Source organism: Chelonoidis abingdonii, chromosome 15 (genome assembly GCF_003597395.2).
Source record: "Chelonoidis abingdonii isolate Lonesome George chromosome 15, CheloAbing_2.0, whole genome shotgun sequence".
Lineage (NCBI taxonomy): Eukaryota > Metazoa > Chordata > Testudines > Testudinidae > Chelonoidis > Chelonoidis abingdonii.
This window is the reverse complement of record NC_133783.1, coordinates 33,710,413-33,770,865: the sequence shown is the minus strand read 5'-3', so window position 1 is coordinate 33,770,865 and position 60,453 is coordinate 33,710,413. Positions and strand designations below refer to the sequence as shown.

Genomic DNA, 60,453 nt, shown 5'->3' with positions numbered 1-60,453 from the left:
CCTGGCTTTGCAGGTCCTGGTTCAGCATAGACTGCATGAGAATGTGCGAGGTGTTTACAATGTCCACGATTGCAGTCTTGATCTGAGCAGGATCCATGCTTGCTGTGCTATGGCGTTTGCACAGTTCACCCAGGAAAAAAGGCACGAAACTGTTGTCTGCTGTTTTCACAGAGGGATGGGTGAGGCTATACCCAGAGCCACCTGCGACAATGTTTTTTGCCCCATCAGGCACTGGGATCTCAACCCAGAATTCCAAGGGGCGGGGCAGACAGCAGGAACTATGGGATAGCTACGAGATAGCTACCCACAGTGCAACGCTCCAGAAATCGACGCTAGCCTCGGACCATGGACGCACACCGCCGAATTAATGTGCTTAGTGTGGCTGCGTGCACGCGACTTTATAGAATCTGTTTTACAAAACCAGTTTATGTAAAATCGGAATAATCCCATAGTGTAGACATACCCTAAGAAGCAAACTGGAGGCTAGTACATACTTTACAGGACAGATACAAACAGAGAATTTGCAAATTATGTCCCTTCCGCTATCCTCTTTGTCTTTTCTATTTACATTGCTAGTCCTTGCTCCAAATAGCTTATCTATTCTATTACTCTGTACAGTGCCTAGCAAAATGCTTAGCCCCTAGTGCTACTATAATACCAACAAACAGTAACAATAGCAGCAGAACCCATAAACAACAGAAAGCCACATCCAGAGGTAGCTTCCAAGTTACCTTGGAAGAATAGCCTCACATAGAGTACATTGCAGTAACCCAATCTGGAGTTCAACAGTACAGGTAACTGTGTCTCGGTTAGTATCAGAAAAACACAGCCACAGTGACCTCGCTACTGACAGCTGGAAAAAAGCATTTCTGACTGTCAACAATACCAGGTGAACATTACAATGGTGCACCTACAGTGGCTACACCCTGATACTTGCAAATATCATATTGGAGAGACAATAGCATCCTCTGCCAGGCTGCTAGCAAGCTTGTGGACCAAATATATATTATGCTGAATACCACTGTCTTTGTGTAGCAATGCTCAAGGAGATTTAAAAAAAAACAATTTTTTTTTTTTACTTTAATTTTATTATTGGGTTGCTGGAGTTGTTTTTTTCCTTCCTGTTCTTGGTTTGAAATTACAGTTTCTCTCTCTCTCTCATGCTTCCTTCTAGAAGATAGGGACAAGACTGGTCTAGAGCAATAACATCCCTCCAGGATTCTCCATGCATCTCAGTAAATTCCAGTTTCCCATCCCACACACTGTACTATGTAGCCCAAGGAGGACATGTCACTTCTTGGGGAAAAACAGAGAGGTGAAATGTGGGTACTTGCTGGAGCACTGTGGAGAGATAAGTGGATTTAATTAGCAATACAGAGTGTGGAAGGGATCAAATTGCTATTCATCCATTAACTAAAAACGCAGTTCTTGTATTCTCTTTTTCACATTTCAGAAGTATAGGAGATGTTGCTGAGACAATATCTGAAGAGTTGTAGCAACACCAAGTAAACTAGATATATTGAGGAGGTGCACCCACATATATGTATTTCCTAATTAGCTACTATTATTTCTGTCTTTTATATTTTTCAGGAAACTTTCCAAGAAACTAAACAGGAAAAAAAAAAAAAAAAAAAAAAAAAATACTACCGTTGCCTCTCTACACTACTGCAGTGTCAGAGTTGCCAGCATGTGCTGGCACAGAAGCTGCAATGGTGCAATAAATCCTCCCAGCACAACCCCACAATAATTAAACCAGTGATACTCAGATTGAGGCTCTCAAGCCCCAAGTAGCTCTTTGATATGTTTCCTGCACCTCTTTGAAGCACATGATATTAAAACACTGTATGATTGAATATACAGTACTATAGTAAATGAAACAATTACTTCACACTACTGTGGCTCTTTTGAGTAATGTCGATTGCTAATTTGACTCCTGAACCACTGAGGTTTGAGTATCAGTGCTCTAGAATAGTGTGTTTTCAAACTGTGGGTTGTGACCCAATACTGGGTTGCAGAATGTAAGGCACTGGGTCATGGCGGCTCTGGTCAGCACCGCCGACTGGGCCGTTAAAAATCCTGATGGCGGTGCTAACCGGCTAAGGCAAGCTAGTCCCTACCTGTTCTGACACTGCACTGCGCCCTGGAAGCAGCAGCAGCAGGTCCTAGACGGAGGGGCCACAGGCCGCACTCCTATTGGCCAGAGGCGGTGCCTGCAGGCGAAAGCCTCTGCCTAGGAGCTGGACCTGTTGCTGGCCACTTCCAAGGCACAGCACGGTCGACGGTGCCAGGAAAGGTGGAAAGCCTGCTGCACCACTGACTGGGAGCCACTGGACTCCCCAACTCCATGCCTCAATCCCCTGCCCCAGCCCTGAGCCCCCCCTCAAACCCAGAGCGCCTTCCTGCACCCCAAACCTCTCAGCCCCAGCCCCCTCCCAGAGCCTGCACCCCCATCCCGCACCCCTGCCCCAGCCGAGCCCCCCCAAACCCAAAGCCCCCTCCTGCACCCCAAACTCCTTATCCCCAGCCCAGAGCCTTCATCCCCAGCCCAGAGCCCTGACCTCCTCCTGCACCTCAACCCCCTGCCCCAGCCCAGAGCCCCCACTATACCCTGAACCCTTCATTCCCGGCCCCACCCTGCAACCCTCACCCCTACATCCAAATCCTCTGCCTCAGCCCTGAGCCCCTCCCACACCCCAAACCCCTCATCCCCAGCTCCATTGGGTCACGGGCACCAACAATTTTCTTCAACAAAGTAGCCACGAAAAAAGTTTGAAAACCAATGCTCTAGACCATATTTCAGTGACAGATTTGACAGCTCAAAACAGGCTCTGTCATTTGTTAAGCCACTCACCTACAGGACCAGTCAAGATGCAGTCAAGATGACACACAACTGGAGAAGGCTCTACCATTTCTGGGCCACACTCTAAAAGTCTTTCTGTAGGCCCAAGAGCAGAGCTAGACAGCCACTGTAAAAACACTTGTGGTATGTCTATACCAGTAGCTCAAATGTTGCTATCACAGAGGCAGACCCACAGTAGAAAAAGTGCTGGCATAGACAATGCCTGAGACAGTATTGAAGAAATGGCCTAGCTCGATGTTAGATGTACTGGGATACCAATTTTTGGATAAGACACAAAAATGAAACACTAATCCTTGAAAGTCTTCCATCCAAATAACTGACCCGCCCTACTTTGCTTGTGAAGTCTGCAGTATGTTTGTATCAATCCAAGTTTCCAAAATTCTACTTACCCAGGGCTATAATATTTTTCCTACAAGTACAACATGATGAGTATTTGTATTATTAATCCTCATGGTAAAAGGCATACAAGTCTTTGTGCCCAGACTGGTAAATTTTCATGACCATTTTTCAAGGTTATAATCCATGCATGTTTATTTTATTATTAGGGCTGTCAATCAACTGCAGTTAACCGAAACGATTAACTCAAAACAAAGTAACTCGATTAAAAAAATTAATCACAATTAATCTCAGATTTAATTGCACTGTTAAAAACAATAGAATATCATTTTAAATTTATTATAAATATTTTCTATTTTTTTCTACATTTTCAAATATATTCATTTCCATTACAACACAGAATATGTGTACAGTGCTCAGTTTATATTATTTTTGATTACTAATATTTGTACTGCAAAAACAATAAACCAAAAAAATAGTGTTTTTCAATTGACTACATACAAGTACTGTAGTGCAATCTCTTTATTGTGAAAGTGCAACTTACAAATGTAGATTTTTTTGATTTTTAACATAACTGCACGCAAGATTAAACAATGTAAAACTTTAGAGCCTCCAAGTCCACTCAGTTCTCCTTCTTGTTCAGCCAATCGCTAAGACAAACAAGTTTGTTCACATTTATGGGAGATAATGCTGCTGCTTCTTTCTTACGTCACCTGAAAGTGAGAACAGGCACTCCCATGGCACTTTTGTAGCCAGCATTACAAGGTGTTTACATATGAGATATCCAAAACATTCGTATGCCCCATCATGTTTCCACTACTATTTCAGAGGACATGCTTCCATTCTGATGACGCTCTTAAAAAAAATGTGTTAATTAAATTTGTGACTGAACACCTTGGGGGAGAATTGTATGGCTCCTACTCCATGGTTTTACCTGCATTCTGCCATATATTTCGTGTTATGCAAGTCTCGGAAGACAAGTCTCGGATGTTCAATTCAAGAACACTTTCATTGCAGATTTGACAAAACACAAAGAGGGTACCAATATGAGATTTCTAAAGACAGCTACAGCACTGGACCCAAGGTTTAAGAGTCTGAAGTGCCCTTCAGAATCTGCAAGGGATGATGTGTGGAGCATGCTGTCAGAAGTCTTAAAAGAGCAACAGTCCAATTTGGAAACTACAGAACCCAAACCATCACAAAAGAAAATCAACCTACTGCTGGTAGCATCTGACTCATATCATGAAAATGAACATGCATCAGTCCACACTGCTTTGGATCCTTATTGAGCAAAACCCGTCATCAGCATGGAAACATCCTCTAGAATGGTGGTCAAAGCATGAAGGGGCAGATAAATGTTTAGCATATCTGACGCATAAACACCTTGCAACACTAGCTACAACAGTGCCATAGAAATTTTCAGGTGACACTGTAAATAAGAAGCAGACAGCATTATCTCCTGTAAACATAAAGAAACTTGTTTGTCTTAGTGATTGGCTGAACAAGAAGTAGGACTGACTGGACTTGTAGGCTCTAAAGTTTTACATTGTTTTGTTTTACAGTTCAGTTATGTAAAAAAATAATTATCATGAAAGTGCAACTTACATATGTAGAAAGAGATTGCACTACAGTGCTTATGTGAGGTGAATTGAAAAATACTATTTTCAATACCATACTATTTACAGTGAAAATATTTGTAAACTAAAATAATATAAAGTGAGCACTGTACACTTTGTATTTTGTGTTGTAAATCAATACATTTGAAAATGTAGAAAACATCCAAAAATATTTAAATGATATTCTATTATTGTTTAATAGTGCGATTAAAACTGTGATTAATAGTGTTTTTTTAATCTTTTGACAGCCCTATTTATTATGTACCAATAAATTAAAGGTAGCTTTATTTTCAACTAAAAAAAAACATTTTATCATGCTCCCTTTATCTGCTATGCTGAGGGCTATTCTACACCGGCAATGCAAAAGTTTAACGTGGCTTGTGCAATCACGGCAGAGCACAGGGAGACAGTGGTCTAAAAAAACCACCTCCATGAGGGGCATAGCTATCAGCGCTCAGAGTGCGGCTCCCAGCACTGGTGCACTGTCTACACTTGTGCTTTACAGCGCTGAAACTTGCTGCCTTCAGGGGGGCGTTTTTTCACACCCGAGCGAGAAAGTTGCAGTGCTGTACATTGCCAGCGTAGACAAGCCCGGAGTTTAATTTGCTCAGAAACATAGTGCAGTATGTCTCAATGAATAATTAAGGTTTAGTAAATACATTTTTTCCCAAAATGGGAAAATGAAGAACCTGAAAGTCATCTAATTTATTGACCAACATGTAGCTTTTCATACCAAAGAGAATTAACTTTTCTTTAGGAAACAAATAAAACACTGAAACAGCAAAATTAAAACAAGTGACTCCAATTATGTTTAGTTACCAATTTAAACCACGAACATTTAAATCAGCCCAAGTTTTTGGCTTAGTTAACAGGCTGGTGTATACATCTCAGATACAAATCACCACTAGCAAATAGCATCCACACCAGCAACCTCAACAGTACAGATCAATCATTGGAGAAGAAAAGGGAACCCATCTACAGTGGGGTGTGCGCACATTGGTGGAATGGGCTAGGAGTAAAGACGTTAACAAAATAAAGAGTAAAAAAAAAAAAAAAAGTACAGTTCTCAAACGATAAAGGCAAAAGCAAGAATATAAAGGTAAATAAGAAGATCAAAGGAACAGAAATTTGTAGGGCACCAAAGAGAGGAATCACACTGAAAATCTGCCAAAGATCTTGGTCAGGAATCACTGACAAATCTTCATGCTTCAAAAAATACGGAGTCGCCTCTGCATTTCACTGGCAATGTTAGAAGTGGCCAGCGAGGAACAGGAGCACCGAGGACCACATCAGTCCAAGAGAAAAGCGACCCTCGTCTAGTGCGGGGCCTCTCCCTCCCGCCTGAACGCCCCTTCCCCGCGATGGGGGGTCTCCTTGCTGCCCAACCCCCGTGCCCGCCCCGGGCCCCGCTCTCCCCTCCCCAGGGAGCGCCGCGCTGCTACTCACGGCCTGAGAGAGCAGCAGCTGGGCCGGCACCATGGTTGCCGGCTCGATGAGCGCCCAGGGACTAGGGCGGGGAAGCGCGTCCGCACGCGCACCAGCCAGTGGTTGGGCGCTTCCAGCCCGGACCGAGCGAGCGAGAGGCGCAGGCCGGGCCGGCTCCCAGCGGCGTCCCTCCGTGTGAAAGGCCCGGGCGGAAACCGGGGCCCGGGCAGGAGAGAGCCTGGCGAGGGGCAGGGCTCACGCAGCGCGGCCTTACGCAATGAGCGCCGCGGCCGGGCTGGCGAGGCTTCCTGGCGGGAGAAGGACACCGAGGGACACAGGCTGGCAGCCGGGGAGACCCCTGTGCCGGCGGGCGGGCCCTCCTCGGAGTCGGGAACGCGGGGCTTGGCGTGGGCGAATGGGCGTGATTCGAACACAGAGCTGGTCGGAGGCCCGAAACTGAGCAGGGCTAGGAGCAGAGCGAGCCGGGGGATTTGGGGGTGAAGGTTGAATAAAACCTCCTCTGCACCCTGGAGCTGTACTGAGCGTGCTCCGGAATCCCTTGTCTCTCCCTATGCTGCCGGCTGGCTCTTCCCACTCAGCCTGCAATTAGCAGAGCTGAAACACCTGCATGCTCCCCCGATACACAGCTACGATGGGGCTTTGCTAGTGTTCTAGTGCTGTGTGACGTGTGTGAAGTGACTCCGGCAGCTGCAGCCCTTTGGCCTTGGGTGCTAACACAGCTGCAGCCTTACTGGCCACACAGGTTGCAGAAGGCTTTGGTAGACACTGGCTCTGCAACACTATCCTGCCAGCCTAGTCTGGAGAAAGTTTACCTTACTGAAACAGTCAAAAAGAAAACTGAGTGCCAGAAATATGCCAAGGTATTGAGTTACAAGGAAAGTGCAAAGCAAATAGGGTTCCTTTCCTTCTTACTACAGCACCATAGGGGACTTCCCCATCTCTCCCCTGCTGAGATGATAAAGCCCTGGGGGAATTCCTAGAGCAAAGGAGGGGGTGGAATAACTATAGGTTGACTTCTATATGGGGGGGCAGCTCCAGTCAAGCACATGGGGGGAGGGACAAATTATCTGCTGGCCCATAGGGACTCCATTTCAGTTTGGGTGGGAGAAAGGACAACTTTAACTGTGATTCCAGGGGCTATTTAAGCAGCTGAAAACTCTAATTTTTTTTTTGAAGGTAACTTAGAAAATATATGACAGGAGCACTATATCTAATACGTATGTCAAGAAAGAAAATTAAATAAATATTAGACCCACTTAGCTCTAATACTAACATGTTCTGACATCAAGTTGTGGCAAGTCACTTAAGGGACACTGTTTAGGTTTAAAATTGTAACGTATATTCTTTCTCAGAGATACTCTTACTAAAGTCAGAAGGTACCATCGTGATTATCTAGTCTGACTTCCTGCACTTTGCAGGCCAGAGAACCTTACGTACTCCTGTAATAGACCCCTAACCTCTGACTGAGTTACCGAAATCCTCAGATCATGGGTTAAAAGACTTCAAGTTACAGAGAATCCACCATTTCCACTAGTTTAAACCTCCAAGGGACCCATTCCCCATGCTGCAGATGAAGCAAAAAACCACCAAGGTCTCTGCCAATCTAACCGGAGGAAAATTCCTTCCCCACTGCTAATATGATGATCAGTTAGACCCTAAGCATATGGGCAAGATCCACCAGGAAGATACCTGGGAAACAATTCACTCTGGTAACTCAGGTCCCTCCTCATCTAGTGTCCCATCTCCAGCAATTGGGGATTTTTGCTACAGGCAGTTACAATGGGCCACGCACCATTATAGACAGTCCTGTCATATCATCTCTTCCATAAACTTACCAAACTGTTTATAAACGAGGTCATCCAGATGTTTTTGTATGATATTGTATGATATTCTGGTCCTCCCACATATTGGCAACCTCCCAACTTTGTGTCATCTGCAGATGTTATTAGCACATTCCCAATTTATGTGCCTAGGTCAGTAATAAAAATGTTAAATAATATTGGTCCTAAAGCTGATCCCTGAGGAACTCCACTAGTAATCTCCATCTAGCCTGACAGTTCACCTTTCAGTATGACCCATTATAGTCTTCCCATCAACCAGTTCCTTATCCACCATTCAGTTTCTTCTTCAATTTAACTAATAATTTCTCATGGGGAACTATATCGAATGCCTTACTGACATACAGGTAGATTAGATTTACTGCATTTCTTTTCTCTAAAAATCAGTTATCTTCTCAAAAAAAGATATTGGTAACTTTGTTACTGCCTCTTGAATCCAACAATTGAAACAATTGTAGAAAAATCTACACTTACTTTCTATCATTTAGGCTACTTACTTTTTGCAGTTCACCAGCTTGGAACAGATATTTAACTAAGGAGACATCCTAACAGCCCTTTCGTATCTTAATCACCTGTTAATCTCTCTATTTATAAACAAAGTTCCAACACCCTGCCTCAGGGGCCCAAGATGTGAGAAGTTTCCTGTCTCCTGTACAGAACTCATTACATTGCATACTCAGGCTGCCTGAGGTTTGCCCCCCGCCCCCCAAACTCCACCCCTGGGAATAATTTCCCTCAGTGACCCCAAGAATCAGGGCCGGCTCCAGGTTTGTGTCTCCCCAAGCAGCGGGGTGAGGGGGGAAAACGCGATCACGATCGCAGTCGGCGGTACTTCGGCAGCAGCTCCAAGCTCCACCGTGCCGCTTTCTTATTTAGTGGCAATTCGGCAGCTGGTCCTTCCCTCTGAGAAGGACTGGAGAACCCAATGCTGAATTGCCGCGGAAGACCTGGACGTGCCGCCCCCCCTTGGCCACCTCAAGCATCTGCTTGCTGCACTGGTGCCTGGAGCTGGCCCTGCCAAGAGGGGAGGACAGTCAGTCCTGGATTGACCCTGAGCCATTAACAAAAAAACCAAGAATATTTGCTGTTGAAGAAAGCCCCCAGGTAGCAGCTGGAAAGTGATAGGTATAGGTATAGGTTTGGGCACCTTGCTTCATTCATGTCAGAGAGCTATCAGCTTAGGGCAGAGGCTGTCAAACTTTTAGTTGGTGTGGCCACATTTTGAGATAATACCTCAGTTTCTCTCCCCATTCACAATTGCATAAATCTCCTAATCTAAGGGTATGTCTACACTGGCAGAGTCACATCGCTGGCAGTTCCATCACTGCTCAGCACTGAAGGGAAACCACTGTTGTGTATTCACATCGCCAGCTGTCTGAGCAATAGCGTGTTCACACTTGCATCGGCATTCAGAGGAGTGCACTCTGGGCAGCAATCCCACAGAGCATCTCTTCCTCTTCTGCTGCTAAGAGTTATCGGAAGGCAGAGGGGGTCATGGGGCATCCCAGGTCCTGTCCCAATGCCCCGTGATGCATTGCTTCGCATCCCATCAATCTCTGTGCTTCCGTCTGCATTTGGCACCATCTTTCAATGGCTTGTGTACTGCAAGCTCTGCCTCTTTGCTCTGTAGGAATGGATCCTGCACTGTTGACCAATATGCTGCTCACTCTCACTAACATGTCACAAGTGGCAATGGAGTTATTCCTTAAACTACAAAGGCAAGAGGAGCTCAACACTTATCTCCCCATGCATAGTAGCTATGACATGAGATTCGTTGTGGCATTCACGGAGTTGCTGACCATGGTGGAATGCCATTTTGGGGCTTGGCAAACAAGCACTGAGTGGTGGGATCACATCGTCATGCACCTCTGGGATGACGAGGAGTGGCTGCAGAACTTTCTAATGAGGAAAGCCACATTCATGGGACTGTGTGATGAGCTTGCCCCCAGGGCCGGCGCAACCCATTAGGCAACCTAGGTGGTCGCTTAGGGTGCTAACATTTGGGAGGCGGCGACCGCAGCGGCCGGATCTTCGGCTGCCCCTGTCATTGGCAGTATTTCGGAGGCGGGACCTTCCAACGCCTCTCTCGGGGGTGGTAGTTTGGGGGCGGGACTTTCCGCTGCCTACGGCGTCAAAAGAGCTGTCAGCACTCCTGCTTGCCCCAGTCCTGCAGCATAAGGACACGAGAATGAGAGCTGCTCTGTCATTGGAAAAGTGTGTGGTGACTGCACTGTGGAAGCTGGCTACTCCAGACTGCTACCAATCAGTCACTAATCACTTTGGAGTGGGAAAGTCAACCATTGGACTTGTGTTGATGGAAGTGTGCAGGGCCATTATTCACATCCTTGTCTGAAAGACCATGACTCTGGGCAACGTGCATGACATTGTGGATGGCTTTGCACAAACGGGCATCCTTAATTGCAAGGGGGCAATAGATGGCACACATACTCCAATTCAGGCACCGGACCACCTAGCCACTGAGTACATTAATCGGAAGGAGAATTTCTCTATGGTTCTCCAGGTGCTTGTGGGTCACTGTGGGAGTTTCACGGACCTTAACACAGCCTGCGCTGGAAAGGTGCACGATGCATGCATCTTTCAGAACACTGGCCTGTTCAGGAAGCTGCAAGCAGGGACTTTCTTCACGGACCAGAAGATCTCCGTACGGGAAGTTGAAATCCCATTGTGATCCTGGGAGATCTGCCTAACCCTTAATGCCATGGCTTATGAAGCCATACACATGGAACCTTGACAGAGGCAAGAAGTGGTTCAACAACAGGCTGAGCAAGTGCAGAATGACTGTTGAATGTGCTTTTGGCAGTTTTAAGGCTGCATGTGAGCGGGGTGGGGGCTGGAGCTGGCTGATGACAATATTCTTATGCTTATAGCTGCGTGCTGTACACTCCATAATATATGTGAAGGGAAGGGTGAAAGCTTCACTCAGGGCATGACTGCTGAGGCTCAGCACCTGGAGGCTGAATTTGAACAGCCAGAGACCCAGGCTATTAGAAGGGTGCAGTGCAGGGCCATAAGGATCAGGGATGCCTTGAGGCAACAATTTGAAGCTGAAAGCCGCTAATATTTGGTGCTATGCTCGGGAGTGCAGTGCTTGTAATGTTAGGAGACAATTGTGATTGGTGCAGTCAATGCACTGTGAAGGTTTAAGAAAATTGCCAGTTGCTTTGCAGAGTTCTGTTTGCTTTCAATTAATGGAATAAAGATTGCTTTCAAACCAACACAATCCTTTTATTAAAAAACACCAACCGGAGGAGAGAGATGAACAAAAAACCACCAGCACTGTGGAGGATAGGGGAAGGGAGGATACCAGGAGGAGGTGGGGTCCTGGGATGGCTAAAAATTTGTGTATGTCCTGATATCATATGCAGCCTTGTCCTTTGGAGTACAGTGCACTGGGTACTGTTCTTCAGCAGGGCTAAACTGCAGAGGGACAGGTGTTGAGTACAGGGGGTACTTGGAGTCTGCAGGGCTGGACTGTGCTGGGGGAGGAGTAGAATGCTGTGTGTACAGACTGGAGCCAGGAGGTTGATAAGAGTGTGCTGGCAGTGTCGGGGGGTGGGGGGGAAGAGTTTTGTGACAGTGGCTGCAAGGGAGGGCTGATTTGCAGTGCTAGTATCGCCTGGAGCACGTCAGCTTGGTGCTTCATAATCTTTAAGAGCCAATCTGTGACTTTGTTCTGGCGTGACGCATTCTCCTTTCAGTCCCTCTTCTTGCTGTCTCACCACTCCTTCAATTCTTGTTTTTCAACCACGGAGTGCATCACAACATCACGCAGAAAGTCGTCTTTAGTTCTTCGTGGCCACTTTCTAATTCTGCGCAGCCATTCAGCTGGTGATAACAAAGAGGGAGGCTGGGCTTCCAAGGTCATATCTGTGAAGCCAAAATGCAACATTTTACAGAAGCAGTATTGTTTGCAACACAGAGACCACTGGTTCAGTGATTTAAAACACAGCCACTATTCACATACCTGTCCCTAACTGGCTGACCCCAGGCAAGCACACATGAGCCACAAGGCCCCAAAATGGTGAGTAACCACGGGGGAAATCAGTGTTCCAGGACCATGCTGTACACTGGGCACATAGCTCTTGGGAGAGCCGGCACTGTAGGGGTGGCCTTATAATCATTCCTGTCCCCACATTTTCCACAGGCTCTGTTCATTATGGAAGATATCTTGCTGCTGAGGGTGAGCAAGGAATCAAGGGAGGGTCTTCTCTAAGACTGCGGCTTCGCCCTGGCCCTTATGTGGATCAATTGTGTGCAGCAATGGCACTGCAAAGTTACCCTTAATGGGGCAAGAAACAAAGCAGCTCTGCCAAACAACCTGCAGCAGCAGATTGCCCAGTATCTCCATGAGAGTTTCCTGGAGATTTCTGAGGCAGATTCCCATGAAGTGAAAGAGTTAAATCAATGCCCTGTTCCACTGCTCAGACTAGGCATGTGGTGGTACACACATCATACAGAAACAAGCCTGCTTTCTGCAAGCCTCGTGCCCCCAACAACTCACTTTAGTGATTCCCAAAATCAAAGCCGGGGCCTCCTCTCCTTTGTGTGCTTGGCCAAGCTCAGACAGCTGTGACTGGCTAGCCTTCTCCAGGGTAGAGAAGAGCTCCTGGCTGCATGCATCTCTGACCTCCGAGTCATCCTCTGCCTCTGGGTCCCCCTTCTCCTCCACTTTCTTGTCCAAGATTTCCTCATCCTGGCTCAGTCCACTCTCGACTGGCAGGTGAGTCACTGAAGTATCCACAGTAGCCTTCGCAGTGGAGGTGGGGTCATCACCGAGTATCGCGTCCAGCTCTTTGTAGAATCAGTAGCTCATAGGCGCAGCCCTGGAGTGGCGGTTTGCCTCCCACGCCTTGTGGTAGGTGTTCCACAGCTCCTTTACTTTGACCCTGCAGTGCAATGTGTCCCAGTCACGTCCCCTTTCTGTCGTGCATTGTGAAATCTGTCCGTAGGTATCATAATTCCTACAGCTGGAGCTCAGCTGGGACTGGACAGCCTCCTTTCCCCAAATGCTGATGAGGTCCAGCAGCTCGGCATTGCTCCAAGTGGGGGATCGCCTGGTGCGTGGAGCAGGTGTGGTCACCTGGAAAGATGCGCTGAGACCACTGCACACGTCACCAAGCAAACAGGAAGGAGACTTTCAAAATTTCCAAGGAATTTAAGAGGTGGGACTCACAGTTGGTCACCTGAGGGGAGGTCAGTAGAGTTCAAACTGATGACCAGAGAGGTGAGACCAGGCATTGTGAGGCCAACTGCAGTGCTATAATTGACCAGGGTGTCTACACTGGCACTACAGCACTGTAGCCTGGGCGCAGAAAGCTGTACGCCTCTCGTCGGGGTGGTTTTTTAACAGGACTGCAACTGCACAGTTTCTGCACACTGAATGGCTTGACAGTGTATACACCTCGGGAGCTACACCACAGAAACTTTACTGCACAGAAACTTGCCAGTGTAGACAAGGCCTGATTCACAATCACATAACAGCCATGAGCAAACAACAGTAATTGCTTACGTGAAACAGTAATATAAGATATATATATAAAGTATTTTAGCTGTTTCTCTTTTTTAATGAAATTTTGCAGTTAGAAATAAGGAGGAAAGGCCAGCATTAGGACATCATATACAACAATTAGGTTGCATGGAGGCTGTGACTCCATCCCCTGGAAAGGGGGCCATATAATCATAGAATATCAGGGTTGGAAGGGACCTCAGGAGATCATCTAGTCCAACCCCCTGCTCAAAAGCAGGACCAATCCCTAACTAAATCCCCAAATTGCCCCCTCAAGGATTGAGCTCACAACTTAGGATGTCAATGCTCAAACCACTGAGCTATCCCTCCCCTCAACCAGCATTATGTGATTACTGCTGAAGTTAAAGCACACCCTATCCTTCCTAGAATCAGGATCAACCTCTGTTGTTGTGCAGCCAGGGAGCTCCACAGATCTTCTGGGAGTTTTGCCTCACAGAAGCTTTCTCCTGGAATAGGTCCGCATTTCTAACCAAGATACTGATTCCTGGAGTTTCCAAACAAATATATGTTACCTAACACAAATTACTTTCATTATCAGGAAAAATAGTTCACTCAGCTTTATTTAAAGATAAATGATCATAAATTACGGTTGAATGCTACAGTATGTACCAGGAATAGCATCCAATCTTAGTAGGAACTCTAATGGACATCCCTCCCTCTCCTAGCTTATGAATTTCATTTTTAAAAAACATGGAATGGATTTTCTCCTACAGATCTGGTTGCTCTGTCACTCATTGTATAATATCATTCTGAAAAGATAGGAGGGTAATGTTCACATGCCCCAAGGAGAGAGACTTGGGGAAAATTCTACCCTCATTTCTCTGTGTGAAATATTCCACTGAAATCCTATCAAACATGGCCCATTTCCATTAAAGGGCAGTGACTACCTTTTGCAAAAATGACACTATCCTAATTAATAATTTAAATGTTTCAAAATAAATAATGTATACATACTATGCAGTAATAGCAGTTATCTTCTTTTCGTGGTTCAACTCTTAAAGAAACACCCGTCTGTTTTAGTAAGACTGAATCCTGACATGATTCTGGAAACTGGGCCAACACATCACTGATTATGCACTTTGGAGGAAAGTGGGGGAAGGTAGAGAACTTTTACAGTTCTTGAATCTCTCTTCATTGTGCTGTGTCCATAAAAGACTGCATATAAGCAAGGTGAAGTTCTTACGGAAGAGTGAAATTCTGCAGTGAAGGTTTCAGCCACTATTGTTTTTGATGGTGAAGTTCTCTTAGAAATTTATTATAATAAACAGTTCTTCTGAGAATAACATCTAGAAACCTTCATACTAAAAAAGCATGCTTTCTTATAGTCTGATGTTGCTTAAAAATACTCAGGGCTTGATAGCCTTATACTCCATGGAACATTAAGAAGCCTTAAAAGGGGTAGAAATAGGGAATATCCCCTGCACAGGGAACTTCCCCAACTGGTATAGAGATGCATAATGACTGGATGCTGGCCCTGGTCTCCGCTCCTGGTATATGTAGTTATGGCCAGGGTGCATTAGCGTCTCCAAAATACAGAGAGAACAAAGGTGACTTAAGACCACTTTCATCCTCCCTCAATTCCTGCCCTAAGCCCAGGAATGGTGTAACAGTACCACTGTATCCAGAAAATCTAATACAGATGTTATTTAAAAACATTCAGGAACTAAATGACTCCTCTTGGTTTAATTTTTCAAATCCTTGAGAAATTCTGCATAGAATTCTCAATTATGTTTGTTAAATAAATACATATACCAGTTTTTGAAAACTGATCAGGTATAACTATTGCATGGTTAGTTTCAGAAAGAGTAGAGGGGAAACACTATATCACAAGCATATTCCCACTATCAGTAAAACAGGTTTAATATGCGTGACACTGTTTGAGTATTACTAAGAGTTTAGTAGTTGCTTCATTTCTGTACGCAGTCAGTTTTCTTCCAGTACTGAATGTAATTGCAAAGCCTCTGAGAGTCCTTGGGTATGAAAAGAATTAGATAAAAATAAATTCTATTTTATTTGGGCTATGTACTGCCCTCAATCAGTGGCAGAACTCCCACCAATGTCAAGGGATTTGCATGTACATATTGAGGTCAAAGTAGTATATGGCTCTATATATTTAAATAACTTGTTTCTTTGCCATCTAAAAATAAGACACTTCTACCAGGGCAGATATGCAAAAAAGAAATCTCCTCATTGCTAAACGTTCCTAAAAAAATAACCAGTAGAATTTGAAACACACATCCAAATAAGCCAATAAAATGACATTTCGGTAAGTGCAATTCTCCCTTTTTAGCTGCACTTCTACAGAAATTTAGGGATAGCCTGTGCATTTAGACACAGCCTTCAATATGGGACAGAGTAAAATGTTCAAAAGCACCTTGCTACTTGGGATCTTCAGTTCCACTGAAAGTTAGTAAAGATAAATGGGGCTGCGCTGAGGTATGGGAGAACCTTATTCCCCACCATTTCCCTGTACAAACCTGCTGGAATGAGGTTATTAATTGTAATTCTAAAATGATTTAGAGATTATCTAAACAGTGGGCAGCTGAAACTCAAATTAATTCTGCCTGTCAGGAAATGCTTTGAAATCTTCATAGGAAGAGGAGTGACCCTTTGGATTAGTTTGGTGTCGCTTTGCTGAAGTGCAGATGCAGTCAAACTTGTTTGCCTGTTACACAAATTATAGTTAATAAAATCTCCTCTTGGTGCTCATTGTTTGTGGCGTTTTTGGCCCAGGCATACATTTGCAACAAAAGCACCACAAGCAAATCCATGGTTCATGCTTTGCTTTTTTATGGTATTTGGAAGTTTTATTTCTGTCATAAAGTATGATTACGGGCAGAAAAATTACTTTGTAAAAAAAGCATTTGCTCACTCAACAAATCAGCTCCCTATTTTCAGAGTCTAATTCACTTGCTTCGGTGACAAAAATAATTTGTATTGCTCTTTTGCTTCTGTTAGCAGTATAGAGTCAATGTACCTGCACATGAGAAAATCAGCTGGATTCTATTCTGGCTCAAACATTACTACCAGACTTGTTACCTACGTTCCAATTGTGGGGAAGGAGTGTCAAATTTTGCTCTTAGTTACCCCTGTTCAATACCACCGAAGACAAAAGTCAAACACACCAGAAAGATAAGAAACCAAACATCCTAAGGGTCAGATTTACAAAAGTGTGCAGCACCAGCTGCTCCCGTTGTAACTCTTCTGGCCAGATTTTTAGAACTTGTCAGTACCCCATATGCTGAACAATTTAGATATTTTGGTGCCAAAATAACTGCTGATCTCATTGAAAATCTGGCCCCCAAGTCTGTGTAACTATGGGCAAAGTTGGATTGCACAGGGATAACGCAGAATCTTTATTATTAGATGTTAGAACAAAAACCAGAAAGAATACAGGCCACTTTTCAGATTCCAACCTGAGTTTACAGTGTTGGATGTTAGGGAAAAAAAGTACTTCAAAATTGAGCCAATTTGATCTGAAAGTCACTGAGAAGCAAGCTACATGGAACCTACACTGCCATTCTGAGAGAGTCAGTTTACAAAGTAGAATCACTCTTTGGGACAGATCCTCATCTAGCATTAATTGGAATAGGTCCATTGACGTCAATGCAGATACAATGATCATAGAACCATAGAATATTAGGGTTGGAAGAGACATCAGGAGATCATCTAGTCCAATCCCCTGCTCAAAGCAGAACCAACACCAACTAAATCATCCCAGCCAGGGCTTTGTTAAGACGGGCCTTAAAAACCTCTAAAGAAGGAGATTTCATCACCTCCCTAGGTAACCCATTCCAGTGCTTCACCACCCTCCTAATGAAATAGCGTTTCTTAATATCCAACCTAGACCTACTCCACTGCAACTTGAGACCATTGTTTCTTGTTCTGTCATCTGCCACCACAGAGAACAGCCTAGCACCATCCTCTTTGGAACGCCCCTTCAGGTAGTTGAACACTGCTATCAAGTACCCCCTCACTCTTCTCTTCTGCAGACTAAATAACTCCAGTTCCCTCAGCCTCTCCTCGTTAGTCATGTGCTCCAGCCCCCTATTCATTTTTGTTGCTCTCCTCTGGACTGTCCACATTCCTTCCAAAACTGGACCCAATACTCCAGGTGTGGCCTCACCAGTGCCAAATAGAGGGGACTAATCACTTCCCTTGATCTGCTGGCAATGCTCCTACTAATGCAGCCCAATATGCCATTGGCCTTCTTGGCAACAAGGGCACATTGCTGACTCACATCCAGCTTTTCATCCACTGTAATCCCCAGGTCCTTTTCTGCAGACCTGCTGATTAGTGCTATATGGAATTCTTCCTTCCTAAGTGCAGGAATCTGCACTTGTCCTTGTTGAACCTCATCAGATTTCTTTTGGCCCAATCTTCCAATTTATCTATGTCATTCTGGACCACATCCCTACCCTACAGCATATCTACCTCTCCCCCCAGCTTAGTGTCATCTGCGAACTTGCTGAGGATGCAATTAATTAATAAAGATGTTGAACAAAACTGGGCCCAGAACTGACCCCTGGGGCACTCCGCTTGATACAAGCTGCCAACTAAACATCCAGCTGTTGATCGCTACCCGTTGAGCCCGACAATCTAGCCAGCCTTCTATCCACTTCATAGTCCATTCATCCAATCCATACTTCTTTAACTTGCTGGCAAGAATACCGTCGGAGACCATATCAAAAGCTTTGCTAAAGTCAAGATATATCACATCCCCTGCTTTCCCCACATTCACAGAGCCAGTTATCTCATCAGAGAAGGCAATCAGGTTGGTCAGGCATAACTTGCCCTTGGTGAATCCATGTTGACTATTCTTGATCACCTTCCTCTCCTCCAAGTGCTTCAAAATGGATTCCTTGAGGACCTGCTCCATGATTTTGCCGCGGACTGAAGTAATTCCCTTCTGTAGTTCCCCAGGTTCTCTTTCTTCCCTTTTTTAAATATTGACAGTATATTTGCCTTTTTCCAAACATCTGGGATCTCCCCCAATCGCCATGAATTTTCAAAGATAATGGCCAAGGGCTCTGCAATCACATCAGCCAACTCCCTCAGCACCCTCTAATGCATTGCATCTGGCCCTATGGACTTGTGCATGTCCAGCTTTTCTAAATAGTCCTTAACTGTTCTTTCACCACCAATTACCGCCTATTACTCCCCACCCCTTGTCCTGATTTTTCACACTTGCTGTCTGGTCACCCTACCTAGTGCTGCAGTCTGGGAGCTGATCTTGTCTGTGAAGACCGAGGCAAAAACAGCATTGAGAACTTCAGATTTTCCACATCATCTGTCACAATGTTGCCTCCCCCTTTCAGTAAGGGTCCCACACTTTCACTGACCTTCTTTTTGTTGCTAACATATGTGTAGAAACCCTTCTTGTTACCTTTCACATCCCTTGCTAGCTGCAACTTCATTTGTGCCTTGGCCTTCCTGGTTTACTCCAGGTGATCCCTTTAAGCACAACTCATGAACTGGATCTTTACCTTGTTGACACAGTGGCAGTCATTGGTATCCTTGAATTCCCCTTAATGTTTTGCAGCTTTTGTTGATGTGTTTGCTTTACATTTTGTTTTTGACAGTAACGCCACTTTTAAGGTGCTATTTAATACGAGTCAAGTATGTGTGAAGCACTACAATTGTTTTAATTCACAACAGCTCCACTTTAGCTTCCTCTCAGTTTGAACATTATGATGTTGTGGAAGCTACATTATTTAGTGAGCTTACAATAGAGTCTGCTGCACTCAAGAGAACAATCCAACCAAGAATCATAGGCCTAGCATTTCCATGAAGTTTCCAGAGCTCAACTAGAAACATTAAAATAAGCTGGGCTGTGAGCCAGTGGCAATATTTATACACTCGATAATGGCAGCATGGCCCCACTGAGACTATCTGATTCAACTGCAGTTGTAATGGTCCTGTTTGTCATTTAAAAAATAGTTCTCAAAAGCAGTTATGAGAACTGTTTTAAAAAATTAGGTTACTATAATAAATATCTGTACAGGTAGTTTATGTTTCTGGATGCTGCGTATGAGTGATTGCCCTAGGATTTCCTTTTGCTTCTTATTTTGAGGACTTTTTATATTTCAGGGATAGATTAACCCTTTTTGTCGCTGTGGACCACACCTAAAAATGTTATCACCCAACCTGTTCCCCCTCAAAGCAGGAAGCTAAAAAGCACCACTATCTGATGTCATGTTTGCATAGTATATGAAGAACATCAACATATTCATAACCAAATTAATGTTTCAAATATATTTTATCAGTTTATGTCTACCTAGTCATCATTCAAAATCAAGGACAATCTTTGGGGCCCACAAAACCCATGGTGATGAATTCCCTAATTTGGGTACTCTTTAAATGTCAATTTAATCTTTAAAATAAGTTTATAGCTTTATTTATTGTGGGAATATACTTAATTTCTAAATGAAAATGACTGCTAGTATCAGACATTTGTCACAGTTTTTCTCATTCCCCACTACAGCCACAGCCTCCCAATGGCTTTTGAAACCATGAAGTCTGAGGATAAGGGTTCTCCAATTCTGGATGGTACATGACCAACTCATTGCTATTGGGGGAACTATCCAGGCAGTCATCTGTGGTGCTAAGATTGATGCAAACTCCTTGGCTCACAGCTGAGCTAACTCAGTCAATGAGCTGGTACAGCAGCCTCCAGCCATAAGAGGGCAACTTAGGGTACGTCTACACTACGGGATTATTCCGATTTTACATATACCAGTTTTGTAAAACAGACTGTATAAAGTCGAGTGCACACAGCCACACTAAGCACATTAATTCAGCAGTGTGCGTCCACGTACCGATGCTAGTGTCAATTTCCGGAGCGTTGCACCGTGGGTAGTTATCCCATAGCTATCCCATAGTTCCCACAGTCTCCCCTGCCCCTTGGAATTCTGGGTTGAGTTCCCAGTGCCTGATAGGGCAAAAAACATTGTCCTGGGTGGTTCTGCGTATAGCCTCACCCTTCCCTCTGTGAAAACAGCAGACAACCATTTCGTGCCTTTTTTCCTGGGTGAACTGTGCAAACACCATAGCACAGCAACCATGGACCCTGCTCAGCTCAAGACAGCAATTGGGGACGTTGTAAACACCTCGCACATTCTCGTGCAATCTATGCTAAACCAGGACTCGCAAAACCAGGTGAGGAGGCGGCGGCTATGGTAGCGCGGCGACAAGAGTGATGAGGATATAGACTCAGAATTCTCTCAAACCACCAGCCCCTGCGCTTTGGAGATCCTGATGGTAATGTGGCAGGTTCTAGCCATTGAACGCTGATTTTGGGCCCGGGAAACAAGCACAGACTGGTGGGACCACATAGTTTTGCAGGTTTGGGACGATTTCCAGTGGTTGCGAAACTTTCGCATGCATAAGGGCACTTTCATGGAACTTTGTGACTTGCTTTCCCCTGCCCTGAAATGCCATAATACCAAGATGAGAGCAGACCTCACAGTTGAGAAGCGAGTGGCAATAGCCCTCTGGAAGCTTGCAACGCCAGACACAGCTATCCAGCGGGATATCAGTTTGGAGTGGGAATGTCCTACTTGGTGGGGGCTGCTGTGAAGCAAGTAGCCAAAGCAATCATTAAGCTGCTCTCTACAAGGTTGGACTCTGGGAAACGTGCAGGTCATAGGGATGGCTTTGCGCAATGGATTCCCTAACTGTGGTGGGTATAGATGGAAACCATATCCCTATCTGGCATCGGAGCATCAGGCACCAGTAATAAACCACAAGGGGTACTTTTCAATGGTGCTGCAAGCACTGGTGGATACAAGGATGTTTCACAGCATCCACATACGATGGTTGGGAAGGTTCATGATGCTCACTTCTTCAGGAACACTACTCTATTTAAGGCTCCAGCAAGGATTACTTCCCAGACAGAAATAAAGTTGGAAATGTTGAAATGCCTGTAGTTATCCAGGGGACCCAGCCTACCCCTGATGCCATGGCTCACGAAGCCATACATAGGCAGCCTGGACAGTAGTCAGGAGTTGTTCGGCTAAGGCTGAGCAAGTGCAGAATGGTGGTAGAATGTGCATTTGGTGTTGTTTAAAGGTGCGCTGGTGCACATTACTGACTCGCTCAGACTTCAGTCCAACAACAATGTCTCATTGTTATTGCTGCTTGCTGACTGCTCACAATCTCTGTGAGAGTAAGATGGGGAGATCCTTTATGGCGGGTGGGAGCTGAGGCAAATCACCTGGCACTGATATGTGCGAACAGAACCCGGAGCAAGTTGAAGAGCACACACAGACGAAGCGGTGCGCATCAGAGAAGCTTTGAAACGAATTTATCATGCGCGGGGTACGGTCTGACTGCTTGTGTTTGTTTCCCCTTGATGAACGCTCTCACCCCCTTTGAATGACTCATTCCCTGTAAGCACCCACCCTCCCACTTCCATTACAGCTTGCTAAGGAAATAAAGTCACTCATATAAAGAAAGTCATGGTTCTTTGATAATATCATATAAAAGAGGGAGAGAATGACAAGCTAACCTGGGTGTGGTTTCAGAGGAGGATAAGAGGGAAGGAAAAGGCCAGTTAAAATATTTCAAGTAATGACAGCCTTTGGTTGGCTGTCCACGGGGGTAGAGTGGCAGGTGCACGAAGCCTTCTCCCACGCGTTCTTACACATCTGGTGAGGAGGATATGGAACATGGTGAGGGGTGAGGTGTTACACAGGGCTGCAGCGCAACTTGTGATCCTGCTGCTGTTCCTGAAGGTCCACCAGACATCGAGGTTCAGTTGGATCACGCAGCAGCCCCATCGTTGCATCCGCCACCGCTGGTCTTCCTGCCTACCTCTGATTTCCTGACCGGCCCTCATCATCAAGCGTCCCTCCTTGCTCACATTGGTCCTCGTATCCTCACGTGCCACTGGTATCTTCCTGTATATTTGATCTACGTCCGTCCACTTCATTCAGATGAGCTCTTTCACTGCGGGTCACTTCATGATTTCGAGAACATTTTTCTTCACATCTTTTTTTTTCGCCGCCTTATCTGAGATCCTTCGGGATGGATGTATGAGGCTTGCAAAATTTGCAGCTGCATGAGGAGGGAAAAAGGGAGAAGTATTAAAATAGATAATTTTACAGAACAAGGCTTTATATCTCTTTTCACGTGAACAACACTATTATCCCATTAACATAGCACATGCTGATTTCACTACAAGGTCGCATTTGCATTATATTGAGTGCCTGTGGCTCTGGTGTAGAGATCAATCAGACGCAGGTCCAGGCAGCAAAATTCAGCTTGCATGAGTCCATGGTACGGCCAACTGTCTGTCGGGCCTCCTATGCAGCCTCATATTACACAGTGTCCTCCTTTCCGCAAATACCAAGCAATCCGTTCAGTGCTGCTCTCTTCCATCTAACACTTCTGCGCAGCAGAAACCACTCCCTTCCATCGCAATTCCTAGAATGGATCCACTTTACCACCCCTCCTCCAACCCGTGTGGTCGGCATCATTGGAAGATCAACGCAGCCAAAGGCGAAAAAGCTCACCACGCCAGTTCCCTGGCAGCGCCTATCTCCCCGCTTAGGCGCATTGCTGCAAGGAAGGATTTTTTTTAAGCAACAGGCAAACACCCAGTAAGGAATGACGATCTTGTCCCCTTAATCTAACATTCCTTGAATTTCAACTAGGTACGCATGACGGATATCACTCTCGCGGGATAAACACAGCGAGATAAAGAACGGATGTTGCTTGAATGCCAGCAATCACCGGGACCATACGCAGCTAGGCTTTGTCATGCAATGATACCAGATTACTTGCTACACACATGGCATGGTCAAGTGTCCTATCATGGAGGACGTAATAAGGCTGCCCTGCCCAGAACCCTTCTGCAAATGCTTCTGGAGTACCTCCAGGAGAGCTTCATGGAGATGTCCCTGGAGGATTTCTGCTCCATCCCCAGACATGTTAACAGACTTTTCCAATAACGATACTGGCCGAAAATGCATCCCAAGTCCTCAGGGCAAATTAATAATTAAAAAACGCTTCCTTTTAAACCATGTTTTATATTTACAAAGGTACACTCACCAGAGGTCACTTCCATGACTTCATTTTCTGGGCTAGTGGCTTGGGAGGGCTGGAAGGGTAATTCCATCTGGGTGAGAAAAAGCTCCTGGCTGTTGGGGAGAATGGAGTGCTGTGTGCTTTCCGCAAGCTCTTCCTCTTCTTCCACCTCCTCATCTTCCCCATGCACAGAATCCTCAGGCACGGCTGAGATTACCAATCCCACCTCAGAATCCACGGACAGGGGTGGGGAACTGGTAGCAACCTTACTACTGCCCTTGTACTGCTACTTTGTCTGCCATGTTTATTCTGTGGCAGATCATTTCAGTCTAGAGCTTTCAATCGGCACCTGGCATTAGTACTAAATTCATTAAAAGATTATAAACAGATATGCACACACACAGTTATATAATTAATTTAGCCTACCAAGAATCTCATTAAAAAGTTATTATGATTGTGCATTAACCGCTTTTTCATAATTTTATTAAATTGCATTGAAATTAAGAGCCTTCAGAAACTAACGCCTCCTGAAATTAATTAATTACAGTTTTAAATTTGGAGAAGATTTTAAAAGTAAATTATGTTGAAAATCTACAAACTATTGAAGTTTTTATAAGAAAGCAAGGAATGTATAAACATAGATTAATTTGTAGAGCTGCTGTGGTGGAAACTTGTTGATGACAACAACACCAATAAAGAAATCCATTAAAGGGGCATAATTCTGCTTTTCAACTCTGTAGTAGAAGTTAAATAATGGGGAAGGAGGAAATAGCATAAGCTATAAGCACAGCAGCAAAGAAGACAGAATCAGGTGGGTATTCCAACAATGAAAGCAAGATAGCCACAGTTTACATTCTCGTTAAACTCTATTGTATCCTATCAGATTTGTTTTGTATAAGAGGGTAGCACATGGGCAGAGCAACAACACATTTCAATGTTAAAGCGCAGTAAAAATACATACATGCATTCCCTTGTTTCTTGATACACAGGTAGTTTTGTGCACAATAGACACAACATAGATACATAATAATTTGTTCATGATGAACGTTGAGAAGAAACCAGTGGCATGTCATTGTTTTTATATTTATTATTTATTTGTTGGACATCAACAGTGCACCTAACATTGTATGGAACATGGACAAGACAAGACATGGTCTGTGCACCAAAGATCCTACAGTCCAAGCAGCAGTATAGTAAAGAGGGACTCAGGTCACAATCCTGCAATTGCATTGCAATTGCATTTGTTCAAGCAAACTCCTGGCCTGCACAGACACCTACCATGCTCTGTTCAACAAGAAACTATGGGCTTGATGCGGGAATTAATGGATGAAATTCTGTGACCGGGTCAGCCAAAATAATCATAGTCTTCCAGCTTGTTTCTCTTAAATATAAGAAAATACTACAATATTCTGTAACAGTGGTTATTGTTTAGTTTACAATAGTGTCCTGGAATGTCTGAGTCCATGCTGTTAGATTTTAAAAGTATTTTTAATTTAAGGCAGACTAAAATTTAAGGGTGGCAAAATCTGGCCATTTTCCACATTTTATTTTAATGGGATTACTAGCAGAGCAAGGTAATGCTCAGCATATAAAAGGATGGCACTATCTAGTCCAAAGTGACCAACAGTTGATCATTTAGAGGAAAATGAAGGACAGAGAGATATAAAGAGACTGTTCAGTGCAGAGAAATGAAATGAATAAGTAAAATTCCATTTTCATCTACTTTTAAAGCTACTTGTACAGTACTATGCTGAGCCCTCATTTAATAATACTGAATGCCAGCCAGATGAGAATTGATCTTGTGTTCGGAGCAGTGCACTACTGATTGTCAGATAATGAAAATAATATGGGTTATATTTCAAATGAAATAAAATTTAGTGTTATTTTACAACAAAGATTATTCAGAAATTAAACACTGGATATCATCTATCTTTCTATCCAAAGTACTTCCAAGAAGCCTATCACCTTGATATCTAAGCAGTGAGAGAAGTACAAGTCTCTTAAAATGAAACAAAACAGTCAGACGTTTCATACAAACATCAAATTGTATTCTCTGCCATCAATACAAAAAATGTATTGTGCTAGGTCCATAACTGTAAAAATCAAAATTACAGTCTCACAAATTAGATAATGCAAGTGCATGTAGCAGGTAGAAAATATTTCAAATAGACATCTTGGATGAAATCCTGCCTCCATCAAAGTCACATTCAACTTTAAACAAAATATTAAAATATTAAAGAAGTATTGATTACCATTCTTGCTACCTCAACATTCTTCTCCGTGGACACCATTAAAGAGACCAAAAGATCATCCCCACCCCCACCCTATCCACATGACAAAAGAGCCATCTGTGCGTGCATCTCCCCCACCCCTGCAGGGAGGGGTTTAGCTGCCTTCACAGCATCATGCTTTTGCACCTGTGGAGAAGGTGGCAAACCTTTGCCGCAGGGTGTAAAGGGCGAATCTCCAAAAGTACATTCTCTTAAAGAGTTTCTTCCTCTGAGCCTTCACACAAGAGTTTTTTCATGGGAAGAGGCATCTATCACGATGTCATTCGGAGAACTGGAGTCTCCATGGTGATCTCAGAAGTATTCAGCACAAGAGCAACGGCAGAAACTGTCCCATGACTCTTGTAGCTGCCAAATCATGATCCAGAAGCATGCGCATGAGACTGGATTAGGGTGATGTCTCAGGAAAGTAATGTGTAGCAAGCAGTCTAAATCCAAAATTTTACCTATTCAAACATTATTATAATCACAAGAGGGAAAATCCTCTGGCTCCTGAGTAGCCATAGTTTAAAACTGTATGATTCTGTTGATAGAAAAGATGACAATTACATCAAAACCATAGCCACTGCTTAGATATGATCTTACATATTTTCTGTTCTTCCACTTGGAAGGAGATAGCCAGCCCGCAGAAAGAGGACATGCCAGACAACAAATCCTTTCCTAGCACTATGCTACCAACATGCTGGTGTATAAATAAGCAGAGCCACACAATGGACTTCTCTAGCAGTTGGCTGCCTCTGGGGTGGAAAAATAATGCAGCCTGCAACTGTTTGATATTTCTGGAGTAATCTCTGCAGGACTTTGTGGTGAGACAGGGCACATCCTTCCCTTTCTCAGCCTGGAGGAAACACTGCTGAGAAAACCTTCCAGACAGATCAAGGCGGATCATTGAGGCCCAAGGTTTGCTAAGGGAAAAGGACTGAACTTGTAAGAACGTAAAATCTCTTTTCAAGTTTCTTACAGGGTGCTATAAGCACTGAAGACAACAATACAATATAACTGAGGAGCCATCAACAGGGCTTATGGTATCCTGGAAGAAGCTTGAAAAAAGACCCTCAGTTGACTCTGCGCTGGTCCGCAGCCCAACTTTCCAAAGTATTTCGATTTTCTTTCATGAGTTAATGCAATGTGAATGATGAGGCAGGTCCTGCACTGAGTGTAATCCCATTACTTCAGTGGTCTTACAACAGGGGTGACTTTTATACCCCTTGACTTCAGTGTGGACAGCATTTCTCCCATTGTGTTTTAGTCAGGAACTAGTAACACATTTATTTTTTCTCCTGTTCAACCAGCATGAAATATTCATTTATGCGATTGTAAATTTGGTCCCTTATGTCTTTGTATTTTATACAAGGGTGTAATTATTTCCAGAATACTGATGTTAGTTTTAATGACTGGAGAATCTCTCCCAAAATCCTGTTAACTCTGTTACTTAACAAAAATCTTCTTACATTTAAGACACATTTATGCAAAATGGCACAGAAAAAATAAAATATATACAAATATAATAAAGGTTATGACAACTCTGCAGGGATCTTTGTGCCATGCAGAAAATGCACAAGGTCAATGTATAGTGTTCAGAGGAAGGATTTTATGACATATAGTATATGCTTTTAATTATCATCTTATTGGCAGTCTGGAAGAGTTCAAACATTTTCCCATGAACGCATTATAGACCATGGATTGTACTTATTGGTAATTAAGTGGCATTTAGCTATAATGCCTCTGCTGGGTTGTTTTGGGGTCTGGAAAAGGGCACACCCTCACACTGACAGATGGGACTAACGCAATCTTGGGGGTCTGTTCAACACCATAAGAGGCGCACTGGCAAGGCTTGAACTGCATGGACCAGGGGACCTTAACAGGAATAACCTGCCACAGGAAGGAGCGATGAACAGGGAGAAGGCTGTCTTACCTCAGACAGCCGCACCAGGCTCCCTGAGAGGGAGAGAGCAACAAGTCTCTCCACTCCAGGAGCTGCATGACCCAGCCTCAGAGCAGTATCCCCCATGAGGAGGGGCTGGCAGTGGACCCCATAAAGACTAAGCCCAAAGGGCTGACCCAGGAAGACTGAGTTCCAGGTCACCCTTGCTTCTTTTCAGTCTCTCATGGACTCCTCACTCCCATAAGGGAACAAAGAAGAGAGAGGACTTTTCTTTTTTGTTTGCTCCAAGAACTCCTTGCACATCAGCTGGGGGGAGAGAAAGTCAATACAAGGATCCAGAGTGGGGTCTGAAGGTGACTCAAGACTAATGGACTTTACTGACAAATTCTGGTGGTTACCAGCCTCCTGTTAGTCTACTATAAACTATCTCAGGATTGTTCTTTCATGTGCAGTTAACTTTAAAACAATAACAATCAAAACACTAAAAACAATTGTGAGGTTCATTTTTTTCCATATTTCCTCACAGAAACTAGTTTGGTCTTGAATAAGTGGGTTTGTCAGCAATCTTGTGTTCTAAATCGCTCGAGTGTGTGGGAACATTTCCTCTACACCACGTATTTCATTCTGAATTTCATGTTTACAAAATCTCAAGCTAAACAGAGACAAAAAACACAGAGCTTTGGTTTCCACTGAGAAAACCATATATCATCCACGTTCACCCAAAACTGGGTTCAGGTTCATAGACTTTAGCAAACCATTAACAAACCTGGACTGCATTTCAAGTTTCACACTTCTTCTTAGAGTATGCGCAACGTGCCTCAGGTGGCACATGACCAGGGTTTGGTCTGCTGTTTGGATCATTAGCTTTCCTAGGCCAAGTACTGACAAGGAGCACTTTGGGAATGCTGACCCATGTCTTGACATTAATAGTTACCTAATTGCCATTATAACCTCTGTTTGCAGGTTCCTCTGTACTGCCACATATGAGATAAGGATGCATCTACCCTTACCCCAGCAATGTAACTGTCAATCATATCTCTTTTGCCAATGTCTGTTAAAAATACATGTAGAACTTTCTCTCCAAAAATCATCATACAATTTCCAATAATAAATGAAATATAGATTTTCTTAAGCAAATCATGCTTTTAATATTTGATTATGCCACACATAGAAAACATAGAAAGAGAAGCAGATTAAACATTGAAACAAACAATATTGCTCTCCAAAAGGGTCTTGAAAGTAGCATATTTACTTGCAGCAGAGGGTATATTATTTCTCAGAAAGCCAGATGCCAGTCCCACTGAAGTCAACAGGCATTTTGCCTTAATGAAAGCTACCTCCTTATCCAACCATGCATATGTGGTCTGTTCCTCTTGCCAGGGCCTAGGTTAGCTAAAGCCAAATTCTCTTGAAAGATTTTGAGAATACAAAAAGAGGAAACCTGGCACATTTCTTTAACATGCCTCCTTTCCTGATGCATTTCTTTATATAGGACGTGGTCACTTACTCTGAATTAATATACAGTATATTCACACAGGGCCTTTGAACATCAGACTGTCTTCTACTACTGTGTTTGTGTATCTACTGTTTTTTGTTTTAAAAAACGTTTCTGTCCCTAGCTTTTGTATGTCTGAATTTTTAACACAAAAAATAGGAATATTTTGGCTAGACCTGGTAGAGGTAATAGCATTCCATCAGATCAGTTAATCTTATTTTGGGTGAAATGCAGTATGGCCTCGATCTAACAACACACTTAAGCACATGCTTAACTTTTACAGTATTGCCAATCCCAGGCATTCAAAATCATGAGTTAGAGCCCCTGCCCCTCCAAAAAAATCAAGAGATTGCCTTAAAATAATGAATTTTTTAAAATAATAAATGTTGGATTTATTTTATTTGCATTTTGTTTTTTGAGCCTTTACAGTTCACATTTTCAAGCTTTTCTCTTCTCTGCAATCATGAGGAATAGAAACTACTTTTTAAAAAACTAAAACTGAGATCCTTATGCAATCTCTAATATTCTCTGGTGTCTACATTTCTAATACTAAAAATAAAAATTTAAGAATCATAAATATGTCAATGAAAACTTTAGTTATAACAGTAACAAAACCTGAACAGAGGTAAATTTTGCAAAATTTCAATTTTTGCTGCAAATATGCTGCACAGCTCTGTTCATCACAGAATGAAATTACAGAAGGTGTTTAGGTTACATTTTCAGTACACATTTCCTGTCATGTGCAGATATATTTCTATAATTGATATGAGAGCTATATTACAGTATATCCAAGCAAGCAAGCAACAGAAAAGCTATCTGTGTAGACAACAAGGTTGGTCCACGTAGTCAGTGGTGTGCATCACCATGCAAGTTTGACTAGGGCCTGATTCTTCTTTCATTTATTCTTTCTGGTGAAACTCCATTGAATAAAATGCAGTCTGCCCAAGCCTTTAGTGAGAGGAAATGCCCTGACTGCTTACAGTCAGTGCCACCCCTGTGGTATAACAAAGAAAGATCTCTGCAGCCTAGGTTTTTATGCAATCAGGGGGTAAATAATTGAAAGTTACAGACATCTTTGTGACTTTCCCTGTGATGTTAGATGATCCATTATCAAGTCAGCTCAAGGTTTGTTATCTCTCCTGTAAGAAGCACAAGGAATTTTTGGATCTCAGTGATTGCACCACCAGAAAGGGTAACCTTTCAGAACTGGTTGTTTTTAAAAGAACTTTGTTTGTTTATTGAGGATGAGGTAAAACAGACGCTGAGCTTGTTTGAATTTGGCATTTGCTGCAGAATTTGTTAAAAGGTCAGCACTGAGTATGTATACTCAGAATCATCAGAGATTTGCAGAGATCTCTGATCTCAAAATTATTTTGCTCTAAACACAATTGCAACACAGTAGTGATGATAAGCTTGTCATTAGAACCCCCCTGAATTTGTGGGTACCATAGTAATAGCTCATGCAGCAACATATATGTGATGACTATTGTCCATCTGCCAGACCAGATATTATGGGCCTGATCCACTGAAGTGAAGCACATCCTATATGCCAGAGTGTATGCAATAAGCACAAAAGGGATTGCCAGTTTTTCCAAAAGCAAAATAAAATAGATGACAATTATAGCAGTACACATTTCTGCAGAAATAAATATAGTCAGTATCCAACCACAGACAGCTTATTGGACTGTGAAAACGTATTTTGCTAGTGTGGATATGTAAATATAGTCAGTAGGGCAGAGTTAATCACTTACAAACATATTAAATTATTTTTTAAAATAATTAACTTGGCTGTGATTCCTGCACTTTTGTGTTTGCCTTCCCCAAATAGACTAGCAAACAAGTTTACTGTAGGAATGTTCACAACAACAGAAAATTTTAACCAGCCAGTTAAGAATATTTGTTGAAAGCCGTTTTTAGCTCATAAACATGTATAGTTGCACTAGATGCCCAATATTAAGTTATTCTAATCCAATCAGGGAACAGAAATGATACCATGTGATAGATACATCCAATCAGAACTAGTTAACACATCTTAAATTTCAACTACTATATACTTGCACCAAACTGCTTCATCCATTGAAGAGTGGTTATTCAAACAAGGTGTTCACCAAGCAATTTCAAACAACAAATATATTAAAGGAAATAACCTGTTTGAGAATAAATCCCAAACAGAAGTAGATGCAAGCTATATCATATATTATTCATTAAGAATTATTTGTTCAGAACTAACAATAAAAATTCAAAGGGAGAAGTATCAATTCAGACCCTCACTATTAACAAATGTACAATATACCAAAATAATCCGACTCGCTTAAAATAATGCAAAGTTTTATTGACTCTTGAGTCTTGAAGAAAGAGAGTGTAAGTCAAAAAAATTCCCGAGGCAAAGACAAAAAGCAGAAAACACTGAGACAAACAAGTTCATGTCTCCAAGGAGTAGATTGGCCTCATTCCACCTTTTTGTTTTTGGAAGGCTGTTACTCTCTGCCCTGCTTTAGCCAATTCATGCAGCAGAAAAAGAGTGGGGGCAAAACAAGTAACCAATATATGTATCATCCATATTTGTAAGTTAAGGAAGGTGCACAGCAAATGCTAAAGGGAAAGCTAATGATCGGAGTTAGCAGTTAAGCCTTAAGAGGTTTTGCAGAACATAGATTACTGCAATCTTCATGTTGCCAGGTTACAGTAGCCACCTACCAGTAGTGATAGTGGAGCAGAACACAAAATGAGTACAGTGAGATTCAGATTTAGAAATCACTGCTTATAAAGCTCAGTCAGTTTTAAGGATCATTTTCTAGAAAACCAAACACACTGCACATTATTTTTGAACTGGCATTTATAGTTCTGCTTAAATCAGCTGGCCTTCATTTATAAATATCACAATGAAAACAAACTAGAACCAGCAGCACAATCAAGCTCATCTCTGCCCATTCTGCAACATGTCTGCCAATGTGCACATCCATTGCACAGCAAGGTGAAGATTTTCTGGAGTACTGAAAACAATGCCTAAATCATGCCAGGGATAGCTGATCAACATTTCACAACTCCTCAGTCTACCCCTACAAACCTCATTGAAAACAAGGAAACAAATTATGAATCACTTGCTGTCTAATCAGAATCTGAATCACAAGCAAAAACAAAACAGTATGGACCTAGAAACAGTTCGGTCTCTCTGATGTGGGACACAGCAGGCTATAGCTTGTTCTGTTGAGCCAGAAAACCAACAATGATGGCAGTAGTAACGAGTAAGTCAAATATTGCAATGACTGAAGCATGGGTGTGCACCTGAAAATCCACAAACCATATTGTTTTTATACGAATTCATGGAAAGGAAGCAGATACAGAACTTAGCATAAGCAAGACCTGGAAAATGTCATTTGTCTCTCTTCTTTTACAGGACTGTGATAAAATAAATATTTATGGTATTTATATTTGTGGAGAAACAAATTGTTTTGACATGCAATTTGAAATGGAAGGTATATTTTAAAGATCCTCAGGGTAGAAAAAATTTCACTGAGAATCATAGTACTGTTCTGTGGCAACATGTCTGTAACTAACAGACATGATTTTCTTACTGAAAAATCTACATTTCAGTGTTTCCATGAGGGTCACAATGTGGCTAGAGTATAGATCCAAAAGAAGTGCCTTGTTGATTGATGGTTGAGTTAAATGAGTAACTTAAAAAAATGGAACTTGGGGCTTCATCAGCAATGGTAAAATATTGCCTCTGTAATGGATAGCTTTGCCCACCACAGCACAAAACTTTCTCTTGTCAGTATAAAAATTGGAGACAGGCTAGTGCACTGGTTCTCAACCAGGGGTCCGACTCCACGTGACCCTGGGAGCACACAAGGTCTTCCAGGAGATATATCAGCTCATCTATATATTTGCCTAGTTTTACGACAGGCTGCATAAAAAACACTAGTGAAGCCCCTACAAACTAAAATTTCATACAGACAATGATTTGTTTGTACTGCTCTATTTACTATACACTGAAATGTAAGTACAAGATTTATATTCCAGTTGATTTATTTTATAATTATATGGTAAATATGAGGAAGTGAACCATTTATCAGTAGTAGTGTGCTGTGACACTTTTGTATTTCTATGTCTGATATTATAAGCAAGTAGTTTTTAAGTGAGGTGAAACTTGGGGGTACACAAGACAAATCAGATTCCTGAAAGGGTTATATAGTCTGGAAAGGTTGAGAACCACTGGACTAGTGGATCCATGCAGTGATGAATCCACTGGGCTCACCCCACCATGAATCCTTTCTGAATGGTTGCATGCAGGCAGCCCTGACTGAGCTGTGCTTCACAGCATACAGGGTGGTGCACCCTGTTCAAATTCCACAACTCTTGCCTCTCTCTGAACAGCACAACTATATAAGTTCCACTGCAGACAGGAACCTCCATCCCCATAAGAAGAGGACAGCATTTGATTCATAACAGCATCAGTGCCTTATTACAATGTGCAAGACGGATTAGCCACTGGGCCCATGGAGCCGGTGCCCAGCATCTCTAGCAGAAGTATGGTATGGGGGAAGCCCCCGCAGCACCCCATGACCCTGTCCCCAGCAGAAGCTGTGGGACAGGGGAAACCCCCTTAGTGCCCCCCGCCCTCCTCCGATCCCATCTCTGGCAGAAGCAGCATGAATTATTTGTATTAACAAAGAGCCAAAAAGATGACAGCCATCAAACTTAAACTCCAGTGATTAGAGAACATATTTGTAAAGCTCTGCCACTTTCAGAATTCTCTGACCATCTTATGATAGTCAAGTATATGGAGACGACCTAAAAAGAAGAAAATATGTTTGTAGATTCTATTCCAATCAGACTGCTGTCTGAGATCTTCATCTTTAAAAGCAGGCTCTCATTCTCTCTCTACTATGAATGAAGGGTTTGAAAATACCAGCACCATAAAAAAAATTACCTCACCCACCCCATTTCTCTAATATCCTGGACTAACATGGCTACAGCTACACTGCATAACACCATAAATGTCTAAATCAGAGGTCCCCAAACTATGGGGCATGCTCCCCTAGGGGGGCACAAAGGAAAGTTCGGGATGGGGGGCGTGGCTGTGACCTGAACCAGCCTCCATGGAGGTCAGGGAGAGAGCGTTGGTCCCAGCCTCAGCTTCCAGCCCACGCTGGGCGCCTGGCTGCCACCCCACACTCCACTTCCAGCCCTGCACCCAGCCCCATGCACGGGGCCACAGCTGCTGGCCCCATGCCTGGGGGCTCTGCTCCCAGCCCCAGATCCCGGCCCCACCCCTGTCCCCTGCTGTGGCCCCAGCCTCAGCCCTCCTACCCCTGTCTGTATCCCTTCCCTCCCACTCCTGAGCTGAGACCCCACTCCTGGCCCCAGTTCCAGGGGGGATTGCAGACAGGAGTAAGGGGGGAGCGAGGTTAAAATTTTGGGGACCACTGGTCTAAATGGTTTCTGTAATCCAACGTTAAACTGTAACACACTGTTCCCACTAGCTAACTTCAGCCATACCTGAAGAGACAATATCTCTTGAGGTAATATCTATTATTGGACCAACTTCTGTTGGTAAGAGAGACAAGCTTTCGAGCCAGCCAGAGTTCTTCTTCAGGCCTGGGAAAGATACTCCCAGCATCACAGCAAAATGCAAGGAGGAACAGGTTGTTTAACATAAATAGTTAGCACATATTGTAAGGGACCCTTCAAGGTAGAGTGGCTTGTTAACACCTCTGCAATTCTAGGACAAAAAGAGGGGGTTAGTGGGTTATAGATTGTAGTAATAAGCCATAAACCCAGTGTCTCAGGCCTTGATTTTTGGTGTCTAGCAGAGTAATGAATTTAAGCACCCAGGCTCGTGTTTTGACTCTGCCTTGAATGGCCCCTTATAATATACACTAATAACTTCTGCTAAACAATCTGTTCCACCTTTCATTTTGCTGTGACACTGAGAATACCTTTCCCAGACCTGAAGAAGAACTCTCTGTTAATCGAAAGCTTGTCTCTCTCAAGAACAGAAGTTGATCCAATTGTAGGTGATCCCTCGGAGTTCCAGGATGATTGTGTTCCATAAAATGGTAGCCAGTTATCACTGTTGGATCTGCAGGTGAGTAATGAGACCAATCTGGGATTGACCAATCTTGTCACAGTTGGGACAGACATTTCCCAATAGAAGGGGCGGATGTGGATCAGGCTGCAGCACATTCTTTCCTTCTTTCCCATTTCTCATTGCCTCCGTTGGATCTCAAAATTCTCAGATCCTTGCCGTAAAATATTTTTCCATTTTGATCAGTCGAAGGCTTGGGTTTCCCATGAGTTTATGTCAATATTGTACTTCCTCATGTTGGCTTTGAGGGTGTCTTTGAAGCACTTTTTTTCCTCACCGCTCATTCATTGGCTATGGCTCAGTTGTGAGAACGTGACCTGCTTTGGGAATCAATATTCCCGGATTCGAAGAACATGACCAGCCCAACGGAGTTGGTGGTAGATGATCATAGCTTAAATGCTGGAGGTCTCGGCTTGGGACAGAACACTGATATTGGCACATCGGTCATCCCACTTGATTTGGAAGATCTTGTGGAGGCACCATTGATGGTATCATTCAATAACCTTGAGTGTATACTGTACAAGAGATGCAAGAGATACTGTACAAGATTTCAGCACCATACAAGAGAGCAGGGATAACAACAGCCTGGTACACGAGAAATCTTCTAGGGCACATTTTCTCAACCATACAAAAACTGCACTGGTGCATTGAAACACAATAAAAGATATTACCTCACTCTCCTTGCCTCTATAATATCCTGGGACCAGCACAGCTACAACAACACTGCATTCAGTTATACATGGCAGTACACAGAAGGATCTTATGGAACAGGCATCTCTGGAGCATCACTCTGATAAGCAGGCTCTGTAGCAAGTCTACATCTGTTACAGGAGCCTGATCTGCTAGTAGCAGCCCTGCAACCTACTATGTACAAGACAGTTTCTTTTGGCCATATACTGCACAAAGCTGGGATTTCCATTCTAAGGATCTCACAGTTACAACACCTTATAATCTTTAAAGACATCAAAGCAAAAAGTAAGTGTAGGAGATACAGCTGCTTTATGGTACTGTTATGTTCTTTTTCTTTAGATCTGTAGGAAGATACACACTTTGTAATTAAAACTAAATTATATATAAAAAACAGCACTCCTGAAGGCTGCTCATCAGAACTTTGTTTTTATTTCTACTAGGTTTGGCATAGCCCACAACAATGGTTTTCCATGCAACCTAATCCAAATGTTGTTATGCAGTACATCTCCACAATATGAATTAAGAAAATATTTCCATGGGGACTCTAATACAGTCCGCGTTGCATTTATCTGGTGACATCACTTTTTGCCTTCTTCTTTACCTTTTCTTTTCTTTCTATCATATTCCAGGTTTGGAAAGATTCTCCCTTCTTTTGTTTTGAAGGCACCGATGTAGTGGGCTGACATCATCCTTGGTATCCTTTAGTTCCATGAACTGACTCTTCAGCAGAGAGTGAAAGCATTCAAAATAATTACACCAGGAATAAAACTGACCCACTAATTTTGCCATGACCATTTATCTATGATCATGTCTATATAACGTGTCAGTGTGCAGTAACCTGGGGCTCATAGTGTGTTTTGCATCAATGCACACCAGGGAACTTTTAGTGTACAACAGCAGAGTCCATATGGACAATGAATGCATGGCTCACTGGAACACTGAAGATTTACACCCTAGTTTACTGGGCACTAACTTGTTGTATAAACAAACCCAACAAGAAGCATCTTTACAGAGATGCTTAAAGAGCTCAATCTGTTTAGTTTATCAAAAAGAAGATCAAGAAATGACTGTACTTTTGGGGGGTGCGGGGATCCCTAATGTTAAAAGGATGTTTAAATTACCAGAGGAAGACATAACAAAAACTAATGGCTGGAAACTAAAGTCAGATAAATTGAAATTAAAAATAAGGCAGAAATTTTAACTCTGAGGCTATTTAATGATTGCAACAAACTACCCAAGGAAGTAGTGGATTCTCCACGTCTTAAAGTCTTCAAATCAAAACAAGATGCTTTTCCTGAAACATTTAGTGAAACATAAATTACAGAGGTAACTGAGTTTAATTCTATGCACTGTGTTAACAGAAGATAAGATTAGATAATCTAATGAGTCCCTTCTGACCTTACAATCTATGACTCTTACCTGCCAGAAGTAATCTTGAAACTCAGTTATGTACATAGCCATTCTCCCAACCTTGGTTGCCTAGGCAACCAGGGCTGTGTTAAACTTTCCACTTTTCTTTCTCAAGGAAAGTTCATTGTGCCTCAGTTTTCTAATCTGGTAAATGGGGATAATGCTATTTACCCAACATGGGTATGATAAGATTAAATGCATTAATGTTTACAATGTTCTTTGAGATCTTCAAATTAGATGTGCAAAGTAAAGCGCAAAACATAGCCACGAAATATGTCTTTCTAAATGTTTGACTTTGATTAGTTCTGTTTTACTATTCTTGATATATTTATGTTTAATTTTGAAAATTTAAAAGCCTATGTACAATAATAAATGTATTAATACTTATATTATTGTAAGATCTTTCGATAAAGGATAATCTCTTTCTACATGTTTGTATAGCACTGAGCACAAAAGGGAACTAATTTCAACTGGGGGCTTTAGGTGCTATTGTAATGCTAATTAATAAATAAATAATAATAATGAATAATGATGATAGGTCCCAATCCTGCTCCCACTGAAATAAGATCCTTTCTTCATTGTAATGGTAATGTATCTAGATGCTTTAAACAGCCAGCTTTCCCTTTTTCCTCTAAAAATGATCAAATCAGGCAACCAAATAAATTTCTAAATTGAACTTTATTCAATGTTGTTTATTTTGAACATTCAGTGATGCACCCTATTTAGCAGACATGTGAGACAGGTAAGAGTGTTCTTTAAAGAATGCAGTGTGGCAAAATCTTTGCATGGTAGAATATTCTGTTTAGAAATGACAGTTGTAGGCATTCTCTCATACTCAGTAATATTTTCCATGTGTGCCTTTTTGTTTTTCAGTGACACAAACATGTGCAATAAAGGCCAAGGATAGAAATTAATCTAACAGCTTTTGTAGCAATGCTTTTGACGGTTTCACTCAATTTCATTTCCACTGGATACTGGCTTTTTTACTTCTCCTGTCACTTGTAATATGTAAAGCACAATTCCCAAAGGTTTATGAGGTTGTAAGGATCCAGAAAAAGATGACTGTTTCTCCCCACACATGCACATTCCACGCCACACCCACTCACCCACCCACCAGCAAAACATAATGCTGTACTATTTTTGGCAACAAGGAAGGGCCTCCCTATGAAAACAGAAAGCAGTGTATTTTCTCAGTTACATCAACTTGCAATCTAATGCTGTGTTGTGCTCAGTGTTTTTGTGGTGATGCAAGTCTTTTTTTTTTTTTCCCTCCCTACAGCTGGTTGGATTTTCCCCATCTTACAGCACCTCGCAGGTCCCTTCTCCGAGCAGTACGTTGCCTGAGTAGAAACACAGAGATCAGCTGCAGGTTTCTATCTTCAATAACAGATACAGAGGGAAAGGGAAAAGGGTTGGAAAAGGAGAGACAAATATTGACTTGGCCTTATAGAAAGACATCCAGCGACTGAATAAAGAAGCCCTGTTCATGTTTTGGGATATTCTTTCAACTGGCTGGAACCAGAGTGGATCAAAAGAATGGGAAATGCCAGCAGACCCTTTAGAAGAATTGCTTATTTCCTATGCCTTTTATGTATGCTTTTGCTGACTGAAGGGAAGAAATCAGTGAAGCCAAAATGTCCTGCCTCGTGTACTTGTACCAAAGATAATGCTTTATGTGAAAATGCCAGATCTATTCCAACCAGCGTTCCGCCTGATGTTATCTCACTGTAAGGGCTGTAAGCATTTGGTTATTTAATTTATTATTTAAAATGAACTATTATGTTTGGTGTTTTCAGCGCAGACTGAACGATGCTTGCAGTAGGGAATAAACCTTCCGCACTCACAATCATCAGATAAAATGTTAAAATGTGTGTTATAGCTCCTTTTTCTATACGTGTACCTTTTTCTGTATTATGTGAAAACTGTAACAGATTTGTTTTTATTTTTAATGAATAGTAGCTATGTAAAGAAATTATATTGTGATTCACAGCTCAGTGTTCTAATGATGAATATTTGAGATCACATTAACACAATTTTTTCCCCCTTCTTTCCAGATCCTTTGTGAGATCTGCTTTTACTAAAATCCCAGAAGGGAGTTTTTTGCTCACACCGTCTCTGCAGCTTCTGTGAGAAATATTTATATCATATGATTATTTGTTATGAAACATATCTATCCATAAACAATATAGTAAGGGTCTGAATACTCATTTTATAAGAAATAGCAAGGGTGGATCCATTACACATCAAAATACACAAACAGTTAGACTTTGAAGTAAAGGTAATTTTGAAAGATGGCATATGTTTAATGGGGTGGGGGTGTTAATCTGTATGTACTTATTTGGTGGTTTGGGGTTTTATTAATTATTAATTATTATTATTTGCTGTCAGTGCTAGTTAGAATAGATTAAATTCTGAAGATTGCTTTCTGTGATGACAGATATGCTATCGTCTTATGTATTGTACTCTATTGGAAGTTACTGAAGGAGTCTGAGTATTACCACAACTGTGCCTGTTTCTTTTCTGCAATCTTATTGCCTGATCCCCATTGATGAGATGTTTAGGATGTCTCAGGATCAGGCCCTTAATTTCAATGGGATGAATCCTGAAGTCCTTACTCAGGCAAAACTACCATTAATTTCAGTAGAAGTGTAGGCACTTCAATAGGAGTTTTGCCAGGGTAGGGACTGGGTTTGGCCCATCATTTGTTGTTTTGCTTTCTCTAAAGTAGTGAGATTGATGAAAACTGTAAATTCTTAAGCAGTCGTTATAAAATCACACAGTATGACAGTGCGTGCACTGAACAGAACACTGGAATATTGTTAGAGATTTAGATTCATGTGGGTGTAAAATTTTACAGATTCTCCAGAGAAATAGCTTTCTAGAAAACTGGAAGAGTGATTATATAATCACTAGCTGTACAAGAATATAGAAAATGTAAACCTGAATTGTTTGTACTGGGTTTGCTATCAGTTTGCAATGTATCCAAATTTGTTTCAGAAACCTGACAAGAGACTTTTTTCAGTCTGTTCAAAAATGAAAAAGGACACCGGTGTATGACTGATTTCACATGTGCAGTAGATTTGCTACAAAGTGAAATTTTGATGTATTGGAGCACTAAGGCTGTTACATTAAACTGTTGGTGCTTGGGTAGCTGAAGCCATGACTCAAGCTGTGTTTTTCTACCTCAAGTGGAGCTGATAAGGAGGTGCAGGCACACTGTACAATTTTGGATACAGGGTAAATAGGTAAATGTGGTTACTATGGAAACCTGAATACTGTTCCATTGTGCATTATTCCCTACCAGATTTTCCAAAGTGGTCACAGATCGCAAAAGGGACAAAGCCCACATGACTTCTGAGCTGGGCCTTCCAACAGAGAAAAAATGAAGTAGCTGTATTTGTATTATGTTGCTTGTATGTCAGTAAAGTGAAAAGGACATCATAATCCTCCCTCTTGGCTGTGCCAGACTACCTACACTTAGCAATCCTACATCTAGCATGGGCCATAGATTCTAGATTCATAGATTCTAGGACTGGAAGGGACCTCGAGAGGTCATCGAGTCCAGTCCCCTGCCCTCATGGCAGGACCAAATACTGTCTAGACCATCCCTGATAGACATTTATCTATACTACTCTTAAATATCTCCAGAGATGGATAGAATAGGTTAAGTGGAGTAGACTGAGAGCTCCTTGGAACAGGGGCCGTCTTTTTGCACTGTGTTTGTACTGCATCTAGAACAAAAGGGTCGTACAGTAATAAATAAATAAATAAATACCTCAGGCTGTATTTGCATGATATACCATTCACTTCGCTAACACAGGTTGTTGGTAACAAAATGCTGCAACATAATCTCCAAATTTATAAAAGCAGTTTTTGTTCCATTGTGGGTTTTGACAAGCAGCACCCTAAAACAATACAAACTATCCCCAGACTGCTCACTTCAGAGTGATTGGGAACAAAAAAATCTCAACCCATTCCACAGTTGGGAGAAGAGGGTTGAAAGAAAACTTAACTTTATATACAGCCTAGTGCTCTGGTTGGGTTCGAGCAGCTTCTAAAACATAGAACATAGGCAATGCCACTAGACTAGAGGGCTCATAAACTATGTAAAGGGATACTATCCTATTCCTATATACTACAAAGAGGGTAGATTGTGATCAAATAAAAAGTACCTTGAGACAATTATGTTAATAATAAATAAATAAATATGAATTGCAGGCAAGCTATGATGCAGATCTACCATGTGGGTCTGATGGCAAGATTTGATCTCAAGTTTTTGAAACATACATGTGAGGAGATCTTTCCTATTAAAACCATTCCTATAAAGCTATGTCAAACTCTTTAACTGGAGAAGGCATAACCTATAGTAGCAGAGCTAGAAAATAATTAAACTTGAAATTATTTTTAATGAAGAATTCCAAAGAAGAAATTAACTCATTGTCTAGAAAACAAAGCAGTTTTGCTGCTCCCTAGGGTCAATGGTTCTCTTACCATTGTAGACTGCATATGCAGCTCTCTGTGTGTTATGTGGGCCATATCCACACAGTATATATATTATTGGTATGGCCTTGAAGGTATCACATGAGCCACAGCTGTGTGTTGATTATGCTGCTAGCAACCTATGGGCCACAGGTTGAGAACCATTGCACTATACCAGAGTAGGCAACCTATGGCACGCGTGCCGAAGGCACCATGCGAGCTGATTTTCAGTGGCACTTACACTGCCTGGGTCCTGACCACCAGTCCGGAGGGCTCTGCATTTTAATTTAATTTTAAATGAAGTTTCTTAAAGATTTTAAAAACCTTATTTACTTTACATACAACAGTAGTTTAGTTGTATATTATAGACTTATAGAAAGAGATCTTCAAAAACGTTAAAATATATTACTGGCACACGAAACCTTAAATTAGAGTGAATAAATGAAGACTCGGCACACCACTTCTGAAAGGTTGCCAACCCCTGCACTATACTATGCCATATATGGGCAGTGCACTTTAGCCATATTATCTTGCAACTCTTACAGAGACAAAACCTTCAATGTGGTCAGTGAGAGTTTGGTCTGCATGGGGACTTCTGGATCATGCTCTAAAAAGTATAAACATCTAACTGTTTACTTTGTATTTCCTTATGCAGGTTATTTACATCAAACTCTTTTGATGTTATTAGTGATGATGCTTTCATGGGCCTTCCTCATCTAGAATATTTGTGAGTGGACAAAATGTTTCTAGAATTATGGAGTAGGTGGGATTTCCACGTTACAGGCATTGGTTTAAATAAAATGAATTTGTGACCCTTTACAGGTTCATAGAGAACAACAGCATTAAGTCAATTTCAAGAAATACTTTTCGAGGACTGAAATCTTTAATTCACTTGTAAGTAAAATGTTTTCATGTATGACTTAGTAGTGTGTATTTAATTTAGTAACTGAACCACTGTGTGGTTTAATTTAGCATTTGATATTATATAATCATTGACGTTTGTTGCTTAAACAATGTCAATATTCATATTATGTAGACCAGAAATGGGAAAAAAAAAAAACAACACCCTCCTCAGCCAGGCCATGTCTACCTCGCCCTGTGCAGGAAGAATGATGCAAAAACTGTCCATTTGGCTGCTTCCCCTTCTCTTCCACACACTAATCAGAAGAGCAAAATCAGGATTATGATCTTGCTGTTCAAGAATAGTTTTAGAAAGACTAAGAAAAGCTCCAATTTCAAGTTAAATCAAGAAACAAAAATACAGAAGTAGAAACTGAAAGCTTATGAGCCCAGGACAGTATACTAACACCTGTGACATTTAACTGAAAATTTATGTACAGTATTTGCAGGGTCTGATTTATCAAAGCTAAGCGACTGTCATGTTTAATCAAAAGGTATATGGCATTTTCAGCCAGTTTTTACAAACTATATGTATTCATATCAAATTAATTGTTTATAAAAAATTGAATGAACTTCCTTTCAAAATATAGCAGCTACCTTTTCTATACAGAAAAATATACTAAAAATATTGTAAGAAAATGAGGCTTTGTTATGGAGATTTTGCTGCCCATAAAGTCTAAATAACATTAATTGTCTAAAATGTGTGAAGTGTGCCTAACATATGTCTGAATACTCTACTCTGATCATTGGTATTCACAGGCATATATCTTGGAGTATTTGTCATATGCAGGGGAGTGTATTCTGACCTTTTGTCCTCAACATAATAGCCTCTAAGAAGAGTACAGGGTCATTTGGCTTTTTGTTTCATATATGGTCAGATGCAGGGGAAAGCACAATTTCACCTATATATGGTGAATGCACAAATGTAATTAATTAAATTTCACCCAGTTCTGCATCATATAACCTATGCATCATAGGATACTACCGACCAGGTCCTTAGCTGGTGTAAACTGAGTTCACTGTGACTACTGTGTAAAGTTATTTGCATGCATAAACATTTTTAGGACTGGGACAATAGAGAGAGAGTTAGAGAAACATAAGATGTGTGGTATATACATAAAAATATGTCTACAGGTATAATTATGGCATACTTAAACAAAGACAGAGGATGGGATAAGGTTGTTGATAACCTGAAGGGCCTGTAAACTGAAAACATTTAGGAACATGAATAGCTTTACATGTACAAATTATTTTATTTATTATTTATTTTATTATTTTTTTATGTGGCTGCTGCTCTCAGTGTGCAAGGTGTTTTTCCAACACAGAGGAAAATACAGTGCCTATTCTGCAAAGCATACAATTTAAAAATAACATCATGTCTTAACTGTTGTGCTGGCTTGTAGGGACCCTCAGTAGTTTTCTAAGGGAAAGCGTATGTAGGAGATGAGACAGTATTCTGAGCAGCTGTTGTTATCTGCACGTGGTTGCACACATAATCTTGAGAAATGGGTATCATGCAGTTTCTTCACATGCACAGCTAATCTTCAATACATGAGTTGTTGTATTAATCTAGATGGAATATATGGGCTAAAGGTGTTAGCATAACCCAGTCATTGTCAAACATTAAACAGTGTTAATCAAGATTCAGGGTTTGATATATATAGAGACTTCAGCCTGCTTAAAACCATGACAAGCGCATCATTAAAAATCCTTTAAACCTTGTATTAAAGATACAGAAAAGAAGGAAAACCAGGGAAAGCATCTGAAATATAAATATTAAATAAGGTTTCCATTTTGACATTTTTTGTTCCCTTTACTGGAGAGAGGTTTTAGAAGGAAACCCCCACCTTGTCTAGTAGTCTCTTAATTGAGATGGGTTAGACTGTTGTTGTTGCTATTGTTAAAATCCAATCCTATTTCATCCCAGGGTATTTGGGATTCAGCTGGAGCTGGCAGAAGTGGCAATGTCATCAGGGTACTTTTTTTTTTGGCGCAGTCTGATCAGGGCATCTCTCAGAATTAGGTTGAAGGTCTGGGGACTCAGGAGATGGTAGGGGTGCCAGCCATGATGGTGAAGGCTGCTCCAGAAGCCAATTTTTCTCCAAGAAGTCTCGTTCTTTACGGACCACAAAGGGAATTGTGGGTTGATTAGCCCATCTTCCCTTATGATAGTTAATTCATGTAGAACAGCCTCTGCAGAACTAAAACTACTAGAAACAGCTAAAGGGGTTTCACCGGAGAGAAAGGATTCATATTTCCCTGGGCTTCTGCAGCAATAAAATAAGTTTTATTATTAATTTTGCTCTTTTAAGGGGTCTTTTTGGAAAACATTTTAACTTACAATCACTTATTGACCTCAAGAAAAACAAACAGGATGCAACCATGGTCAAAATCAAAATGCAAAATTATAAATCACAGCTCATGAGAGGAAAAGGAAAAAAAATAAAAGTGAAACACAATTAAAACAAGGCACTTGGATAAAGTGTCTGAAACAAAATCAAAATAAAATTCTGAAACATTAATGAGACTGAAACATATGCAGTTTCTCATGCTTTGTGCTCCTAATCTTTTTAATGACCTTTTACTTCCCAAACCCAATTATGAAAACATTCAGTTGCTTGCCAAGCAATCCAATAGCCACATTTGTATAACCCTTTGAGATTTGAGTCACAGCACCAATAAATGTCATATTGATCACAACGGCCAAACGAGTTAAAAGATATTATAAACTCCTGCACTGCCTAATACTGAAACAGTGTTACAAAAGTTTGGGGAGTGGGAAGAAGTTTCTGCAGAGATCCTGGTTTACTTAGTTTCTCTGGCAAACACCCGAAGGCACTCATTCGAAAGCAGGAAATGTATTGATTAAAACACAAGAAAGAACAAGAAACATTTATATTAAAATGAAATTGAGTAATTATGCAAAACAAACAATCCAAAGCTATTGAAGTTTTTCTTCTTTTGGAGGTAAAATATCAGTCTCTTATACCAGCAACCTTTCTGTGATGAAAAGGAAAGGGTTAATTTTACTCTAAGTCCCGATGTGTGAAGGGTATTTACTTCTGTGGAGAAGAGGCAGGATAGAAAGGGTGGGGGAAATATAGCTTTTGTTGATGTCCTTGGAAGCAGTGTTCTGTTACAAATGGATGCTGTAGACTTGTGTGTCGTCCACAGCAACTGTTGCTGAGGTCTCAGGCTCACATTCTGGTCAAGGATGTCATCTGGGTTGGTGCTTTTTTCCTTAGACAGGGCAAGGCTGGATAAACCATCATCTCACTGTGCTGATGCATGCACTATAGTTGATTTCAGGATCCAATAAATGGGTGAGAGAGAGCCTAAACAAGAGCAATGCCTGATGATCTTCCTCTCAGAAAGAAAATCCTTTGGTCAGGTCTGCTCCTTCTGACTTGGGGTCAGGGAAGATAAGACAAGATACACTGAGTCAAGTCAAGATGAGATTTCTCAAAGTATTTTAAAGATACCCTGCTCCCCCCAAAAGGGGGTGGAATGTGGGTGACATAGTTTATCTCCCCATTATTTTGTCCACCAATTGAGGCTAATATTTGAGACACCAATTTTGGTTCATTAATTTCCAGACCTGCATTTTCTTGTTTGGACTCATTCAGTCTTTCTGTCTGATTTTCTTGCACCTGTTTATAACACTATTTATTGAAAATAACTTGACCTACTTTTCATGGATAATTCCCAAATAGGCAAAAAGTTATAGGTCCAATTGTCGCAACAGAGTTTTGCAGGCAAAATATCTATAGGAACAGGCCCATAAACTACTGAATGTGACCACCTTAATCCTTATTTGTACAATCCTTGTACTTTCCTAGAATGGGTCTATATACACATAATAAGCATAACAAGTAGATTCTCTGCAGCACACTCCACTTGAGGAAGAGCAGAATACTATTGTCATGCAAAATACATCAAAGAGATTCGTGGTAATTATGCATACTGATGAGTTCCATGAAGTGATGGCAGAATATGACCTTTGTTCTGTATATTCTGCCCATTTCCTTTTCACAAGTGAATTTCTCCAATACAGTAAAATTACCCAAACATCTGCATTTTTCATTTATGCAGATAACTAATAATTGGAATGTGTCCTCACTGTAGCATAGTCACCTCTAGTATACCTTTTCAAGACAATTCATTTTACAGAGTGGAAGTTTTTTTAAAAGCATAGGAGTTGTATAATTGCATTTCTGACTCATTTAATGCCATAACCCTAAATTGCAGAATATTTTAGTGTGGAAAATTATTTCCATGAACAAGATGTAATTTTGATGGCATTTTTGAAGTTTTTCAGAAAAGCAAAATGTCATTCCAAGATTTAAAATATGGGCCTTCAAACATAATTACACATGACTGAACATTTACTTCCTCATTAGCATCCATCCTTGCCAACTAAGTGTTTTCTGCACAGGTACTACTAAGAGCACCATCTAGAGGTTACATAATAAAATCTTATGGCATGTTTTCTAATGGAAGATATAAAGTGCCAACCTTTCATCCAAGAATCGGCACCATGTATAAATCTCAATTTTTTTCTGTTAATCTGATTCCATTAAAATGATGAACTTTTGGTAGCTCTATATCCATTATGGTGCTCTGCTTGGTATCAGCCAGTGATCAAAGATTACATAAGGCTGTGATCCTGCATGTTCATATATGCACTTAACTTTTTACACGTGTGAGTAGTTCCATTGACTAATATCAAATTACTTACATGCATAAAGTTAAGCAAATGCATAAATGTCTGGCAAATCTGAGTTTATAAATTAGTTGCAATAAACCATATACGGGCTAAATGTAAATGGTTCCAGAGAGGGCATATTACTCACACACAGAAACACTAACCTTTAAGCTTTAACCTTAAATATGGTTATGTGCTTTGCTCCATCAGAGCTATTGTATCTAAATGCCTCCTTGTCAGATGTGTACAGTTTACAAGTAAAAATAGTTTTTATTTCTAATGCCCAGTGCCACAAATTCCAACTGGAATCTGAAAATCATGCTAGCTTCTTTCCTTTTCATGCATCCTCACCAGTGACAAAGGTTTTGCTGACCAAATTAGGCATTGACTCACAAAGACACCACCACATTCTCTTCTAGTTATGCCCTCAGTGACACTTGTGAAAACCTTGCAACATCTATGGGCTTACACAGGTGTACCTGATGGAAACAATGAATTAACTATTTTAAAGGTATGTTCACATCTTCTATCCAATTATACCAGTTGAAACTGTTGGGTACTCTCTTAGTTTAAGATAGTTTTCTTGACAATCAAAGCCATAGTATTGTTATTATTTGCTGGTAAGATAATTTTTTATCCCGTACTAACCCAAACAAGAAAACTTTTAGGCTTAACTCAATATTGACATCCAATTTCTGTTTTATAAACTTATTGACTCCCAAAAATGTTAGTTACTGGATATTTTCAGAAATCATGAGCCAATGAGAGCTATCTACAGTATCATGGATTTAGTGTTTAAGATACATTGTAGTTTCTAGAAAGTGGACATGGAAGCAGGATATTGCAATATTATAACAACATACTGGCTATCCAGAAGGGAAGACATTTGTGTGCCAAGTCATGGCTAATCATTTTAAAATAATGGTGTTGGAAAAATACCAGAGATGATCACATTCTCTGCCACCCTGAGTGAAGTACTGTAAATGCTACAAAATGTTGAAAAGCAAGAAAGCAATAGGAAGTCTGAATATATCTTAGCAGAAGAAAAAGTCACAAGGTAAATGAGATATTCTTTAAAGTAATCTTGTATAACTAAGGGTTGAAGTACATTATTGTTTTTACCATAAAAAACAAAATTGCGTTTTGTAGAAACGTATTTATCTGATGAGTTGACATATCTTCTTTTACAGGAGCCTTGCAAACAATAATCTTCAAACACTTCCAAAAGACATATTCAAAGGGCTGGATTCTTTAACAAATGTGTAAGAAATCAGCAATTTCTTATTTTCAGACACTATGGTTAGAAAAAACAGGCCATTGCCTATTGGTGATGACTGCAAGATATTGTAAAGTACTTGATTTGGAATTTTGGGTATATTAATTTTCACCTCTCTTTTAACTACTTTAATGATGTAAAATATACAAGATAGACCTAGTAACAGGACACTCCTATGACCCAGTGGACATTCAGAGAGTGGGGGGATCCTATCACATTGGTGGGCAAAGGTGGTAGATGCAAGGGTAGATTTGATTTATGTTTATTGCTGTCAATAATTGTATAATTGTATATTGTATAATATTTCCCAGATAAGATTATATATATATAAAAAAATAAGAATTCTGTATTGTCATAATCCCAATAACATGATACTTATGGCCACTGAAATTAGAAAAAGACACATTCTTCGTAAGGCAAAGAGGACATGATATGAAAGCAGGGAGAAGAATACTTGATGAAAATGAGAATATTTCAGTTTTCCAATATAATCTAACAGGAGGCTATGTTTAAACGCAACGATCATTTAAAATCTCAGTACAAGTACACTACTTTATACCTGGCTAACTCAAATTGCAACCAAAACAAAATGTAAACTAGTTTTAAATTTTAAAATTTGTAAACCAAAGTATCTTAAATATTTGTAAAAGTACAAGATTTATTTTTGAAATATATCTTTGGACCAGATCTTGCAATCATTCCACTGGAAGAGTCCCATTAGAGACAATGTGCAAAATTCTGGCTCCCCAAGTACACTCACATAGAAGTTAGACTCAGTAGATACCTAATGTTCCCTGCACCAGCAAGTCCTGGAGCTGGCCCAATGACACTCCACGGCTATGTAGGACATAGATAACCAAGTTGCTATCAGGGTGCTTCCCTCGCCCCTGCATGCCTTCTAGAATCTGACAACAAGCACCATGAGGTTTTCCATTGCTTCGGTTAGCAGCAGTTCTGCAATACCCCAATATACTTCTTCATTCACACTCTCCAGTACTCCCTGAGGCCTTCTTCCGGAGTCTGCCAAGTGTATGTACAATGCCTTCGAACACCACCAGTCAGCCACTACAATTCCCCATATACCCAGTGCTCTTCACAGGGCACCCAGTCCTACAAGGCATTTGACATCTCCTACATAATGTGAGTTGAGGGTCTCAGCATCTTGTAAGAGGAACTCAGTATCTTCCAAAGGCCATAGTTTAACTTAAAAGGGAGTTCAGGTTATATCCCTTACAACCCTAAATGAGCGCGTTTAAATGAGGAAGAGAAGAAAAAGGGGTAAAGCTGAGGAACTGTCCACTGACCACTAAATTAATCTATCATGTCACAGTAATTGTCACTGTGTCATCTGTAATGTTCTTGTTGGGAAATGCTAAACAATGAGAAACAAAAAAAACCAAGATTTGGCCAAAAAAATGGACAGGAATTTAAGTACCTGTAAATTTATGATTATCAGTAAAATACGGAAGAGCAGATACTTCCACTGATTTCCCAACCTAAGTTTGTCTTGATTTCCTTAGTATAATTGAAACTATTTAAGTTTTTGCAAGTAGTTTCAAAAAACTGATGTGTTGTTTTTGGTTGTTTGGGTTTATTTAATTGGTTCAGGACAAATTAATTCAGGAAAGGTTTCAGAGTAGCAGCTGTGTTAGTCTGTATCTACAAAAAGAACAGGAGTACTTGTGGTACCTTAGAGACTAACAAATTTATTTCAGCATAAGCTTTCGTGCATCCAAAGAAGTGAGCTGTAGCCCATGAAAGCTTATGCTGAAATGAATTGTTAGTCTCTAAGGTGCCACAAGTACTTCTGTTCTTAATTCAGGGAAGTCCAGCATTCTCAGAAGAGAAAGCAAGAAAATAGTCATTTTATAAAAGTCCTTGTAATTTTAGTCCTGTGATGTTGCAGAAAACAGCAGCTAATTCATCATTTTCAGTGTGTGGTTTATGTTTTTACAGGGATCTTAGAGGGAACACATTTAATTGTGACTGCAAACTGAAATGGTTAGTGGAATGGCTGGGCAGCACCAATGCAACAGTTGAAGACATTTATTGTGAAAGTCCACCAGAATATAAGAAGCGTAAAATCAATAGCCTCTCTTCAAAGGAATTTGATTGTATTATTACAGGTAATGTGTTCCAAATTATTTCACCTCATTACTTTAAAATCAAGGCTATATTTTCTAATTAAGGGTCCAATTCTGCAAGCAGTCTGCCTGTGGGCCTCTCACTGAGTCAACAGGAATTCCTTTCAGATTCAAGCCTGATACAGGAACCATTTTGTACATCTATTACTACAGTCTTTACTCAGACTTTAGTGGGAGATTTGTCCATGTAATAATTGCAGAATCTGGACTATAACTGTAACAGGTAAGCACCTGTTTCAGTTCAGAAAGAACAAGCAGACTTTAAAATTCTGTCTTCTTAGCAGGAAAACTAGACTACTTATTGCATGTATTCTTTAAAAATAAATCAGTATCAATTAATATGACATTTTAATATGGTGAAAAAATACATGTGGAAAGAAATGCTACCTTTAATTATCAAATGTTATGTGCGCTTTTGCAGAATTTGCTGTTTATGAATCCCTGCCATATCAGTCTCTGTCAGTAGATACTTTCTCCTACATGAATGATGAGCATGTGGTTATTGCTCAACCTTTTACTGGAAAATGCATCTTTCTTGAATGGGACCATGTAGAAGGGTCTTTCAGGAATTATGACAACATTACAGGTATGAATAACGCATGCCAATAACATAACATTACCTGATCTAAAAGGCAGTGCTAACATTGTCCTTTATCTTTCTTTTTGTAGGTACTTCGACTGTTGTGTGTAAGCCCATAATTATTGAGACTCAGCTGTATGTCATTGTTGCCCAGCTCTTTGGAGGCTCCCATATTTACAAAAGAGATATTTTTGCTAATAAGTTTATAAAAATTCAAGATATTGAAATTCTTAAAATCCGAAAACCCAATGACATTGAAACTTTCAGGATTGCAGAAGACTGGTATTTTGTTGTTGCAGACAGTTCAAAAGCTGGCTTTACCACGGTTTACAAATGGAATGGAAATGGATTTTACTCCCATCAGTCACTGCACGCGTGGTACAGAGATACTGATGTGGAGTATCTTGAAATAGCCGGCAAACCTCATTTAATTCTGTCGAGTAGTTCCCAAAGACCTGTTATATACCAATGGAACAAAGGAACAACTGAATTTGTTAAGCGTCTCGAGATCCAAGATATGGAGGATGTGTATGCAGTGAAACACTTCAGAGTGAAAGAGGATGTGTACATTTGTTTAACAAGATTTATTGGTGATTCCAAAGTAATGAAATGGGGAGGTGCAGCATTTCTGGATTTACAAAGAATGCCATCCCGAGGGTCAATGGTATTCCAGCCTCTTCAGATAAGCAATTATCAATATGCCATTCTTGGAAGTGATTATTCTTTTACTCAAGTCTATTATTGGGATACTGAAAAAGCAAAATTTGTGAAGTTTCAAGAATTAAACATACAGGCGCCAAGATCTTTCACACACGTTTCCATTGATAAACGCAATTTTCTCTTTGCTTCAAGTTTTAAGGGAACTACATTAATTTATAAACATGTCATAGTTGACTTAAGTGCATGACACTCATAGTTCTGAGATTACATCAGACTTTCTACCATAAGTGGACAAAATGAACTAAATGCATGATGACTCTTATCCTACTTCCAGATGAATGCCTTTAAAAGTTGAGATTGCTAGAACAAAGTATTACTAGTATCTTCATCTTTAATTGTCAAGTCTAGTGGTGTTGGAAGTTGCATTTTTTAACAAAAAGAAATTAAATTATTAACTGTTCTTTGCATCCACAATATGTAAATATGCGTGCAACTGCATCTGTTGCTAAAAGTATTCAGATGTACTTTTTCATTTATTTATTCACCTGTTCGATAACAACTGCCAAATAAAATGTTTACATTTTCTGTCTTTCACATTCCAAATATGATTATTTACAGGTGATAATTTTTATTTGTGTATATATTATACACATATATAAATAAACAACAAGGTGTGTTGTACATGGCAGTGTTTTTCTTAGGTGTTTCTTTTAATATTATAAGCCACAACAATAAAACACAAGTGGTTTATACATGTAATCACAACCACATGATAAAGATACTGCAACCCTATAACTGGTCCTATGCAGACAGACCCTTGCATTCACGTGGAGCTCCACTTGCTTAAATGGGACTCACACTGACATAAGTGTGGATCTAATTTCAGGATGGGGCTTTATATTGGGTACAGTTGGGAATTCTTGATTTTTGAATAATGTATGGAGTAATCAAAAGAATAAGTCTTGTTATGAAGGCTTTTGTGCTGCTCCAGTAGGAGAAGCAGATAACAGGTCATGTCAGACATGACAACATTGTTCTGTACAGTAAAAGAAAGCTAGGAGCACATCTTATTTTTCAGCAACAGAGAGTCTTATGGCACCTTTAAGACTAACAGATGTATTGGAGCATAAGCTTTCGTGGGTGAATACCCACTTCGTCAGATGTATCACACACGAAAGCTTATGCTCCAATACATCTGTTAGTCTTAAAGGTGCCACAAGACTCTCCATTGCTTTTTACAGATCCAGACTAACACTGCTACCCCCCTGATACTTATTTTTCAATTAACATCTTTTCTGTAGCTGAAGTTCAACACATCATTTGCATAAATTCCTTTGTAATTTTATCACTGTCAAGTCTTTTTAGTGTGTTTGCAATTATTTAATCTTCAGCAAGTTTCTCCAGTCCTCTGAATGTGGTTAACTGAAGACATTTTTCTGCTATCCTGCACTAAAGTTCAGGAAAAGATATTGTCTAGAATTGGGGAAGTTTTAAATGTAATGGGACAAACTCAAAGTGTGTGTAAGCAGGTGCAATTCCACCTAAGTTACCAATCTGCTCTCAAAATCTATTAAAGATTACAGATAATGTAATCGTATGTAAATATATCATGTGTCTAATCTGTGAGACACTAGTGTCCAGATCCTATTGTTGAAGAGCATTGGAAGAACGCAGGAAAGGAATACAAAAATCATTTTAAATCACATTTGTGGTCTCCAACTATTAGGCCAAACTATATCAGGCCAGTTCCTCTTGGGCCATTCCCACAGCAAAGGCACCATTCTGGCAACTCGAGATCACTGGAGCATAAAGGCGTACCAACCACACCCCTTTTCCCCCAGCTACACCCAGTACAGTGGCCTTATTCCATCTAAGGATCCCACCAAACTGAAGAGACCCTCCAGGAACCATATCTGCAAGTTTTAGGGCAGTTTTGCATTGGAAAAGCTGTACAAAACTGCCCTAGCAATTTCTGGACTCTGGTCTTATACATCCCTACCTTAGATATAAATACTTATTTTTTTCATTGGTATTAATCTCATGCAACCCTATTGACTTTGGGTTTTATGAATGAATAATCAGCTGAATGTGAGCTCCCCATACGATGCTGTGGCCAGAAAAGCTAATATGATCCTGGATGCATAAGCTGGGGAATCTTGAGTAGGAGCGGAGAGGCTATTTTACCTCTGTATTTGGCACAGGCACAACCGCTGCTGGAATACTGTGCATAGCTGTGATGCACACAATTCAAGAAAGATGTTGTTAAATTGGAGAGGATTCAGGGAAGAGGCACAAGAATGATTAAAGGATTAGAAAACATGCCTTATTGTGATAGACTTAAGGAGCTCAATCTATTTAGCTTAAAAAAGAGAAGATTTAAGGGGTGACTTGTTTACAGTGTATAAGTATCTACACGGGGGACAAATTTAATAATGGACTCTTCAGGTCTAGCAGAGAAAGGTGTAACATGATCCAGAGCGGAAGCTGAAATTAGACAAATTCAGACTGGAAATAGTACATACTTTTTTTATTGGGAAGAGTAACCATTGGAACAGTTTACCAAAGGTCATAGTGGATTCTCTATCACTGACCATTTTTAAAATTCAGATTGGATGATTTTCTAAAATATATTCTCCAGGAATTATTTTGGGGAATTTCTATGGCCTGTGTTATCATCTAGTCAGACTTTCTGTATAACAATGGTCCCTTCTAGCCTTAGAATCTATGAATGTAACTCAGAGCAGAAGTTGACCCAGTACATGGAATCCCTTATGTGTAAACTTAAATATCAATGCTTTTATATGTTTGTTTTCAGGCTCAGACATGCAAAATCTATCTCCTCGTTTCTTGGTGTTGTTTGATACCTTGCAATAATGTGCCCATCATCAGGAATGTCTGTACCATTTTAAAATGTGATTTCCTGTAATGCTTTCCATGGAATATTCCTGGCATCAAACTGATTCCAGAAAAATGCCAAAGTATGGACATGTTCTTGTGTGGAAAGTTTCTCCAAAGAATGATCCTGAAATAATTACTTTAACGTATTAGAGTTTTTCCCCATTTTGTGGACTGCAAAAGGAACAATCTTAGTACAAGTAGTGCCACTTCCAAAGACCTGGCCAAGACTCACCTTGCACACAAATTAGTGAGAGCTGTTTTGATTTAGCTTTTATGGCACTGGAAAAAGTTGAATTCTAAGAATGACATTACTAATACTTGACTAGTGCTGACAGGTCAACAATAGTGTCAATTCTAGAAAATTGAGCCAAATTAACCTCTGTCATGACTCCATTGACTTCAGTGGAATTATACCAGTTGCAGATTTAGCCAGTGTATTTTAAGAAGTGCTATTTCATGGAGTGACTTAAAATGAATATATTTCAGGAAGTATAGGTATTAGTTTAGATATCCACAAGGAGTCATGTGGCCTTATATTTTAATTCCCATATTTAAAATATCAGAGCATACACATTTACGTACTGAATTTGTAGCATTTACAATAAGAAAACTGTGACTGGCAAACATGAGTTTCATGATATGAATGTCTCATTTAAATCACACAAACTAATCCTGCAAGTTGCCCTGCGTGGGTGGTCCACTGTGCACACACAGAGCCCAAAGGGGCACGGATTCACTCACACAGAGCAGCTTGCAGGATTAAAGCCACAGTCACATTCTCTTCCTTTACACCACTAGGAGGATTGACAAATATAGTTGAAAAGCAATCTTTAAGAATGAAGAAACACATTCATTTTGAAGAATATGCTCTCTCTTATCTTCTACACTTAAAAACAAGGTTTTCTACCTTAAACTAAAATAGTTTGATTTTAAAAGTCAGAAAAAATTCATTCTATCTAAACAATGTTACTTTAACAAGTTATGATATAATCTACTGAATGTGGTGGTAGCTGAATTTAAGTAGAAATGGACGTCTATACATCTGCTACTCAGTTTTATTGGCAGATAATGTAGCATTACCCACTCAGACATTGTGATCAGTACCCACAGTTGTGCTGTTAGAAGGCCGCATTTCAGGGAATTAAATGGCAAAGCCAGCCAGCTACATTCTCAGTGCTGTAGTGATGTAACTGTATTCTCAAGTTAGCACTTCCTGGAAAAATATGAAGGGCTTCTGGGAATTTACTGGTTCCCCTGTGTTTAGAGGAATTAGAGTTTGAAAGAGTACCAATGACACACCTAAATTCCAGTACACAGTAATTAGAAAACTAGAGGTATAGCTTAAGATGGTATTGGGTACCAATCTAATATGCTGTGTAGTCATGTTACTGATCTGATAGTCCCTTTAAAAAAAAAGTTACCTTTAATCAGGAACTGGTGATATGGGAGATTTTAGATGATATCTGAGAGTTTCGAGAAGTTAAGAGCTCAAGCCTATAACTGTTCTCTTAGGAAAAGCATTTTCTCTAACTACTCTGTTAAAAACTGGATTTCACAAGCCCTATATTTAGTTTGCTACTGTACAGAGACAGCATTTCATTGCACCACATACAGAATGGGGTACTTTTAGCACAGAACTCAGGACAGTTGAGCAATCCTTAAAGCGCAGCACAGTAGAATTTCAGTAGGCAGCTTTCCATGATGTATATTCCCACCTTCAAGAGACAGGGCACTTTAACTGTCTTTATGAACCTTTGCATGGAATTCCCATTGTTGTCAGTGGGAATTCTATGCAAAGAGTATACTGCTGTGTTTACACTATTTTGCTGAGACTTGCTTAAAAACAACGTAATTGCTGCTTCTTCCAACATAAAGGTGTTATTTCAAGCTGGCTGGTGTGGGCTGTGGTTTAACGGTTTATTGAGCTCCCTAACAGAAATGGCTGACAGACAGTAGGCAAATACCAAATGTACTTCAGAAGATAAGGAGGACAACTACTGAAGGTTATTAATGGATGCACCTAGAGATCAGTTTTCTTACATAACTATTGATCATTAATGCTGATGTCATTTTCATGTCTAAGACCTACAGTAAAATACCATCAGTAGTAGTATACCTACAACTCTTAGTTACTATCTTTAAATTTTAAAATGATGTACAGTTATAAAGGAATACATAAATAACCTCCCTTGTGTTGGGAGAGGTGTGGGGTGTGTGTGTGTGTGTGTATACAGACACACACACACATACACAATACCCGATTTACATCATGTAAATATTTATCTTTAGGTGATGTTAACTTGTGAGTTTCATGAATAGCATGGGAAATAAGATACAATGTATTACCCTCTCATTCTAGGGATTTTCAGCTAGAAGATATTCTACTATGCACTATTCCAATGAAGTGGGCTGTAGCCCATGAGAGCTTATGCTTAAATAAATGTCTTAGTCTCTAAGGTGCCACACATACTCCTGTTCTTTTTGCTGATACTGAGTAGCAGCCATGTTAGTCTGAAAACTATTCCCACAGAAATTCACCGATGAAAATCTTCTTGCTCTAAAGAAAATTAAATATAAAAATGGAAACAAGAAAGACTGTATTAGCGTGTCATTTCTATCTGTATTCTATTAACTTTTAAAGAGCATTTTCTTTTTCTCCTTTCTTGCCTTTTTCTCCGAATGGTTGATAAATACCATAAATCCAAGTATATTTGGGGATGGAAAATAATCATCACAGTTAGTGTGTAATATGCTTTGATATGTTCCTATGGGAAGCTAAATGTTTAAGTGTGTATTTGTGTCCTTTACAATTTATTGTATTAGTATTTAATGGAAAATAAAGACTATTTAAACCACATAAATAACAGAAGTCCTTAGATGGTTTTGGATGTTACAGAGAACAGCATCACGAACAATCAGAAATGTCCATTTGTATCTAGAATTCTAAAGCCAACACATGGAGAAAATTAGTCCATTGCTGAAAGTCAAGACGACTTTATCCCTCCATGTTACATGCCTGAGTGCTCTGCAAGGACGAGGCCCACACACACAGTGAGTTATTTGGCTTTAATGAAGGTAAAGTGACACATCCACAACGGGGACCCTGGGCGTTGCTGTCACTTAGGCGGGGAACCCAGCACCGAAGCTCAGCTCGGCCTGGGTCGGAAGTCAAAGGCGGACTGGGAGCACCAGCTATAATATACAACAACATACAAAGCAATCAACATATGCAAAAAGGGACTTTCCACAGGCTATGTCCGCCCTTTGCCTAAGGCCTATACAAACTGGTTCAACCAGTTAAAAGCAAGTTATAACTGGCATGCTGTGTCTCTTACAAGCACCGGCCACTTAGCAAGCAGGGCTTTCACAAGGCCGCCGAGAAAGCGGAGACACCCTAGCTAGGCCGTGACACAGTTTGCCAAAGTCCCCTACACTCCATTGTCAAGGAAAAGTCTGTTTTTTTAAGTTAGCAATGAACATTGCACTTATTAATACATTCCCACACTAATAAAATTTCCCTGAAACACAAATAATTCCCCAGCATTCTGAGAAATACAAAGGACACTAGGATATGTCTACACTACAGGATTAATTCCGATTTTACAGAACGTTGCTTGTTAGAACAGATGTAACTGAAGTCGAGTGCAACAGCACAGCTACACTAAGCACAATAATTTCGGGCGGTTGGTCAGTCCATGCATCACTCGAGGCCCTAGTGTCTACCTTCTGATTTCAGGTAGCTCTGCACGATGGGGTAGCTATCACAGTAATTCCTGCAGTCCGCCCCTACCTTGAAATGTCTGGGTTGAATGCCCAGTGCCTGATGGGCATAAAACATCGTGCAGTCGTTATGTGAGCACTGTCTCACCCCCACTGCAGCCCTAAAGCGAGCAGATCAACTGTTCGATGCCTTTTTTCACCTGGTGAACCTGTTGCAACCAACAGGAGGCACATGCACAGCAAGCATGGACCCCTGCCCAGACTCAAGACAGCAGATCATGGACCTGTAACGACACCCTCATGCATTAATCGGCAGTCTAACTGACTGAACCAGGACCTGCAAACCAGGTGAGGAGGTCCTTTCCCAAATACCAAGCAAAGCCCGTTCAGTGCTGCTTCTTTCCTGTTAACATGCAGCAGCAGAAACCACCCCCCCATCCAATTCTCTGGGATGATCGCTTTACCCCTCCCCCCACCGCGTGGCTGGTATCATTGAAGATCACTGCTAGCCAAACGCGAAAAAGCTCAGCGCCATTCCCCCCCTGCTCGGCTACCTGCAAGGAAGGATTTCTTTTAAGCAACAAACATCCCAGTAGGAATGGCCATGTCTGTCCCCTTAATTAAATTCCTGAATTTCAACTAGGTTACCATGAATGATATCACTCTCCTGAGCACAACACAGCGAGATAAAGAACGGATGTTGTTTGAATGCCAGCAGACACCGGGACCATACGCAGCTAGGCTTTGTCATGCAATGATACCAGATTACTTGCTACATGCATGGCATGGTCAAGTGTCCTACCATGGAGGACATAATAAGGTTGCCCTGCCCAGAAACCTTCTGCAAAGGCTTTTGGAGTACCTCCAGGAGAGCTTCATAGAGATGTCCCTGGAGGATTTCTGCTCCATCCCCAGACATGTTAACAGACTTTTCCAATAACTATACTGGCCGCGAATGCATCCAAAGTCCTCAGGGCAAATTAATCATTAAAAAACGCTTGCTTTTAAACCATGTTTTATATTTACAAAGGTACACTCACCAGAGGTCCCTTCCATGGCTTCATTGTGTGGGATAGTGGCTTGGATGGGCTGGGAGAGTAATTCCGTCTGGGTGAGAAAAAGCTCCTGACTGTTGGGGAGAATGGAGTGCTGTGTCCTCTCTGCGAGCTCATCCTCCTCATCTTCCCCATCCACAGAATTCTCAGGCATGGCTGAGATTACCACCCCCACCTCGGAATCCATGGACAGGGGTGAGGTACTGGTGGCGGAGCCCCTTAGAACTGCATGCAGCTCAGCGTAGAAGCGGCATGTTTTCAGCCCTGCACCGGACCTTCCATTTGCTTCTTTGGTTTTCTGGTGGGCTTGTCTGAGCTCCTTAACTTTCACACGGCACTGTACTGAGTCCCTGGTGTGGCCTCTCTGCATCATGGCCTTGGAAATTTTTTCAAATGTTTTTTCATTTCGTCTTTTGGAACGGCGTTCTGTTAGCACGGAATCCTCTCCCCATATAGCGATCAGATCCAGTACCTCCCGTGCGGTCCATGCTGGAGCTCTTTTTC

General features: G+C 41.0%; 2 protein-coding genes across 4 annotated transcripts in view; one reads left to right on the top strand and one right to left on the bottom strand.

The window, feature by feature from the left end:
• LOC116832409 (protein FRA10AC1 homolog) overlaps window positions 1–6,431 on the bottom strand; it is a 69,621-nt gene extending 63,190 nt beyond the window's left edge. Inside the window, exon 1 of the mRNA XM_032793117.2 lies at window positions 6,259–6,431. Within this exon, the coding sequence (XP_032649008.1) occupies window positions 6,259–6,291 (33 nt within the window). The 5' untranslated portion in view covers window positions 6,292–6,431. The remainder of the gene's footprint in view (window positions 1–6,258) is intronic.
• Window positions 6,432–32,312: 25,881 nt separating this feature from the next.
• On the top strand, window positions 32,313–52,865 carry LGI1 (leucine rich glioma inactivated 1). Of its 3 annotated transcripts, none has more exons than XM_032793112.2 (9): window positions 32,313–32,586; window positions 38,812–39,259; window positions 39,587–39,658; window positions 42,667–42,738; window positions 42,834–42,905; window positions 48,807–48,878; window positions 50,849–51,018; window positions 51,458–51,622; window positions 51,706–52,865. In XM_032793112.2, the coding sequence occupies exons 2-9, from the start codon at window positions 39,069–39,071 to the stop codon at window positions 52,521–52,523; spliced, it is 1,632 nt and encodes a 543-aa protein (XP_032649003.1). In that variant the 5' UTR covers window positions 32,313–32,586; window positions 38,812–39,068; the 3' UTR covers window positions 52,524–52,865. The 3 variants fall into 3 exon arrangements, with proteins under 3 accessions (XP_032649003.1, XP_032649004.1, XP_074928695.1); XM_032793113.2 differs by lacking the exon at window positions 32,313–32,586 and adding an exon at window positions 37,386–37,448; XM_075072594.1 differs by lacking the exon at window positions 32,313–32,586 and having other exon boundaries at window positions 38,712–39,259.
• The last annotated feature ends 7,588 nt before the right edge of the window (window positions 52,866–60,453 follow it).

Bases quoted from the DNA above. Each gene is read 5' to 3' on its own strand.
- LGI1 (XM_032793112.2), top strand. From the start codon at position 39,069: ATGGGAAATGCCAGCAGACCCTTTAGAAGAATTGCTTATTTCCTATGC. The intron at 39,659-42,666 runs GTGAGAAATATT...TTCCTTATGCAG, and splicing joins ACACCGTCTCTGCAGCTTCT to GTTATTTACATCAAACTCTT. The intron at 42,739-42,833 runs GTGAGTGGACAA...GACCCTTTACAG, and splicing joins CTTCCTCATCTAGAATATTT to GTTCATAGAGAACAACAGCA.